The sequence below is a fragment of the Anoplolepis gracilipes genome, unplaced genomic scaffold (genome assembly GCF_047496725.1).
Source record: "Anoplolepis gracilipes unplaced genomic scaffold, ASM4749672v1 Contig18, whole genome shotgun sequence".
NCBI lineage: Eukaryota > Metazoa > Arthropoda > Insecta > Hymenoptera > Formicidae > Anoplolepis > Anoplolepis gracilipes.
Window position 1 is genome coordinate 2,131,463 of NW_027328669.1, and position 72,089 is coordinate 2,203,551.

At 46.2% G+C, this 72,089-nt stretch overlaps 1 protein-coding gene and 3 pseudogenes across 1 annotated transcript; 2 read left to right on the forward strand and 2 right to left on the reverse strand.

Annotated features, from left to right (window-relative positions):
- The first annotated feature begins 18,760 nt into the window (after positions 1–18,760).
- Positions 18,761–19,551, forward strand: LOC140675713 (cytochrome c oxidase subunit 1-like; annotated as a pseudogene).
- A 2,585-nt stretch (positions 19,552–22,136) lies between these two features.
- LOC140675714 (cytochrome c oxidase subunit 3-like) lies at positions 22,137–22,912 on the forward strand (annotated as a pseudogene).
- Positions 22,913–24,181: 1,269 nt separating this feature from the next.
- LOC140675730 (NADH-ubiquinone oxidoreductase chain 5-like) lies at positions 24,182–25,498 on the reverse strand (annotated as a pseudogene).
- A 6,643-nt stretch (positions 25,499–32,141) lies between these two features.
- On the reverse strand, positions 32,142–32,825 carry LOC140675715 (uncharacterized). The gene is made up of 2 exons (XM_072910338.1): positions 32,599–32,825; positions 32,142–32,487 (listed from the first exon to the last, which is right to left on the reverse strand). The coding sequence occupies exons 1-2, from the start codon at positions 32,823–32,825 to the stop codon at positions 32,142–32,144; spliced, it is 573 nt and encodes a 190-aa protein (XP_072766439.1).
- Positions 32,826–72,089: the final 39,264 nt, after the last annotated feature.

Sequence of the window (72,089 nt, forward strand, 5' to 3'; positions counted from 1 at the left end):
ACGCCACATAGTACGCCGGGGGCGAAAGCCCTTAAGCCGAAGCGTGGCTGGGCGGGGGTTGAGGAGTAACGAAAACACTACGCGAGGGCCTTAGCGCGCCCGCCTGAAGAGCGTCCTCCCTTCCGGAGGAGTCCTCTTCAGAAAAGCCGATCGGATAGAGAGGCAACCGATGCTGATCGGGCTCCCCGGGTGCCGATCCTGAAGTGAGGCTTACGCGTCGCAAATCCCAAAAAGACGGGAAGCGAGCGTTCGGGGCGCGGCTTCTTGAGGGGAGGCGGACCTTCGGGTGCCGACGAACCTCCCGGGACGGTCGCGCTTCCGGGCCATTTCTGTGTCGGGGGATCCGCCGGCTCTTCGGGGACTGCGGGTTTGGCCGGCATCGCTTTGGTCGTTGTAGGGTAGATCGCCACCCTACGATGCAGGGTTAGGGTAGGATCTCGACCTGTTGGCTTGACAGCAGGGCGAGGCATCAGGGGGTCGCTCACCCCTGATTCGGGTCTTAGTGGTGAGTGATGGAGGGATTTTCGGCTGGATTCGAGTCCCAAAGTCACCAAACACCGCAACAGGGGTCCTCTTTCCTCTGTATAGGAATCTCGAAAGACGGATCGGTTAACAAGACGCCCGATGTAGGTTGAAGGACCGCAGTCCCGATGCTATACACGGTACGCACAGGGGTCCGCCTTCCCCCTCGTATAAAAACGCGGAGGCGGGGACACGGGTTAAGAAGCCCGATGTGGGTTGAAGGACATTACCGTCCCGATGCTACACACGGCTCGAACAGGGGTGCGCCTACCCCCTGTACAAAACACGGAGGCGCCCGGTGCAGGGTGTCTATCGGCATGCGATGGCACTCTGCCTCTAGATATAAAGTGGTTCTTCACCCTACAATGTGGCTGCGGGCAGAACCTTAGCAGTTGGTTCCACGTGGAAACAATCCTTGAACTAGCGATGCAATACTTCAGGAGCTTCCCCTCGCCACACTACTTAACTGAAGTTCTTCCTGGGAGGGAGGAGAGAAAGGAACATATACTCCCCTCCTCTCCAAATCAAACTTTTACTCTGCGGCAAGAGGGCCACTATCTCCTTCCGTCGTGTCTTCTCTTCCTCCCGATGGGGGGTGGAGGGAGAGAGTCGAGATTTAGAATCTCGACCCTCCTTTCATCTGAGAGGGGTTAAATAGGGTGGGCAAAAAAGAGGGGAAAGTAAGGGGGGAAAGGTCGAGCAGAACCAGTCTGCTCCCTCTTCCCACTTACTGTCATCTTGGCGGCGCTCCCATGAGTGTCGATGGGTGCGCCGTCGCCGGTGGCGACGATGACGGCGGCGGGTGCGGCGGAAGTCGCACCAGCCGGACCGTCACCGGACGCAAGAGGGGCCCGGGTGGTGGGGGAAATTGGGGTCTCCTGCCAGGAGCCCTTCCCCAGGAACCCGTCCCGGTCTACGCTCCCTCTCGGCGCTTTCTTTCTGGGCCATGACCGCCTCGCAAAAGGCGGCCACGGCTCTCCAGTTGTCCTCGCTGCCGAGCATTTTGACGACAACGCTCGGCAGCGCCAAGTCGTCCCCGATAGTCCGGGTTAGGACATCGCACTCGTCCCTCCAGACTGGGCATGCCTGAAGGGTGTGTTACGCGGTGTCCTTCTCGTGGCCGCAATGATGGCAGGCCTCGCTTGCCTCCCGTCCGATGCGGTGCAGGTACTCTCCGAAACACCCATGTCCGGAGAGCACCTGTGTCATCCTAAACGTACTGTTGCCCCACGCCCTGTCCAGCCACTCCTCCAGACAGGGCAGGACGGCCGATATATTCCTCTCCCCGGATGTTGGGGGGCGCTCGTGCAGCGACGCGATTCATCGCTGCTCAAGGAACTTTTTCTCCTGGAGCTTCCAAGTGCCCAGTATCCTGGCCGGGATCTTGGCGACTCCTCCCCTGCGTGCCGCGGATTTCCGGTCATACAGACGTCTGTATGAATCCGCGACCATATGCAGGGAGGAGAGTCCGGCCAGGATGGTGGCCGCCGCGTGCGACACCGTCCTGTAGCCTCGGACAAGACGAATGGCCAACCTGCGCTGGACGCGACGCATCGCGTCCTGTATGCGTCTGGTGGCCATCGCCTCGCCCGCCCACACCAGTGCTGCATACATTAGTATGCTAAAGACGGTGTGCGCGTAGACGCGGCGCACCCGACCGTCTGGCCCACCAAGATTCGGCAGCAAGCGGCTAATTGCTGCCGCCGCCTTCTCCGCTCTTGGGACCAGGCGGTCAAAGTGACCCGCGAAGCTCCATCGGCCGTCGATGTGGAGCCCCAGGTATTTAATCTGGGACCCCACAACCAAACCTAACCTAACCTAACCTTTTTTTTTTTTTTTTTTTGTTACGAGGGGGAAATGCCTTTACGCATCCCCGGTTTGGTATTGGTTGGCCAGGGTATGTGGGACTCGCCGGCGCTATAGAGGAAGCACCGGAATATCCACTAAAACCCCCCCGGGTATCCTTCCCAGACGGTTTATGCAGAAAGGAGGGCCTCGCCATCGGCACTATTTCTCCTCCTGCCCGTCTCGTATACACACGCTTGGACCTGGGTCCAACGAGCACTCGCAGGAGCGTCCCTTCCCTATTACGACCCCGGGATACCAGCCGGGGTCTTCTCCTTCCCAGATTGCAGTAGATGGAGGTGGAATGTCAGTTTCCTACCCACCTCCGACTCTGCGTCTCTCCCACACCAGAGACGTAATGGGGGGGGATAATCGTGTCCCCCCCTTTATCGTCATCATCGTCCTACTTCCTTGTCCACCCCACTGCCTGCCCCGGCCCCCTGGTCCGACCGCCCACTTACTAGTGGTGGTTGGCTTCTAAGGGTGGGGGTCTGATTTTGGGGGTTCTCGCCCAGATTCCCGGGAGAGGGAGGAGGGGTCTCACCTTCCCTCCCCCGGCGTCTCTCTCGTCCTTCTCTCTCTCTTTCTCGCTCCGCCTCCTCTTTTGTGCTGATGACTACTCCACAGAAGGAGGCCACCGCCTTCCATTTGTCCTCCCCTTCTACCATAGCCTTTACTATGGCTACGAGGGAGAGATCCTCTCCCACGGCCGTGGACAATTCCGCCCGGCTTTCCACCCACGCAGGGCACATCTCCAAAGTGTGCTGCGCCGTCCAGGGGATCGGTCTTGCCCGTAGTCTCCTTCCCAATACGGTCCAGATATTCGCCGAAGCAGCTGTGCCCCGTAAACACCTGGGTCATACGGAAAGTCATTCCCCCCTTCCTTTTTTCCACCCAGGCCTCTAAGTGAGGCCCTATGGCCTCAGGCACCCTACGCCCCGCAGCTCTGCCAGACGGAGAGAGCAGCTGCTGCTTCCACCGTTCCAGCATCTTCCTATGGTGCTGCCGCCTTACCGCAATCCTCGCCCGGGGGACGATGTTCCGCCCCGCCTCCCGGAGCCCTCGCATGCGTCGGTACACATCGGTGTACATTTTCGCGAGGAGCTCCACGGGAGGAATCCCCGCCAAAGCAGTCGCCGCTTCGAACGACACTGTACGGTAGGTACGTACCACCCGTAATGCCATTTTCCTTTGGACCCCGTGCAAAATGCCCAGGGTCCTCCGGTTGCCGCTGATATCCTCGGCCCATACCGGTGCCCCGTACAGCATCATAGCGTGAACCGTCCATCCATACAGCCGCCTGACTCGACCGTCAGGGCCTCCCAGGTTCGGGAGTAGACGGCCCAGCGCGGCAGCTGCTTTCTCCAGGCGGGGAACTAACTGGGCAAAGTGCGCGGCAAAGCGCCACCCACCGTCCAGCAATAACCGCAGATGTTTAAGGGTATTCCCCACCTTCGTCTCCACCCCCTCTACTATGACCCGAAGGCTCGGCGGCACACCTCTAGCACCTGGCCGGAAGATGATTGCCTCCGTCTTCTGGGGCGTCACCCTCAGGCCCAACTCCCTGTTAGCCCGCGTAATACACGCCGTCGCTACCGTGACCAGGGCCGAGGCCTCCCTTCCGTTTTCCCCCTCGGCTAACACGATCGTATCGTCCGCGTAGCAGACGACCGTGCAGCCTGGGGGGATGGCCGTCCTTACCACCTCGTCGAAAGCCAGGTTCCACAGGAGTGGCCCGAGGACCGACCCCTGTGGGACTCCACATCCCACTCGTCTCGTAACCTCTACCGCGTCCCTGTTGGTGTAATGCAAGGAGCGGTCGCTGAGGTACGATTAGATGATCCGGCGGAGATATCCCGGCACGCCGAAGCGGGCCATGGCTCTTTGGATACATCTCCAGGGCAGGGTGTTAAAGGCGTTCGAGATGTCAAGAGACACGCCAATCGCCACACTGCCCTCCCGCACCGCGGCCTCCGCAAAGGCGTGCACCCTCAGTACTGCGTCCACGGTTGATTTTCCACCGCGGAAGCCGTACTGCCGGTCATCCAAGTTCGGCCAGATGCTTTCCAGGTGCTCGACGAGGCGATTGGCGACTATTCTCTCCAGGATTTTGCCAGCCTCGTCGAGCAAACATATGGGCCTGAACGACGAGGGGGTCTCCATATCCTTGCCTTTCTTGTGCAAGAGGACCAAATTGGCCCTCTTCCACCTCTCGAAGACTCCCAATCTGAAACACTTCGTGTATAGGTGTGCAAGATGCCCACCCATCACCTCAAAGGCTCCAGCCCACGCCTTCCTAGGGAGTCCATCGGGTCCGGGAACCTTGGTGCCGCGGAGTCTTCGCCTGCACCTCTCCATTTCTTCCCCTGAAACCGCCAGCTCCTCTGACCATTCGGGTCCTCCCCCCGCAAAGATGGAAGAGAGGGTATCCTCCTCCTCAGACGGGGAAAAGAGCCCTCCGACCACCCGGTCCAGGGCTTCCGGGGAAAGGGTCTCCGTAGCCGGTGGCCCTCTATTGCGAAGCTTCCCGAGCACCATTTGGTATGGCCGTCCCCAAGGGTTCTCTTCCAAGTGCGAGAGGAGCTCGTCCCACGCCCTAGCTTTCGCTTTTTTTATTTCCAGGCGTAGGGCGTCCCTGGCCACTCTGTACGCCTGGTAGAGGCCTCTAACTTCCTCTACCGGCCTATCCTTCTTCTTGGCCCGGGCGTATTTCCTCCTTTGATGGACCGATGACCGCCGCAATTCCGCGATCTCCCCGGTCCACCAGTACGCCGCTCTACGGCCTTGCGGACCAGCCTTTATCCGGGGCATTGATGCGTCACATGCATCAGACATGGCGCCCCGGATCCACTCGACTTCCTGCTCTATGTCCCTATCGGCCTCTCCCGATTCTCCTCTCCCCAGCCACGTGGCCGAAAGAATCGAGGCCATAAAGGCGTCCTCGTTCATTTTCTTTGTGCTCCAGCGCCTAATAGAGGTCGTCTCTCTCAGCCGTCGACGCTGGAGCACCTGCTCGGGTGTGACCACGAGGCCGTAGACTATGTACCTATGATCTGACAAGGTCTCGACCTCCGTGGCCACCCTCCACCTAGCACCTTGTTGAGGGTCGCTGGAGAGGCCCAGGTAAGGTCCACCACCGACTTTCCCCTTTCCCGTACGCAGGTGCTTATCCCTCCCTCGTTCAGCAGCCTTAAATCCAGTGTCGCGGCCCACTCCTCGACCGCGACACTTCGGCGGTCCGTCCTCGGGGAACCCCACGTCATCGATTTTGCGTTAAAGTCCCCCGAGACTACCACCCGCCCCACTCCAATCCCGCTGATGATAGCGGAAAGGGAGTCCAACCTCTCAGCAAATCCTGAGAGGTCCAGACTAAGCGGCAGGTAGACCCCGACGACCAAAACGGGTCCCCACCTGACCGCCACCCACCCTTTGCCCTTGCCCACCAGTTGGCGGGAAGTGAAGCCGGAGCATCCGCCCTCCATGTAATCGCTACGGAACCCAACTCGTCCCCCACCCACGAAGGGTGCTCGGGGATCCGGTACGGCTCCGCAGCAATGCCCAAACCACAACCACGCTCCGCCAGAGTGTGCACAAACAAGTCTTGCGCCTGACGGGCGTGGTTGAGGTTTGCCTGCAGGACCCGAGCCGCCATTTATTTATTATTTAAATTTTGACTCGGGCCTGCCTCCGATCCCTTTAAAGAAGAGGGGCTTTGGGGACCCCTTTCCCATCTTGTACCCTCTCCTTCAGGGGGGTAATCTAAAGTGAGGAGATTTGTATCCTCGTCCTCCCCTGTGTTTCCCTTCTTCACCTCGGTCTCGCCCACCATCCCAGCTGTCGATGTTCCGGCGGGTACTCCTTTCAGAGTATTCTCCCCTTCTATGATGGTGGGGACATCCTCCGTTTCCTCATTTCCCTCCATTTCCTCTCTCCCTTCCTTCAGCTGCTTGTTGGGGGGTGAGGAGCAGGAATTGTTGAGGTCTTTAGTTTTTTTCTCTACTTCCCTCTCTCTCTTTCTCTTCGGTTGCGACCTAGGTGTGACGCGCCGCGGGGTGTGGGAGTTCCCCCATCCACTGCCTTCTTCGCCGCGTCGGGTCCTTTTTCCCCTGTAGAGGATCCTTTTCCCTCTATAGAGGAGGGTTTCCGGCCAGTGCTCTCCTCTACAGGCCTGCGTGTTTCCCCACTAAGGGCCCCGGTAGTTCGCCCAGTCATTCGACCACCCTGCGCAATGGGGCAAAACGCACTCCCCGCCCTATGTTTTGCCGGCTTCCCTTTATCCGCGCATATGGGACATTTGGGCGCCGCCCTACAGTCCGCCGCTCGGTGTCCCTCCTCCCCGCACTGTAAGCAACCGAATTTTTGTTCCACGGTTGCCGTACATTTCGACTTTACGTGTCCCTTACCCAGGCATTTAAAGCACTGGAGGGGCCTCTTCTCCAGCAATTCAATCCTGGCGTGGGCTCACCCAACCCTTATTCTGCCGGCTTTCGCCACCAGATTGGCGGCAGCTGCAGGGCATTTGGCCCACGCCGAGCCCATCCCGTTGGGGGCTCTTCGTATTGTCCCTACTTTGATGTCCCCGTGGGCACATCCACCGACTTCCGCGATTGCGTCCTTTACCTCCATGGCCTGGACTGCATCGTCCAGGTCCCGAAACAGGAGCTCCGCAGTCTTGGTAGGGAGGGATACCCTAACTCCCTCCGCCCCCTCCAACGCCTTCCTAAGTTTGGAGGCAAAAGCCATAGCCTTTTGGCTGGCTCCCTCACCTCCCACTTCATATATAATCACCGGACGCAAGAGGGGCCCGGGTGATGGGGGAGGTTGGGGTCTCCTGCCAGGAGCCCTTCCCCTCGCCCGTCCCGGTCTACGCTCCCTCTCGGCGCTTACTTTCTGGGCCATGACCGCCTCGCAAAAGGCGGCCACGGCTCTCCAGTTGTCCTCGCTGCCGAGCATCTTGACGACGACGCTCGGCAGCGCCAAGTCGTCCCCGATAGTCCGGGTTAGAACGTCGCGCTCGTCCCTCCAGGCTGGGCATGCTTGGAGGGTGTGTTGCGCGGTGTCCTTCTCGTGGCCGCAATGGTGGCAGGCCTCGCTTGCCTCCCGTCCGATGCGGTACAGGTACTCTCCGAAACACCCATGTGCGGAGAGCACCTGTGTCATCCTAAAGGTGCTGTTGCCCCACGCCCTGTCCAGCCATTCCGCCAGACAGGGCAGGACGGCCGACATAGTTTTCTCTCCGGATGTTGGGGGACGCTCGTGCAGCGACGCGATCCATCGCTGCTCGAGGGACTTTTTCTCCTGGAGCTTCCAGGTGCCCAGTATCCTGGCCGGGATCTTGGCTACTCCTCCCCTGCGTGCCGCGGATTTCCGGTCATACAAACGTCTGTATGAATCCGCGACCATATGCAGGGGAGGTAGTCCGGCCAGGGATGGTGGCCGCCGCGTGCGACACCGTCCTATAGCCTCGGACGAGACGAATGGCCAACCTGCGCTGGACGCGACGCATCGTGTCCTGTATGCGTCTGGTGGCCATCGCCTCGCCCGCCCACACCGGTGCTGCATACATTAGTATGCTAAAGACGGTGTGCGCGTAGACGCGGCGCACCCGACCGTCCGGCCCACCAAGATTCGGCAGCAAACGGCTAATCGCTGCCGCCGCCTTCTCCGCTCTTGGGACCAGGCGGTCAAAGTGACCCGCGAAGCTCCATCGGCCGTCGATGTGGAGCCCCAGGTATTTAATCTGGGACCCCACTGGGACAACAGTACCGTCCACATCTAGTCGGGAAGTGGGGGGATGCTCCCCAGCGGCCCGGCGGTTGTAGAAGTAGACCGCCTCGGTCTTGCTGGAAGCCACCCTCAGGCCAGTCCGGCTTATGGCCCTCACGAGGCCTGCCACCCCTTCGTTAGCCCTGTTTAGGGCTTCCCCCCAGTTGTCCCCCTCGGCTACCAGCAGGGTATCGTCGGCATACCCGATGACCCGGCAGTCGAGGGGGAGGGCGGTATGGAGGACCCCGAGGTATTTGAGGTTCCACAGCAGCGGGCCCAACACCGAGCCCTGTGGGACCTCGCAGTACACGCGACGGGTGTGACCCTGGCTTTCTTGGTCCCTGTATTCGAGCCTACGGTGACCGAAGTAGGCTCGAATTCCTTTCACGAGGTAGTCGGGGACGCGGTGGGTGTTAAGCGCGTCCCCGATTGTCTTCCACGGGAGGGTGTTGAAGGCGTTGGACACGTCCAAAGCGACGGCCAACGCCACCCTCCCGCGTTCCACCGCTGACTCCGTGAGGGCCCTGACGCGCAGTACTGCGTCCACCGTGGACCTGCCCTCACGGAAGCCGTATTGTTCCTCGTGAAGGGAAGGGACCTCATCGCGCGCCAGATGCTGGACGAGTCGGCGAACGAGAATCCTCTCGTATATTTTGCCGACCTCGTCCAGCAGGCAAATCGGCCGGTACGATGACGGGTCACCCTCCTTCTTACCGCCCTTGTGGAGAAGAACCAGCTTGGCCCTTCCCCACGTTAAGGGGAATTCCTCCTCCGCGAGGCATCTATTAAAGATGCCTCGCAGCCACCCGGATAGGTTTGGCTCCTCCAGGACGAGCTTTTAAACGCGCTCTGGGATGCCGTCCGGGCCAGGGGCCTTGTTGTTCTTGACCCCCCGGACGGCATCCCTCAACTCCTCCTCGGTGATTTCGAGATCCCTGGACCAGGCCTCGGCAGCGCCGGTGTTTGCGCTGCCCCAATCGAGACCTCGAGGATCGGGTTTGGTCGGGAACAAAGTCCCGACTATTCGGTCCAGGGATCCCGAGGGGAGGGTTTCCGTCACGGGGGGCGCCCAGTGACGTAGTTTATTCGTCACTATTTTTTATGGGCGCCCCCACGGGTCGGCGTCAAGGGACGCGATCAGTTCGTCCCACGATCTCGTCCTGGAGGAGCGAATGGCGACACTCAGCGCCACTCGAGCGGACCGGTAGTCGCTGAGTGCCTCGGCTTTCCAGGCCTCGTCACCACGGCGCTGGGCGCGTTTGAGGAGTCTCCTGGCCGCGACGGAGGAGCGGCGAAGAGACGCGATCTCCTCCGTCCACCAGTACGCAGCCCGGCGCGAATGGGGCCTGCTCTTGGGCATGGAGAAATCGCACGCCTGGGTGATCGAGTCTACCAGGCATCTTCCACCAGGCTCCCCACTCCCTCCTCTGACGGATGGTATTGCCAGAGGATGGCCTGGACGGCCGCCGTCAACCTATCCGGGTCTAATTTTTTCAGGTTCCATCGCGGCGGTGGCGCACCGCCGGTCGGGCTCCCGGGCTGGACGATGGTGCAACCAAACTCTATATATCGGTGGTCCGTTAGAGTCTCTTGGTCGATCACCCCCCATGACCAATTTAGGCGTGCCGCGGAGGGGGTTATCTTAGTGAGATCCACTATGGACGCCCCCCGCAGCAGCCGGTCGCATGTGGGCTCGTTGCCGGTGTTTAGTAGGCATAGCCCGAGAGCCCCCATCCAGTCCAGTAGGACCTCTCCCTTGGGGGTGGTGAGCCGGTCTCCCCAGGCTTGCGCTCTGGCGTTAAAGTCACCGGCCACCACCACCTCCTGGGGGAGTATGCTGCGTATGCAGTGCTCCAACTCCCCCAGATACAGCTCAAATTGGGAAAGGCCCCAACTAGGCGGTGCGTAACACCACCGCGATGGATCCCCATTTCACCGCCACATACCCCCTTCCTGACTTGAGTAAGGAACAGGGGGGGTTGTGGCTGTTCGATCCTCGTATGATTGGGACCGTGCCAGAGCCGTCCACCCTCCAATTAGGATGGTTTGATGGGGGTCGGTACGGCTCCGACACGATCGCCAGTCCTATACCACGCTCGGCGATAGTCTGCAGGAGTAAGTCCTGCGCCCGCCGAGCGTGGTTAATGTTTGCCTGTATGAATTTACAGGCCCTCATTGATGTCGGTAGAGAGGGCCTCCGTCGATTCAGACCCCGCACCACGTGGCCGTGGAAGGGGGGCTCCATCCGCGTTCGATGGCGCATTACCCACGGGCTCAATTTCGCCCGGGGTAAGGGTGTCTCCTTGCACGTTACCACGCTTAGGGTCTAAGCGTGGCTTCCTTTGGGGCTTGGGGGAGTCGGAGCAGAGCTCTTTACCCCCCCGCACCCTCCTTGTTTCTTTCTTTGACCGAGTCCGCGCGCCGCTTGCGACACTCCGATGTGTCCATCGGCGCGGGCGCAGACTCGTCTGAAGCCGTTTGGTTCGCTTGTGAAATTTCTCCCACAACGACCTCCATCAGGGACGGAATTGGGCTCTTGTTTTCGATTCCCCCTTTCTCCCCTCCTACCGACGGGGTGGGTTTTTTGGAGGGAGGAATCGATTTGGTCTTCTTCCTGTTGAGTTTTTTCGGGGGGCGACAATTCATGCCCCCCATCCTGTGCCCCGCGGGTGCCCCGAAGTCAGCACAGAGTGCGCAGTGCACTTTCTGCTCGGAGCAGGAATTGGCCTTGTGGCCCTCCTTGCCGCAGCGGAAACACATGTTGGCACAGGATTGGTCGCTGCCGCACTGTTGCTGCACATGCCCCTCCTCCATGCACTTAAAGCATCGAAGGGGGAGCCGCGGCAACAGCTTGATGGGTAATTTGTACCACGATATCGGTACCTTTCCCATCTGTGTCAATTTGTTGGCCGCGTCTATTGGTCACTGCACCAACACCGTATTGAGGCCGGTGCGGGGGGCCTTCACGAACGCTCCCACTTTGACGTCCGAGAACCCGCACTTACCCTCCCCGGAGATTGCGGCAACAATCTCCGCCCGGGTAATGGAGTCTTCCAGCCCCCAAATGCGGAGGTCGGCCATTTTTTGGGGGCACGTGACTCGCACCCCTTCGTTGTCCCCAGTCACCTCTCTAACACGTTCGGCGAGTTGTCTCGCCTTGCGTGCCTTGTCCTCACCGGAAATCTCAAGGATTAAGGCACCGGTGAGACCTTTCCTTATCTTGAGGCTTCCTTCCTTGATTCCCAGTTGGTCAAGTTTTACCTCCTTTTTGATGGCGGCCATGTTCTCGCCATATTTCCCTTCTGGGCAATTTATCATGACCGCCGAGGAACTTTTCTTTTACCGGGTTTCTCTCCCCCCGTTACCTGCCCCCGCTTCTGCTTACCCTGTTCACTGGGCGGTGACTGGGCCGCAGCAACGGGTACAGTTCTGGAGGAGAGGGGAGTCTGTCCTACTTTCTTCTTTCCCTTACGACCACCACGCTCCACGGAGTTTCCGTGGTCGGAGAGGGGTCATATGTCCCGGGGTCTGTCAACTTCTAGTCGAAGGGCCCCGGACCTAATGGTCCTCCGCCAGAGGGTGGAGCCCCAGAGGGTTCCGCATCCTGGCGAGATTTCTTTCCAGGTATTCTCTCATCGGCAGCGGGTACCGGCAGGGAAGGGGGGGAGAGATTTTGGTGTGAGCACAAACCTGGCTTTCTCCTTTTTTCTTTTCCTTCTTGACCGCTTTTTCCTTTTGGCTGCTTTTAGGAACCATTCCCTGCGTCTTGGGCTGAGTTGGCGAGGGGATCTCAGCCTCGGCCTCCTTCCCCATTGGCGGCTAAGTATGTGCGTTCAGGGGAGCAGATTGGACCGCCTCCCCCTGTCCGTTCGTTGCTTCGAAGAATCGCAGCATCCTCTCCCTCAAGTCAACGCCTATTTGTAGGTGCTGATTGAGGGCTTCGTACAGGATTGCAAAGTCGCCCTGGACTGTAGGGCGAGTTACCGGTGGGAGGGGTCAAGGGGATCCACTCAAGAGAGGCCCCTGTGCCTCCGTTACGCTCGCGGCCTGCGGTTCTACCTTCATGCAGGGGTCACCAGCCAGGCCCGGGGACACGCATGCCGGAGATAGTCCGCCCCTCCTCAAGGCGGTCTTCTTTGGGGAGACATTTTGGGGCGTCCTCAGCCTGAGAGAATGCCACTCCCCGCTGTCGGAATCTGAATCCCTGTCAGATTCAATGCGGTTCCGTCCTCTCAGGTTCCTGCCCCCCTTCTCCTTTTCACTTTTTGTGATGCTTCCCTCTTCGATCAGGCGAGTACTGAGCTGGTTCGTCAGCACTTTTACCTGATCGGCGAGTTCCGCCATCTGCTTTTTGAGCTCGCTCGTCTCCTTTTCTTTCTCGGCTTTGAGGAGCTCCAATTGGTGCCGAAGTTCCTCCGCTTAAGCGTTGCTCGGCGAGGACGATACAGTTCTGTCGTGAAGGACTGCTGTGGCAGCCATGATGGACGCCACAGTCTTCTTCATCTCCCCTTCTAGTGGGCCCTTGATGTTCTTGGAGACCTGCAGACTCTTGAAAATGGTCACGCAGTTTGCTATGGTATCCGACACCACAGCCGGTGTCGGAGAGTGGAGGAACATCTCCCTCGCCACCCTCTGGTTGTCCCGGCATCTCTCCCAGGCCTGTCCATCGGGCATTGAGGCACCCAGGGCCCAATCCGTATCCACTCTCTCTCTGGCCTCTTTCCTCGCTCTGGCCCTTGCCTCCCTTTTCTCCCTTGTCCCTTCACCCGTGATGATGGGCCTTTCTCTGCCTCTCTTGACGGAGCTGACGTCCGACTGCTCGTCCTCCGAGCCAGCATAGTACGACCTAGCGTGCGATGCTGCTTCGTACTCGTCAGGATCACCCGCCACGCTACTGGCGCGTGATCCCGCTGGGAACGCCAAGTCCTCGTCACTAGGAGCAGGAGTTATACCTGTATCGGGTATGTTTCCTCCTTTTCCCGCTCGCTCGGCAGCTGTGGCATATATGCCTCGCGTTGTGAAGGCATTTGCTCGTTTTTTTGGCCATTGGAAATTGGAGGTATTTCCTTTCCAACGCCTCCCTCGCTGCCGTACCATCCTGAATGGCCGTGATGGTAGGTTTGCCACCGGATGTCGATGGCCCTGGGTACGAAGGCATAACCTTCCTCTCTGAGCCCACGGGTATTTCGGGGAATACCCGCCAATAGATAAAAAAATAATTATTAATAAAATAGAATAATTTAAATAATAAAAATTAGTAGCAAACGGATATAATAATCATATAGATAATATAGTTACAAATCTCATTAAAGGAGTCAAATAAAATAATCGATAATTAGATTTATAAACATAAAATAATTCTTTATTTAATAATTTAATAGCATCGCTGAAAGGTTGCAAAATACCAACTAACCCGACCTTATTAGGACCTTTACGTATTTGTACATATCCTAAAAATTTCCGCTCTAATAAAGTTAAAAAAGCAATCCCTAACAATAAAATTAATAATAAAATTAATAAATTTAATAAATTTAAAACTAAATAATAATAAATATTTTTAATTATTACTTATATAAATTATTTTTATATATTTATAAATTCTAAATTTATTACACTATTCTGCCAAAGTAATCTACAATTTTTATAAAATTAATATTATTCTTTAATTTAAAAAAAATTTCAAATAAAAAGTCCTTTCGTACAAATTTATTTACACTTTAATTATAGATAAAATCCGATCTGGCTTACGCCGATCTAAACTCAAATCATGTAAAATTTTAATAGTCGAACAGACTAAATAATTAAATTTTTCCATCTAATTTTTATTTTAATTCAACATCGAGGTCTCAATCATTTTTTATAATATGATCTTAAAAAAAATATTACGCTGTTATCCCTAAGGTAATTAATTTTTCAATAATTTTTTTTAAAACTTATTCATATTTTCATAAATATATGATTATCTATTAAATAAAATTAAAAAAGTTTATAAAATTTTTTAATCCTCCCAACTAAATATAATTTTATACTAAATTTAAAAACTAATGTATTTTAATAAAAATTATATTAAATTCTATAGGGTCTTATCGTCCCATAATATTATTTGAACATTTTTATTCAAAATTTAAATTTTTATTATTTAATTTAAAAAGCTTAAATCTCATCCATTCCTTCATTCCAGCCTCCAATTAAAAGACAAATGATTATGCTACCTTAGCACAGTCAAATTACTGCGGCTATTTAATACACATCATTGAGCAGAACAAATCTTTAATTATTTTCTAAAAACCATGTTTTTATTAAACAGGTGGACTTAATTTTATTTAAATATATTAAATAAATTTATTTTGCCTAATTCTTTAATTAAATATAAATTATTAATTATTATCAAATTTTTAAAAATAAATTTTATAAATAATACTAATTTTATCATTATTAATTTTTAATTTAAATTAATAAAAATATTTTTTTAATTTATTAAATTTATTTTAATTTTAAAATTATAATTAAACTATGCTAAAATAAATAAATTATTAAATTTTTTCAAAAAATTTTAAATTTTAAAACCATTTTTATAAAATTTTTATAAATAATATTAATAAATTTTTAAAATTTTAAAATTAATTTATAGATTATCCCATAAATTTTTAATATAAATCAATATATTTATTGTAAATAAAAATTATTTTAAACTTTAATAAAAATTTACATATTTAAATTTATATCTAAATTAAATTTATATAAAAAAAAATTAAATATCAAAAAAATTGATTAAAATATCTTCTCTAAATAAATATTAAAAATAATTTTTTCATATTAAATTTTATTTATTTATTTAACTCTTTTTCTTTCGAGAAATTTATTTATCAATAATTTTTTTTAATAAACCCTGATACAAAAGGTACATTCAACTAAAATTACTTTAAAAAATTTTTTTATTTTCATTTACATTACATTATCATTAAAATTAAAATAATTATTTTAAAATTTTTTACTAAAACTTTTTTTTTTTTAATATAATTTTATTTAATAATTTATAATATTTTTTCTTATATTTATTTATTATTAATAATTAATTTATTAATTATAATAAAATTTTAATAATTTTTAATTAATCTTTTCAATGTAAATGAAAAATTTTTATTTAAACTAAAATTTTTTTTTATTCTAAATACATTTTCCAATATATTTACTTTGTTACGACTTTTTCCATAAATTTTTATTAATGAAAATGACGGGCAATTTGTACATATTTTAATTAAAATTCAATTTAAATATTTTTTTAACTTTACAATTAAATTCAATATTTATAAAACTTTAAAAATTTATTTCAATTAATTAAATTAAATGTAACTTATTTAAATCTTAACTATTCTACATTTTGATTTGAATTATAATTATAATTAATTTTTAAATTATTAATCTTTTAATATAATTTTTCAACAACAATATATAAAAATTAAATTAAGTAATTCTATTCGTGGATTATCAAATTAATCAACAAGTTCCTCTAAATCATAAAATACCGCCAAATTTTTTATTTTTAATGATTAACATTTAATATTTAATTATATTTTATTTTCATTTAAATAATAGGGTATCTAATCCTAATTTATTATATAAATTTTTTTAATTTTATTATTAATTTAAATAAAATTATTTAATTTTTAATATCTATTCATATTTCACCATAAAAAAATAAATTAGTTAAATATATTTATTTATTTATATATTTTATATTTATATATAATTATTTAAATTTATTTTTATTTAAAGTATAAACCGCAATTGCTGGCACTTTATTTATTAATAATAAATTATAATTTTCTATTATAAATTTTTATTTAATTAATTATTATAAATACTAATTTATATATTATTAAATTATTTAAATTTTATATAATTTTTTAAAATTTTATTTATACTTTAAATTATAAAATAAATTTAAAAAAAAAATTAATTTTTAATTATATTTATTAATTATTAAAAACAAATTATAAAATTAATTTAAATTTAAATTTAATATGAATATAAAATTTAATTTATAATATACATAAAAAAAAAAATTAAATAATATTCCCTCCTTTTTTATATTATTATCATTATTATTAATTATTAATAATTATTTAAATATATTAAAATATTTTATTAATAAATAATTTTTTTTTTCTATATTTTAGGTTTTTAATATTTTAAATTAAAATAATGATTAATAAGTTTTAATTAATTAATATTAAATAATTAATGTTAATTAAATATTTTAAATATATATAATTAATTATATATTTATAAAAATAATTAAAATATTTTATTAACATTAAATAATAATTATTAAATAATATTAATGTATATATAAATAAAAACTTAAATTTTTAATTTTTTTTACTTTCTATAAAATACTCTCCTTAAATTTATATAAATAAGATTTTTAATTATTATTAATTATTTTATTTATAGATAAGTTTTTAATTTTAATTTTAATAATATATTTTTTTTTTATAAATACATATAATTAAAATAGTCAATTATTAAATTTAAATAAAATTACTCTCTCCCTCTGAATTTTATTTTAACTAATTATTCTTTTTTAATTCTATAATACCTAATTATTTTAAAAAAATCAATTTTTATAATAATTTTATTTATAATATTTTATTATTTAATTTATTAATTAATCTTTATAACTACTTTAATTTTAATAAATTTTTTTATTATTTTCACTAATACAAATTTAATTTAAATTATTTATTTAAATTTACTTATAACCTTTTTTTAAATTAAATTTACTTATCATATTTAATTTTAACTAATGATTAATAGTCAATTTTCAAAAATATTATACTAATTTATATTTATTTAATTAAAGTAAGAAAGCTAATTCTCTAAGCTTTTAGGTTCATACCCTAAATATAGAAATTTTATCTTTCTCTTATTTAATTAATTATTTTTGCTATTTAAATTTTATTAATAACTAAAAATTTATTTAATAATATGCCTGATAAAAGGATTATTTTGATAGAATAAATCATACATAATTTATATATGTTTTCATTTAAATTAATTTTTTTATATTTAATAGATTTAAACTATCTCAAAAAATTTCAAAAATTTTTATGCTTCATAATACATTAAAATATAATATTAATATTCAATATTTATTCAAAGTTTAATACAACTAAAAAATTAATTTTATTTATATGCATCATAATTTATTCATAAAATTTTTTTTATTGTCTTATTTAATTTATTTTTCTTTTATTTCTTTATTTTTATACGATTTATTAATAATTTGATTTATTATGGAAATTAATAATTTTTTATTCATTTGTTTTTTATCAATTAAATTAAAAAATAAAAAAATTATTTTTTTATATTATCTCATTCAAGCTTTAGCTTCCTTAATAATAATGTTAACTTTAATTATTAATAATTTTATATATATACAAATAAATTTTATTATAATCAATTTTTTTATCTCTATTATAATTAAATTAGGGATCCCCCCATTTCATTCATGAATCCCTTCTGTTGCTATTTTTTTAGATTGATATTCATTATTTATTTTTTTAACAATTCAAAAAATTATTCCTTTATACATAATTTCACTTATTAACCCTCCAATTTTTTTACTATATTTTATAATTTTAACATCTGCATTTATCTCCGCCTTTAAAATAATTAATTCAATAAATTTTAAAATTTTATTAAGATTTTCTTCAATTAACCAAATGTTTTTTTCAATTAACCGGATGAATATTAATTTTAATTTATTTTAAAACCCTAATCTGATTTTCATATTTAATATTCTATACACTTATCCCATTAATTATTATTATAATTTTTATATATTTTAAAATTTCATTTAGATTTTCTTTAAGTAATAACTTTCCTTCAATTAATTTTAATTTAATTTGTTTGTTATTAATTTTTAATTTAGCCAGAATTCCCCCACTAACGTTTTTTATTTTTAAATGAACTATAGTCTATATTTTTTTATTAAATTCAAATTTTTACTTTATTTTTATTTTAATGATTTTAAATTCTTTCATTTTAATTTATGTTTATATTAATTTAATAAATCTAATAATATATTTTTATTCAATTAAAATTAAGCTTTTTAATAAACCAATATACATATATAAATTTTCTTACTCATATAGATTATTTATTTTTTTCATGATTTTAAGCTTAATCTTTTCATTAATTATAATTTCAATTTAGTTGTATACAATTTTTTAAAATTAGATATATAATTTTCACCCCACTTAATCAATAAATTTTAAATATTAAGATTTTAAGTTAAATTTATAAACTTTAAACCTTCAAAGTTTACACAATAAAATTTTTAAAAATTTTTAAATTTTAAAAATTCTAATATTTTAATTTTTTATTAAAAATTTCTTTAAATTTGCAATTTAATATTCTTATTAGTTAAACTATAAAATATATAAAAAATTTTTATTTTTATAACACATTTAATGTAATATCAGAAAATTAAAATTTTCTTAAATAAATTTACAATTTATTACTTAAATCAGACATGATATCTATTATTATCTCACTTAAACTTAGTAAATAATTTTATTATCAATAAAAATATACTATGAATAAGTGACTTTATTCAACTAATCACAAAGATATTGGCATTCTATATTTTTTATTTGCAATTTGGGCTGGGATAATCGGATCTTCTATAAGAATAATTATTCGTTTAAAATTAGGATCATCTAATGCACTAATTAATAATGATCAAATTTATAATTCAATAGTTACTAGACACGCATTTATTATAATTTTCTTTATAGTTATGCCATTTATAATTGGGGGATTTGGAAATTTTCTTGTCCCTCTAATACTTGGTTCACCTGATATAGCCTACCCTCGAATAAATAATATAAGTTTTTGACTTCTACCCCCCTCACTCTCTCTACTTTTATTAAGTAATTTTATTAATGATGGAACTGGGACTGGATGAACAATTTATCCCCCTTTAGCCTCTAATACATTTCACAATGGTCCTTCAGTAGATTTAACAATTTTTTCTCTTCATATTGCCGGAATATCTTCTATTCTAGGGGCTATTAATTTTATTTCTACAATCTTAAATATACATCATAAAAATCTCGCAATTGATAAAATACCCCTTCTAGTTTGATCAATTCTCATTACAGCAATTCTCTTACTTTTATCCCTCCCAATTTTAGCCGGAGCAATCACAATACTTTTAACAGACCGAAATTTAAATACTTCATTTTTTGATCCGTCAGGAGGGGGTGATCCTATTCTTTATCAACATTTATTTTGATTCTTTGGTCACCCCGAAGTTTATATTCTTATTCTCCCAGGATTTGGGCTAATTTCCCATATTATCATAAATGAGAGAGGAAAAAAAGAAACCTTTGGTGCCTTAGGAATAATCTATGCTCTTATAGCAATTGGATTTTTAGGCTTTATTGTTTGGGCTCATCATATATTTACTATTGGGCTAGATGTTGATACCCGAGCCTATTTCACTTCAGCAACAATAATTATTGCAATTCCAACAGGAATTAAAATCTTCAGTTGAATTACAACACTTCATGGTACAAAAATTAATTATAATTCCTCTCTTTGATGGGCTATAGGATTTATTTTTTTATTCACAATGGGGGGATTAACTGGAATTATACTATCCAATTCCTCAATTGATATTATTCTTCATGATACATATTATGTTGTTGCCTACTTTCATTATGTTCTTTCTATAGGAGCTGTATTTGCCATTATTGCAAGATTTATTCATTGATTCCCTCTTATTACAGGATATTCTTTAAATAATTACTTTTTAAATATTCAATTTATCTCAATATTTGTTGGTGTAAATTTAACATTCTTCCCACAACATTTTTTAGGGCTGAGAGGCATACCTCGACGATACTCAAATTATCCAGACACCTACCTCTCATGAAATATTATTTCTTCAATTGGTTCATTAATTTCTATCATCAGATTAATTTTTTTAATATATTTAATTTGAGAATCCCTATCATCTAAACGTCTTGTCTTAAATATATTCTATCTTAATCCTTCATTAGAATGACTAAGAAAATTACCACCTGTTAATCACAGATATAATGAAATTCCTTCAATTTAATTAAAAATTATCAACTTTAAAAAATTTTAATATGGCAGATTAGTGCAATAGATTTAAACTCTATATATAAAGATAAATTCTTTTATTAAAAATAAATACTTGAATAATTTCCCTTCAAAATTCTAATTCACCTACATATGATATAATAATTTTTTTTCATGATTTTACTATAATAATTTTAATTTTCATTACTTTATTAATTCTTTTTATTATAATTTCAATAATTAATAATAAATTTACTGACCGATTTATACTTCAAGGCCACACTATTGAATTAATTTGAACTATTTTTCCAATATTTATTTTAATTTTTATTGCCATCCCATCAATTAAAATTTTATATTTAACTGATGAGATATTTAATAATAAAATTACCCTGAAATCTATGGGACATCAATGATATTGAAGGTATGAACTTTCAGATTTTTTAAATATTGAATTTGATTCATTTATAATTCCTACTAATGAATTAAACCCCAATGAATTTCGTCTATTAGACGTAAATAATCGTTGTATTCTTCCATATAATTATCCCATTCGTGTTTTAACTACATCTATAGATGTAATTCACGCTTGAACAGTCCCATCTTTAGGAATTAAAATAGATTCTACACCCGGACGACTAAATCAATCAATGTTAATTATAAACCGACCAGGTCTTTTTTTTGGCCAATGTTCTGAAATTTGTGGTATAAATCATAGATTTATACTCATTGTTATTGAATCAACAAACTTTCCTAACTTCAAAGACTGACTTCTTACTTTTTAACTAATTTTTTTTATTTTAATTGAATAATTAATAAATATAAAATATAATTTTTACATTCATTAAATGACTGAAAGTAAGTTTTGACTTTTTAAGTCAAATTATAATAGATCTAACACCCTATTTTTAATGTAAAGAATTAGTTTAATATTAAAAAACATTAAATTGTCAATTTAAAAATATTTTCACCCCCACAAAAATATTCTTTTATACCACACATAATACCGATAATATGAGCAATAATGTTAATTTTATCTATATTTTCACTTTTTATGATTTTAAGCATTATTTATTTTTATCCTATCAACTTAAAAATTAATTATTATAATAATATAATTTTAACAAATCCTAAAAAATGAATTTGAAAATGATAATAAATTTATTTTCTATTTTTGACCCCTCAACTAGAATTAATTTTTCTCTAAATTGATTAAGAACTTTAATTATTTTTCTTATTTTTTCATATCAATATTGACTTATCCCCTCTCGTTTACATATATTTTTTAATTTTTTATTAAATTTTCTAATAAAAGAATTTAAAATTTTAATTAATTATTCCTATTCTAATTTAATTATTTTTATTAGTTTATTTTTATTTATTATTGTAAATAATTTCATAGGCTTATTCCCCTATATCTTTACATCTTCTAGTCACTTAAGTTTTTGTCTTTCTTTATCTTTATCCCTGTGAATTTCTATAATGTTATTTAGAATTTTAAATTACACTAATGATTTCTTTTCTCATCTTACCCCTCAAGGAACTCCCTTCATTCTAATACCATTTATAGTCATTATTGAATCAATCAGTCTGATTATCCGGCCTCTCACGTTGGCAATTCGTCTGACAGCAAATATAATTGCAGGACATTTACTTTTATCATTATTAGGATCTTTCTGGGCAAATTATTAATAATTTCTTAATTTTTTTAATTATAATCTCCTCTCAACTTTTATTATTTATTCTTGAATTATCTGTATCAATTATTCAGGCCTATGTGTTTTCCATTCTTTCTACATTATATAGAAGAGAAATTTAATTAATTTTTACTATTTCAAATAAATAAATAATAAATAATTATAATCAAATTTTATAGTATTATCATTATGACAAAATTACATCAAAATCATTCATTTCATTTAGTATCAATTAGACCTTGGCCTATTATTATTTCTTTCAGATTATTTAATAACTTAATTTCAATAATTATATGATTTCATAAATTAAATTATCTAATTATAATTTCTATTCCTTGCACATTATTATGCATATATCAATGATGACGAGATGTAACACGAGAATCAACATTTCAAGGATCTCATACAATTAATGTATATATTGGCCTTCGCTTAGGGATAATTTTATTTATTATTTCAGAAATTTTCTTTTTTATTTCCTTTTTCTGAGCTTATTTTCATTCTGCTTTAGCCCCTTCCATAGAAATTGGTCAATTATGACCCCCTTAGGCATTAAACCATTCAATCCATTTGATATCCCTCTAATAAATACTATTATTCTTTTATCCTCTGGGATAACAGTAACTTGAACGCATCATTCTATCTTAAATAAAAACTTTAATGAAAGATATCAAAGTCTCTTATTAACAATTATACTTGGGATTTATTTTACCTCCCTTCAAATAATTGAATATTTCGAGTCACCTTTTTCAATTGCTGACTCTATTTATGGGTCAACCTTTTTTCTAGCTACAGGCTTTCACGGAATTCATGTAATTATTGGGACGCTATTTCTTTCAATTTGTTTGCTTCGCATAAATTTTCTTCATTTCAGAAAATCTCACCATTTTGGTTTTGAGGCAGCAGCCTGATACTGACATTTTGTAGATGTTGTTTGATTATTTTTATATATTTCTATTTATTGATGAAGATACTAAAATATTACTTAATTTAAATTAATTTATTATTTTATAAATTTATATAGTATATTCATATTACATTTAATTTCCAATTAAAAAAATTAATAAAATTTTAATATAAATAATTTTAACTTTTATTTATATAATTACATTTTTTATTATTCTATCAACTCTAATTTTATTAATTAATTTACTTATCTCATCTAAATCATTAGCAAATCGAGAAAAAATCTCACCATTTGAATGTGGATTTGATCCTCTATCTAATTCTCGTCTCCCATTTAGAATTCAATTTTTTTTAATTAGTTTAATCTTTTTAATTTTTGACATTGAAATTACTCTCTTAATCCCATTAATTTACATATATTTTATAAATAAAATTATTATTTTTTCCTCATTATTGTTCATTTTCATTCTAATTTCTGGCCTAATCATTGAATATTTAGAAAAATCAATTGACTGAAAAACTAATTAAAATTTATAATTTTTTTACATTTATAAATTTATTTTTTATTCTTGATAAATTTTATTCAGGATTTTAGTTAAACATAAATAACATTTAAATTGCAATTAAAAATTAAATATCTTAATATTTAAATCTTAATTTTCTTTTAAAGTAAATATTTACATTTAATTTCGACCTAAAAATTTGATTAATTTCAATTAATCTAAAAGAACCACATCGAATAAAATTTATTTTTTGAAATAATAATATTTTTGAGCTTCTAACTCAACATTCAATGAAAGGTTTCATTTTATTTCATAAATTTAATAAATATCTAATTAAAAATTATTAACTAAAACCAAAAAAGAGGTAAATTATTGTTAATAATTATATTGAATCTATAAAAAAATTCTAGTTAATTTTTCTTTTTTATTCATTTATATAGTTTAATTAATAAAAACCTTATATTTTCATTATAAAAATAATAAATTTTTCTTTATTTATAAATAAATTATTTAAAAATAAAATCTTATTATCTTAATATCTTCAATATTATGCTTTACGAAATTTAAGCTATATTTAAGCTATATTTAAATATAAATTACTTTAAAAATTAATTAACTAATAAAAAAAATAATTAATAAAATTAATACTGAAATAAAAATAAATATATAAATTTTAAATAATTTTATCTTAATTACTAATCTATTTATTATCCTATAAATAATTTTCTTTCCCATAAATTCAATCCATATCTTATCTATCCTATAGGTATTTAATCTACAAATTATAATAGGACTATAAATTCATATATATATATAATTTATAAATCATATAGATCTAAAAAAATAACTAAATATTAATATATTAATTAAATTTTTTATAGACATAATCAACCTTAATAATACTCCCACAAATAATAATAACATTGTAGTTATTTTTACATTTACATTCATATATAAAAAGTAATTATCAAAAAAAAATATTCACATTAATATAGATCCTCTAATTAACCTTAAGATTAATAAAACAAACATCGATAAATTCATTAATTTATCTTCTTTATAATAATAAAATCTTGAATTTTTAAATGAGCCAAAATAAATATAATAAATCAATCGTAAAGAATATGACACAGTAAGAGAAATTGATAAAGTAATTATTATTAATAAAAAAATATTAATATTATTTAAATAGATAATTTCTATAATTAAATCTTTAGAATAAAATCCGGCTAAAAAAGGAATTCCTATTAATGCTAATCTAGAAATATAAAATCTTATTATAGTAAATGGAATAAACTCATTTAAATTACCACATAATCGAATATCCTGATTATTATTCATTAAATGAATTATAACTCCTGCACACATAAATAATAATGACTTAAAAATTGCATGAGTCAATAGATGAAAAAAGGCTAAAAAATTAAATCTTAAACTTAAAATTATTATCATTAACCCTAATTGACTTAAAGTAGATAAAGCAATAATTTTTTTTAAATCATTTTCAAAATTTGCCATCAACCCAGCTATAAATATAGTAAAAATTGAAATATATAATAAAATTTTCTCAATGCCCCTATTCATTAAATATTTATTAAAACGAATTATTAGATAAACCCCTGCAGTAACCAAAGTTGATGAATGAACCAAGGCTGATACTGGGGTCGGGGCGGCCATAGCTATTGGTAATGAAACAGAAAAAGGAATCTGAGCACTTTTTGTAGCTGCTGCTAAAACAATTATTCTTAAAATTAACTTATAATTTTCCATAAAACTTAAATTCCAACTTCAAAATGTAAATATTAATCCAATTCTTATTAATAACCCAATATCTCCCACTCAATTGCATAAGACTGTCACTATCCCAGAATTATATGATAAATAATTCTGATAATAAATCACTAAACAATAAGAAGTTAATTCTAACCCATCTCACCCAAATAAAATTCTAATTAAATTAGGGCTAATAATCATTAAAATTATTGATAAAACAAATATAATTACTAACTTAATAAACCGATCAATAAATATGTCATCGCCTATATAAATTATTCTATGTAATATAATTATTGAAGAAATTAATATAACTACCCCAATGAACAATGAGACTCAATCAAATAAAATATAAAATTCTACATTAATTGAATTAAAATTAAAAAATAATCATTCCATTATATATCTTAAATTTATTAAATTTAAATATAATCTTATAAAAAAAAATAACATAAAAATAATTATTATAAAAAATGAATAAATTTATAATAATCTAAGATAAATTTTTTTTATATCACTAATTTCACAAATTAATATTTTATTTTAAACTACTTAAATAATGACATTATAATAAAATAAATAAATAATAAACATTACTTATTTATTAATAATTAATATTATCTATATTGACTAATATAACAAAACTAAATTCTATTTAAAAAAATTAATGTATTAAACTTAAATTTAAAATTATTAAAATTAAAGGAATTAAATGAATCAAAATAATCATATAATCTTTTATATAAATAAATTGTTGAAAATTTTTCTTCAAAATAATTAAATCCATGCTGAATATATGAATATAAATATAATGAATAAGCACTCCTAAAAAAACAAATCATTATTATATAAATAATAACAGATATCTCTCATCTAATTAAAACTCTAATTATAAAAATCTCTCTAAAAAAATTTAAAGAAAAAGGAAAAGAAAAGTTAGCAGCACATAATAAAAATCATCAAATTCTTAAAGACGGAAAAATATTTAATATTCCTTTATTAAAAAAAATCAACCGACTCCCTGATCGCTCATAATATAAATTCACTATAAAAAATAAACCTGATGAACATAGGCCATGAGAAATTATTAAAATATAAGCACTAATAAATCCTAATTTTATTATTGTTAATATTGAACATATTATTACATTTATATGTACAACAGAAGAATAAGCCACCAAACTTTTTATATCAATTTCAACTAAACATAAAATACCAATAAACAACCTTCCTACAATCCCAACTCTAAAAATTACATACCTATACTTATTCCTTTGAAAAATAAATATTATAATAAAACGTAATAAACCATACCCCCCTAATTTCAATAAAACAGCAGCTAAAATTATTGACCCATAAACAGGCGCTTCAACATGGGCCTTAGGCAACCAAACATGAAAAATAAAAATTGGTAGCTTAATAAAAAATGCTATAAAATAAACTAAATAATCTCAAAATCCTATATTAATTATTATATTTTTTATCAATAAATTAAAATCAAATGTTATATTATGCTTATAAATTTCAAATAAATAAATTAATAAAGGCAAAGAAATAAATATTGTATATATTAATAAATAATAAGATGCAGAGGTTCGTTCAAAATTTAACCCTCAATAAATAATGACAATAAACATAGGAATTAATCTTAACTCACAAACATTAAATAAAATAATATTAAATTTATAGAAGAAAAATAAATAATTAAAATTAATAATATAATTTCAAATATTAACAATTTTTTCTCATAATTTATTTTAATTAGCCTACCACTCCTCTCCTCCAACTGAATAACTATTTTTATTAAAGCTAAAATTCAAAATCTTAAAGCTAATAAAAAAAATGAATAAAAATCAAACCCTATAAATATTCTCACCCTAATTCAAATATCATCTTTAAATATAAATTTAAATAAAAATAAAAATCTAAAAATAAAACATGAATTATAAAAAAATATAATTTTTTTATTTTTTATTAATAAAATTATAAATATAAAAAAAAATAAAAATTTTATCATATTAATTCAAAAAAAATAAATAATAGAATAATTTAATTATACCATAGTGGTCCGGCCGCGTACACGGTCGTGCGGGCCGTGCCGTTTGACCAGACCGGGGCGACATCCCTTTTAGCCCTAAACTCGCCCGGACCAGACACCTCTTTGGCATCCCCCGGGTGACACCCCTGGCTCACACTCTTGCCTCCGGTGTCCACCCTCGAAGGGTAGCCATTCGCGTGCGTCTTTCGGTTATTATAGTGGCCAAGACAAATCACCACTAGGCGGACTCCTGTATTGGCGGTCCGGCCGCGCTTCATGGGTCCCCACCTTGACGAGAAGCTTCCGCAGGGCCCTGGTTTCGCAGAACCCCTCCTGGGTTCCACTACTAACAGGTTCCCGCTTCCAGTTCCCGATCCAGCAGAGCCCTTCCCCTTGGACGAGTTCCCAGGGAAGGAGTCGAGACACGTACTAGCCCCAACGGCACTTGGCTCGGAGGGGTCTTCGGTGCAACGACGCCCCAATCAACGCGAACCGGTTTCCCCCGGTCAGGCACCAGCCATTTCACAGGATGTTATCGCATTGTCGATCAACATCCTGCCCCGAACGTCTCCGTGTTTTGTACAGGGGCTAAGCGCACCCCAGCTCGAACCGTGTGTAGCATCGGGACGGTAGTGTCCTTCAACCCACATCGGGCTTCCTGACCCGTGTCCCCGCCTCCGCGTTTTTATACGAGGGGGAAGGCGGACCCCTGTGCGTACCGTGTATAGCATCGGGACCATGGTCCTTCAACCTACATCGGGCGTCCTGTCACCGTCAGGGGAGAGCGAACCCTGTTCCTTGTACTATTGTTTCCACGTAGAAACAACTGCCAAGGTTCTACCCGGAACCTCATCGTAGGGTTGTATTAACTTAATCCTATATGCAAGGTGTTATCCATACTGATAAACACCCTGCCCCGGTCGCCTCCGTGTTTTGTACAGGGGGTAGGCGCACCCCTGTTCGAACCGTGTGTAGCATCGGGACGGTAATGTCCTTCAACCCACATCGGGCTTCCTAACCCGTGTCCCCGCCTCCGCGTTTTTATATGAGGGGGAAGGCGGACCCCTGTGCGTACCGTGTATAGCATCGGGACTGCGGTCCTTCAACCTACATCGGGCGTCCTGTCAACCGATCCGTCTTTCGAGTTTCCTATACAGAGGAAAGAGGACCCCTGTTGCGGTGTTTGGTGACTTTGGGACTCGGATCCAGCCGAAAATCCCTCCATCACCCACCACCAAGACCCGAATCAGAGATGAGCGACCCCCTGACACCTCGCCCTGCTGTCAAGCCAACAGGTCGAGGTCCTACCCGAACCCTGCATCGTAGGGTGGCGACTACCCTACAACGACCAAAGCGATGCCGGCCAAACCCGCCGTCCCCGAAGAGCCGGAGGATCCCCCGACACCGAGATGGCCCGGAAGCGCGACCGTCCCAGGAGGCTCGTCGGCACCCGTAGATCCGCCTCCCTCCAAGAAGCCGCGCCCCGACCGCTCGCTTCCCGTCTTGTTGGGATTTGCGACGCGTAAGCCTCACTTCAGGATCGGCACCCGGGGAGCCCGATCGGCTCTTCTGAAAAGGACTCCTCCGGAAGGGAGGACACTCTTCAGGCGGGCACGCTAAGGCCCTCGCGTAGTGTCTTTGTTACTCCTCAACCCCCGCCCAGCCACGCTCCGGCTTAAGGGCTTTCGCCCCCGGCGTACTATGTGGCGTTCACCATCATTTCCGCCGCGACCGTCGCGTCTGTAGCAGGAACCGATTCGTACGCGTCCGACACCCAGGTATGCATGCCGGTGCTATGCATCCTGCCCGAGCCCGGGTCCAAGAGGAAATCCGGCTAAAGATGCGCTTTTAGCTATCTCTCCACTCCGGTTTCCCGGGCTTCAGGATAGAGCCTCCCCACCATGTCAAGGTGGCGCATCATCGGGAAGGAGTAGGGAGGTAACCTAACCTAACCTAACCTAACCTAACCTAACCTTTTTTTTTTTTTTTGTTACGAGGGGGAAATGCCTTTACGCATCCTCGGCCTGGTATTGGTTGGCCGGGGTATGTGGGACTCGCCGGCACTATAGAGGAAACACCGGAATACCCACTAAAACCCCCCCTGGGTATCCTTCCCAGACGGTTTATGCAGAAAGGAGGGCCTCGCCATCGGCACTTTCCCTCCTCCTGCCCGTCTCGTACACACACACGCTTGGACCTGGGTCCAACGAGCACTCGCAGGAGCGTCCCTTCCCTATTACGACCCCGGGATACCAACCGGGGTCTTCTCCTTCCCAGATTGCAGTAGACGGAGGTGGAATGTCCGTTTCCTACCCCACTTCCGGCTCTGCGTCTCTCCCACACCAGAGACGTAATGGGGGGGATAATCGTGTCCCCCCTTTATCGTCATTTTCGTCCTACTTCCTTGTCCACCCCACTGCCTGCTCCGGCCCCCTGGTCCGACCGCCCACTTACTAGTGGGGGTCAGCTTCCAAAAGTGGGGGTCTGCTGTTGGGGGTTCTCGCCCGAATTCCCGGGAGAGGGAGGAGGGGTCTTATCTTCCCTCCCCCGGCGTCTCTCTCGTCCTTCTCTCTCTCTTTCTCGCTCCGCCTCTTTCTTTGTGCTGAAGACTACTCCACAGAAAGAGGCCACCGCCCTCCATTTATCCTCCCCTTCTACCATAGCCTTCACTATGGCTACGAGGGAGAGATCCTCTCCCACGGCCGTGGACAATTCCGCCCGGCTTTCCACCCACGCAGGACACACCTCCAGGGTGTGCTGCGCTGAGTCCAGGGGGTCGGTGCAGTGGTGGCACTTGCCCGTAGTCTCCTACCCAATACGGTCCAGATATTCGCCGAAGCAGCCGTGCCCCGTGAACACCTGAGTCATACGGAAGGTCATTCCCCCCTTCCTTTTTTTCACTCAGGCCTCTAAGTGAGGCCTTATGGCCTCAGTCACCCTACGCCCCGCAGCTCTGCCAGACGGAGAGAGCAACTGCTGCTTTCCACGTTCCAGCATCTTTCTATGGTGCTGCCGCCTCTCCGCAATCTTCGCCCGGGGGACGATGTTCCGCCCCGCCTCCCGGAGCCCTCGCATGCGTCGGTACACATCGGTGTACATCTTCGCGAGAAGCTCCACGGGAGGAATCCCCGCCAAAGCAGTCGCCGCTTCGAATGACACTGTACGGTAAACACGTACCACCCGTAATGCCATTTTCCTTTGGACCCCGTGCAAAATGCCCAGGGTCCTCCGGTTGCCGCTGATATCCTCGGCCCATACGGGTGTCCCGTACAGCATCATAGCGTGAACCGTCCATCCATACAGCCGCCTGACTCGACCGTCAGGGCCTCCCAGGTTCGGGAATAGACGGCCCAGCGCGACAGCTGCTTTCTCCAGGCGGGGAACTAACTGGGCAAAGTGCGCGGCGAAGCGCCACCCACCGTCCAGCAGTAACCCCAGATATTTAAGGGTATTTCCCACTTTCGTCTCCACCCCCTCCACCATAACCCGAAGGCTCGGCGGCACACTTCTAGCACCTGGCCGGAAAATGATTGCCTCCGTCTTCTGGGGCGCCACCCTCAGGCCCAACTCTTTGATAGCCCGCGTAATACACGCCGTCGCTACCGTGGCCAGGGCCGAGGCCTCCCTTCTGTTTTCCCCCTCGGCTAACACGATCGTATCGTCCGCGTAGCAGACGACCGTGCAGCCGGGGGGGATGGCCGTCCTTACCACCCCGTCGAAGGCCAGGTTCCACAGGAGTGGCCCGAGGACCGACCCCTGTGGGACTCCACATCCCACTCGTCTCGTAACCTCTACCGTGTCCCTGTTGGTGTAATGTAGGGAGCGGTCGCTGAGGTACGATTGGATGATCCGGCGGAGGTATCCCGGCACGCCGAAGCGGGCCATGGCTCTTTGGATACATCTCCAGGGCAGGGTATTAAAGGCGTTCGAGATGTCAAGAGACACGCCGATCGCCACCCTGCCCTCCCGCACCGCGGCTTCCGCAAAAGCGCGCACCCTCAGTACTGCGTCCACGGTTAATCTTCCACCGCGGAAGCCGTACTGCCGGTCATCCAAGTTCGGCCCGATGCTTTCCAGGTGCTCGACAAGGCGATTGGCGACTATCTTCTCCAGGATTTTGCCTCGTCGAGCAAACATATGGGCCTGAATGACGAGAGGGTCTCCATATCCTTGCCTTCCTTTTGCAAGAGGACCAAATTGGCCCTCTTCCACCTCTCGGGGAAGACTCCCAGTCTGAGGCACTTCGTGTGTAGGTGTGCAAGATGCCCACCCATCACCTCAAAGGCTCCAGCCCACGCCTTCCTAGGGAGTCCATCGGGTCCGGGGGCCTTGATGCCGCAGAGTCTCCGCCTGCACCTCTCCATTTCTTCTCCCGAGAACGCCAGCTCCTCTGACCATTCGGGTCCTCCTTTCGCAAAGATGGGGGAGGGGGTATCCTCCTCCTCAGACTGTGGAAAGAGCCCTCCGACCACCCGGTCCAGGGCTTCCGGGGAAAGGGTCTCCGTAGCCGGTGGCCCTCTATTGCAAAGCTTCCTGAGCACCATTTGGTATGGCCGTCCCCAAGGGTTCTCTTCCAAGTGCGAGAGGAGCTCGTCCCACGCCCTAGCTTTCGCTTTTTTTATTTCCAGGCGTAGGGCGTCCCTGGCCACTTTGTACGCCTGGTAAAGGCCTCTAACTTCCTCTACCGGCCTATCCTTCTTCTTGGCCCGGGCGTATTTCCTTCTTCGATGGACCGATGACCGCCGCAATTTCGCGATCTCCCCGGTCCACCAGTACGCCGCTCTACGGCCTTGCGGACCAGCCTTGATCCGGGGCATTGACGCGTCACATGCATCAGACATGGCGCCCCGGATCCACTCGACTTCCTGCTCTATGTCCCTGTTGGCCTCTCCCGGTTCTCCTCTCCCCAACCACGTGGTCGAGAGGATCGAGGCCATAAAGGCGTCCTCGTTCATTTTCTTTGTGCTCCAGCGCCTAGGAGAGGTCGTCTCTCTCAGCCGTCGACTGGAGCACCTGCTCGGGTGTGACCATGAGGCCGTAGACTATGTACCTATGATCAGACAAAGTCTCGATCTCCGTGGCCACCCTCCACCCTAGCACCCTGTTGAGGGTCGCTAGGGAGGCCCAGGTAAGGTCCACCACCGACTCGCCCCTTTCCCGTATGCAGGTGCTTATTCCTCCCTCGTTCAGCAGCCTTAAATCCAGTGTCGCGGCCCACTCCTCGACCGCGACACCTCGGCGGTCCGTCCTCGGGGAACCCCACGTCATCGATTTTGCGTTAAAGTCCCCCGAGACCACCACCCGCCCCACTCCCATCCCGCTGATGATAGCGGTAAGGGAGTCCAACCTCTCAGCAAATCCTGAGAGGTCCAGACTAGGCGGCAGGTAGACCCCGACGACCAAAACGGGTCCCCATCTGACCGCCACTTACCCTTTGCCCTTGGCCACCAGTTTGGCAGGAAGTGAGGCCGGAGCATCCGCCCTCCATGTAATCGCTACGGAGCCCAACTCGTCCCCCACCCACGAAGGGTGCTCGGGGATCCGGTACGGCTCCGCAGCAATGCCCAAACCACAACCACGCTCCGCCAGAGTGTGCACAAACAAGTTTTGCGCCTGACGGGCGTGGTTGAGATTTGCTTGCAAGACCCGAGCCGCCATTTATTTATTATTTAAATTATGACTCGGGCCTGCCTCCGATCCCTTTAATGAAGAGGGGCTTTCGGGACCCCTTTCCCATCCTGTACCTTCTCCTTCAGGGGGGTAGTCTAGGGGGAGGAGATTTGTATCCTCGTCCTCCCCTTTGTTTCCCATCTTTGCCTCGGTCTCGCCCACCATCCCAGACCGCCCACCACCCGCTGACCGGCGGGTACTCCTTCCAGGGTATTCTCCCTTTCTATGGTGGTGGGGACATCCTCCGTTTTCTCATTCCCCTCCATTTTCTCCCCCCCCTCTTTCAGCTGCTTGTTGGGGGGTGAGGAGCAGGAATTGTTGAGGTCTTTGGCTTTTTTCTCCAATTCTCCCTCTCTCTTCCTCTTCGGTTGCGACCTAGGGGTCGACGCGCCGCGGGGTGTGGGAGTTCCCGCATTCACTGTCCTCTTCGCCGCGTCGTGTCCTTTTTCCCTTATAGAGGATCTTTTCCCCTTTATAAAGGTTTCCGGCCAGTGCTTTCCTCTACGGGCCTGCGTGTTTCCCCCCTAAGGGCCCCGGTAGTTCGCCCAGTTATGCGACCACCCTGCGCAATGGGGCAGGCCGCACTCCCCGCCCTATGTCTTGCCGGCTTCCATCTATCCGCGCATATGGGACATCTAGGCGCCGCCCTGCAGTCCGCCGCTCGGTGTTCCTCCTCCCCGCATTGGAAGCAACCGAATCTTCGTTCCACGGTTGCCGTGCATTTCGACTGTACGTGTCCCCTACCCAGGCATTTAAAGCATTGGAGGGGCCTCTCTTCCAGCAATTCAACCCTGGCGTGGGCCCACCCAACCCTTATTCTGCCGGCTTTCGCCACCAGATTGGCGGCAGCTGCAGGGCATTTGGCCCACGCCGAGCCCATCCCGTTGGGGGCTCTTCTTATCGCCCCCACTTTGATGTCCCCGTGGGCACATCCACCGACTTCCGCGATTGCGTCCCTTACCTCCGAGGCCTGGACTGCATCGTCCAGGTCCCGAAACAGGAGCTCCGCGGTCTTGATAGGGAGGGATACCCTAACTCCCTCCGCCCCCTCCAACGCCTTTCTAAGTTTGGAGGCAAAAGCCATAGCCTTTTGGCTGGCTCCCTCACCTCCCACTTCATATATAATCGCCCCTGTAAGGGCCCTCCTGTTCCTGAGCTCCGTGATGTTGAGCTCAGTCAGGTCGATCTGACCCCTCGCACGGCGGACCATTTCGCTGTACTGTCCCTCCGGGCACGTAAAAACAACCGCCGCAGTGCGGGGGACCCTTATCGGCCTGGGGGCACCAGCTCTCTTCTTACCCCCATCAGGGGGTCCAGGTGGTGGTGGTCTCTTCTTCTCCCCCTTCTCCTTTCCCTTTACCTTGGCTGTCGGGGGTGCCGGGGATGCGGTCTCCTTCCCGCTCCTCAGCTTCCTTTTCTTTTCCAGTGCCGCCGCATATGTGAGTCGCTCCTTGTCGGCTGCCCGCGACGGTTTTGGGACGGGTCCTCCTCCGCCTTTAATTATGGCGGCTTTAGTTCCCGCTCCTCTTTCTTTTTGCCCTCTGAAAGGGCCCTGATTTTCTCCCATAAAGGTCGATCCCGAGGCGAGGTTTTCGGCGTACCTAACCTCTACCATCAGGTCTCCCTCCTTGAGATACTTCCGCCCTTTGATAACTTTAAGGGCCTCGGACACGACCTCCTCCACATTCCAGCCCATCTCGGGGTTGGCCCTGATTCTAATCTCTTCCTCCTCCATGAGCGAGAAGGAGATTGGCGGTTCTTTACCTTGGGGTTGCGGTACCTCCAATTTCCTTGCCGCCCCCTTTTTTCTGTTCTTTCTTTTATTTTTTTTTTTTTCCCTTCCCTTTTGTCAGGTCCCACCACCGAAAGAAAAACCGCGATCGTAGGAATAAAAAACGAAGCGATAAATATGTGGCAGACCCGATGGAACTCTTCAAGTAAGGGTCGTACCACGTTCGCCTTCTTTAGGGACGTGCGAGATAGGCTAGCTGCGCGTTCGTTAGATATAAATCATTGGAGCACACAGGTCCTCACTGGACACGGGGATTTCAGAGAAAGACTCGCGTCGTTAGGTCTCGTGGAAAGTGACGTGTGCATTTGCGGAGGTGGAATCGATTCAGTCCAGCACTTCTTGCTGGAATGTCCCCTCTTTGACGCACAGAGAGAGATACTGCGAAGCGTCGTACCGGAAGGTGAATGGCAATGGCCGGATGTGGCACGCTTCTTCGTGTCAAACCCAGAGGCCCTTTCCGTATTCACCGATTTTTGCCGAGAATCCCTCTGGCTGAAGGGAAACGTAGATCGTATATTAGGTAGGCGCGTTGTTCAACCGAAGAGGTCGGAGCCTTCGGGTATGGGGGTGTGACCCCGTAATCTTCTCGGGACAACCACGCTCTCGAGCAGCGTTCGCGTCGCGTTAGATAAAATTAGGTAGGACTCCACTGACCCTGAAACGCCCACCTATCCCACCATTCCCTTCGCCCGACAGGGTCAGAAGCGTTCATCCAGGTCGGGATGCAAATGGACAGGCCTTCCCGTGGTCCCCGTGGGCACGACGGATAAGATAGTGGGGTGAAGGAGTCGGATAGTGGCGAATGCCAGCCGGCGGAGTTTATGTCACCCTAAGGAAGGAAGGATGGACTTATTTGTCGTGGCCAAACTGTCCATCCTGCTCACACGAACCAGCAGGCGCTACTGGATTTTTCCATCGCCCGTCTCGGGGCGGTTCCGATAGACAGTGGATGTAAAAATGTGGCGTATGCCTGAAAGGGCGAGGTAGCACGGGCCTTTCCCACTCGTGGGAACGGCTCACACATTAACTGTCAGGTCCCACCTTTCCTTTTATATTTGGGAACTTCCCTCCTTTGTATGATCCCGCGGGGGATGTGTTTGTCCCCATGGATTTAGGAACCACCGAATCGGTTTCTGGGGCCCCTTTCCCCAGGAGCGGTTCGGTCTCCATCTCTTCGCTGGAGCCTTCTTCCGCGTAATTAATTACTCCCGTACCCTTTCTGCTCCTCGTACGAGGGGCAGGGGTAGGGGTACTTGGAGCCACCTCCAGGGGAGGTTCTTTCTTCCTGATAGGCGTTCCTTCTTCCACTCTTTTCCTTAGGAGTGCATTCTCCTCTTTAAGCGCGGTCTCTCTCCGCGTCAACTCCTCCATCTGGCGCTGAAGGGAACCGCTCGCTCCCTTCAGTTCTTCGACGTCCCTTCTCAGTTTGGTATTTTCCTCAATGAGGGCCCCAAACTGAGCCTTAGTCTTCTCCAATTGCCTCCTTACTTCATCGGAGGACATGCTTCCCCTACTGGCTAGGGTAACCGCCCCCGCAGAGGTCACCAGCACAGCTTCCTTAAGAAGCCAGACGAGGTCTCCTTTGAAATTCTTGGAGACCTTCGCCACCTTCTCCACCGCCTGTGTTGCGGTGAGAATCTCTGCGCAGACATCAGCTGCCGGAGAATTTTTCAATTCCTCCTCAATTTCCTTTTGCGATTTTAGCTTTTTCCAGGCTTTATTCCTTTCCCCTGGTAGAGCAGACCTGTCATAGACCCATTGGAACAGAGCCAGTTCTTCCTGAACCTGTTTGATCCGGTCCATAGTCTTTTTCACCTCATATTCGCCCGTGGTTATCGGACGACCATGTTTCCTCTTTTCAAAGAGGAAGGACCCGGTATCGCTCTGTGAGTTCGTCGAGCCGGCCGATTCCGAACCGTCAACGTCGGAATTATCCTCCACCTCGATAACCTCACCGGTCCTTTCTTTCTTGCTCTCGCTTCTCTCCTTTTTAAGCGGTCTCGCCCTCATCTTTCTCAAGACCGGGTCTAGAGTCGCTTTTTCCAGGTCGGTCAGTAACCTAGTTTCCCTGACCACAGGACACTAGCGGTCGCCCCGACCGAGGCTCTCCTTCCTTTTCTTCCCGCGAGACTCGCAGTGTTTCTCTTTACGCCCGTCTCCATATTTGTTTTTGATAATGACTTCATTTCTTCGTTAATTCCCGCTCCCCGCTGCGGCTCCGTCACCCAGGGTGTACCCTCACCTGCCGCAGAGTGTCCCGAAACATGACCGGCAACACTCCACGACAGGGCCCCAAGTTCCCCCGGGGGGGTGACATACAACACGGGCCGGGGGACATACATCCCCGGCACTGGTCCCCGGCCTCTTACTCACCCATGGAGGTTTTGACGCCTCCATGGGCTTTCGGGAGTTCCCGGCCTCCGACCTCCAGGATACCGCAGCGGGTGGTGCCACCCGGGGGGCCCCATGGACGGTTAATGTGTGAGCCGTTCCCACGAGTGGGAAAGGCCCGTGCTACCTCGCCCTTTCAGGCATACGCCACATTTTTACATCCACTGTCTATCGGAACCGCCCCGAGACGGGCGATGGAAAAATCCAGTAGCGCCTGCTGGTTCGTGTGTGCAGGATGGAAAGTTTGGCCACGACGAATAAGCCCATCCTTCCTTCCTTAGGGTGACATAAACTCCGCCGGCTGGCATTCGCCACTATCCGACTCCTTCACCCCGCTATCTTATCCGTCGTGCCCACGGGGACCACGGGGAGGCCTGTCCATTTGCATCCCGACCTGGATGAACGCTTCTGACCCTGTCGGGCGGAGGGAATGGTGGGATAGGTGGGCGTAATAGGGTAAATGGAGTCCTACCTAGTTTTTTTCCTAACGCGACGCGAACGCTGCTCGAGAGCGTGGTTGTCCCGAGAAGATTACGGGGTCACACCCCCATATCCGAAGGCTCCGACCTCTTCGGTTGAACAACGCGCCTACCTAATATTTCATCTACGTTTCGTATCCCTTCAACCAGAGGGATTCTCGGCAAAAATTGGTGAATACGGACAGGGCCTCTGGGTTTGACACGATGAAGCGTGCCACATCCGGCCACTGCCATTCACCTTCCGGTACGACGCTTCGCAGTATCTCTCTCTGCGCGTCAAAGAGGGGACATTCCAGCAAGAAGTGCTGAACTGAGTCAACTCCACCTCCGCAAATGCACACTATACTTTCCACGAGACCTAGCGACGCGAGTCTTTCTCTAAAATCCCCGTGTCCGGTGAGGACCTGTGTGCTCCAATGATTTATCTCTAACGAACGCGCGGCTAGTCTATCTCGCACGTTCCTAAAAAAGGCGAACGTGGTACGACCCTTACTTGAAGAGTTCCATCGGGTCTGCCACATATTTATCGCCTCATTTTTAATTTCTACAATCGCGGTTTTTCTTTCGGTTCCGGCGGGGATCTCAATATTACCGATCCTGGCGTCTTTTCCCGACCTAACGTTATATCGCGCGGCACCTTCGCGAAGAACTATATCTACAGGAGTCGCTCCTCCGACGACGCAAAGCGACTCCCACGAGGCCGTGCGGTATGCGCCAGTCATTGAAATTAGGACTCGACGCTGCAAGGCTCTCAGAATTCTAATGTCTCTCTCCGTACACAGGTCGGCCCACCCCGCAGCGGCATAAGCCACTGTCGGTGCGAACACGCCCCGGTAGATTGTGGAGAGTGTCCTAAAACGCAGGCCCCACTGGGCTCTCGCTACTCTACCTAACTTCTCGAACAGCGGCCCGACTTTGCTGTTTAAATATTCGCAGTGCGATCTGACCTTTAAATTTCTATCTAAGTAGACGCCAAGATACCTAACCGTTCGCTTAAATCCTATTTTCGTTTGACCGATTTTAATGATTGGCGGTCTATTCTCGAAGTCGACGGTTTTCTTATTTGTTTTTCGCTTCCTATCCGGTTGTGCTCCTCCCCGTTTACCTATCGGGTTTCTCGCGATCGCGTCGGATTTCAGAATGATGGCTTCAGTTTTACGCTCGGAAATCTGAAGTTTCGCGGACCTACACCATTCTGTTATTATGTTAACTACACGTTGGCCTTCTGTTTCTAGTTCTCTTCGCGAGTTTCCGTTTATGACGACCACGAGGTCGTCCGCGTACGCGGCGAATCTATCTGGAATCGCGTCTTCCAGTAATCTCAATAGGCCATCAAACATGAGGTTCCAGCAGGCCGGGCCCAGAACGGAACCCTGAGGGCACCCCCTCTCGGCCCGCTTGGACACCTCCGCGGAGCTAAGAGAAATTTTTACACTTCGATCGCTGAAGTAACTCCGGAGTACTTCGAAAATATTACGCGGACAATCTCGTTTCTTAAGGCTATCTAGCACAAGGGGCCACCAGACATTGTCAAAAGCCCCGGAAATGTCGAAGAGAAGCGCAACGGCGTACCTCCTTTCGGAGGCAGAGACCATCCGTCGCAACTCCACGACAGCTTCCTCCGTCGACCTTCCGGGCATGAAGCCGAATTGTCGATCGGAGACCTTCCCCGGTGCCAGTAACGTGTCTAGCAGACGAGCTTTTATAAGCTTCTCGAAAAGTTTTCCTACTACGGAGAGGAGACAAATGGGTCTGTAGGATTTCGGGTCTCTCTCGTCCTTGTCTTCGCCTTTCAGGAGGATTCGGAGTGAACCCTCCTTCCAGACAGAAGGAAAGACGCCCCACTGGAGACACCCGTTAAAAAGCTTAACTAACTGACCGGGGATTATTTTACAGGCCGCCTTGAATACGGCGACCTCGACTAGATCTAAACCCGGAGCTTTATTATTTTTAAAAGTCTTTACCGCGCGAGCCATTTCCGCCTCCGTGAAGAAAGAGGCGTCGGCTGTATCGGGAGCGACCCTGCATGCGTTTCTAATTTCACGCTGTTTGAGCGTGTCTTCTATCTCCCGGTCATCTGGGATGTGCACATCCAGGAGGTAATTAGCGGTCTCCCCTAGTGACTTTGTGGAATATTCGCCACGCCGGAGTGTGCTTAGCACCCTCTCAACCTGGAGTTTGCTCGCCTGTTGCTTGTAAACGAAGCCCCAGGGCTCCCGGTTGCCGTGCGATGTGACGAACTTCCGCCAGCTAGCGAGTTTCGCCCGCTTCACCCCCCTGCAGTACTGCCTTCGTGAAGAACGATACTCCAGCAGCACCCGGAGGTAAGTAGGGTCCTCTCGCCCTCCCTGAAGGGCACGACGCAACCTATATACCTGTTTCTTAATTATAGTTAATTTTTTAGTCCACCACGGGTTGGACTTCCTAAATTTGCGCTTCCTAGGCATTGACGCGACACAGGTCTCCGTGAGCACCACTGTGAGCGTTTCTGCCATTTTCTCTACGTCTATTGTGGAGCACAGATCGATAGCCTCCAGTTGCGATCTTGAAAGATCTGTCAGGGTGACAGAGAACCGTTCCCAGTCGGCCCGACTTGTGTCGAACCTCGTGTTCCCAGCGCCCTGATCGGCACCTGACTCTTTCGGCAATCTCAATCTTATGTCCACGGCCCTGTGGTCACTGGTGGTCCAGTCACACCTTACCTTCCAATCACAGATGAACTTGTTCATGGAGGGCGACGTCAGGATTACGTCGATGAATGACGAACCCCTTGTCGTCCAAAAGGTGGGCGGCTGTCCAGCATCGTTGACCACTGACAAGCCAAATGCCCTGATGAGGTCCTCGAATCTGGCACCTCTATCGTCTGTCTCTTGGGGACCCCAGAGTGACGATCGAGCATTGGCGTCTACACCTATAATAAGTCTCTCCCCCCTCAGTGAACGAAGCACCGTTTCGAGGTGGGCCCCATGGACGGTTGGGACTGGGTCGCCGCTCCCCGGCCCAGTCTTACCCGTCATGGCGACCAGCTTGCACGCGCCCTTGACGGAAGTTACCTCCCGCCAAAGGGCCCCGACGATGCACCGCTTCGGAAGGGAAACGGTCGCGATGCACCATCGGGCTCCATCCCGCCGTCGAACCCTGCCTCGGAATACGTCCGAGCGGCTCCGACGGCCGGGCCGACCCGGCGCCGTTGGGCTATGCCCGTGCGGCCCGCGCCGGCCTTCCTCCGCCTCCCCGACCCCGTCCTCGGAAAACGTTCGAGCGGCTCGGAAGAGGCCCGGCCCGATGGGTCCAGGAGTTCCGGAGATCCATCGGCCCGTCCGCTCTCCTCGCGGCGCGCACTCAGGGGTAGAACCCACTGAGCCGCCTGCACGCGAGATGGAGCCCCACGATTGTGGGACGCCAGCCCATACCAGCACCCACATCCCCCCGAGGGACGCCGCACGGCGGGAACACCCGCACGCGTGGAAACCCTCATGTGCCAGGAGCACCCAGCGGTGTGTCACGGGCGGGGAGCAGTCCTCCCCCAACGGTGCCGTACCACCGGGCGATTGCACTCAGGGCCGCCTACCCCTACCAGCGATTAGGTCCGCGCTTTAGACCACCCCCAAGGGAGTGGGCGCAGTCCCTAAGGGAGTCGCTGGGCTTTCCTTGTACCCTTACTAAGGGTACGGTGCGCTTTTAGTTCCCCTTTCACCCCGGAGGTTCACCCAATTTGGCCGGAGCCGTGTGGGTGTTTCATGGGGTTTCAGGGTTAAGCCTCCTTACCACGACAAGGTGGCGCACGACGAGGAGGAACCTTTTTTTTTTTTTTTTTTTACGTGAGGAAAATGCATTACGCATCCCCCCGGAATGTGGGTGTCTGGGGAGTATGTGGGACTCTCCCTATTTAAGGGCATACCCACTAAAAACCTCACGAGTGGCATCTTCGGCGATTGTAGAGGAGACTCCTGGAACTAGCGATGCAATACTTCAAAAGCCTCCCCTCGCCGCACTCCTTAGTTGGAGTTCTTCCTGGGAGGGAGGGGAGAAAAGAATATATTTTATACTCTCCTCCTCTCCAAATCAAACTTTTACTCTGCGACGGAAGGGCCACTATCTCCTCCCGTCGTGTCTTCTCTTCCCCCCAATGGGGGGAGGAAAAGAGTCGAGATTTAGAATCTCGACCCTCCTCTCATCTGGGAGGGTTAAGCAGGGAGGGCAAAAAAGAGGGGGAAGTAAGGGGGAAGGACGAGCAGAACCAGTCTGCTCCCTCCCCCCCACTTACTGTCATCTCGGCGGCGCTCCCATACGTGTCGATGGGTGCGCTGTCGCCGGTGGCGACGGTGACGGCGGCGGGTGCGGCGGAAGTCGCCCAGGTGGTGGGGGAGGTTGGGGTCTCCTGCCAGGAGCCCTTCCCCTCGCCCGTCCCGGCCTACGCTCCCTCTCGGCGCTTTCCTTCTGAGCCATGACCGCCTCGCAAAAGGCGGCCACGGCTCTCCAGTTGTCTTCGCTGCCGAGCATCTTGACAACGACGCTCGGCAGCGCCAAGTCGTCCCCGATAGTCCGGGTTAGGACGTCGCGCTCGTCCCTCCAAGCTGGGCATGCTTGGAGGGTGTGTTGCGCGGTGTCCTTCTCGTGACCGCAATGGTGGCAGGCCTCGCTTGCCTCCCGTCCGATGCGGTGCAGGTACTCTCCAAAACACCCATGTCCGGAGAGCACCTGCATTCTGAAAATGTACTGAAAATGTACTGTTGCCCCACGCCCTGTCCAGCCACTCCGCCAGACAGGGCAGGACGGCCGATATAGTCCTCTCCCCGGATGTTGGGGGGCGCTCGTGCAGCGACGCGATCCATCGCTGCTCGAGGGACTTTTTCTCCTGGAGCTTCCAGGTGCCCAGTATCCTGGCCGGGATCTTGGCTATTCCTCTTCTGCGTGCCGCGGATTTCCGGTCATACAAACGTCTGTATGAATCCACGAACATATGGAGGGGGGGTAGTCCGGCCAGGATGGTGGCCGCCGCGTGCGACACCGTCCTGTAGCCTCGGACAAGACGAATGGCCAATCTACGCTGGACGCGACGCATCGCGTCCTGTATGCGTCTGGTGGCTATCGCCTCGCCCGCCCACACCGGTGCTGCATACATTAGTATGCTAAGGACGGTGTGCGCGTAGACGCGGCGCACCCGACCGTCCGGCCCACCGAGATTGGGCAGCAAGCGGCTAATCGCTGCCGCCGCCTTCTCCGCCCTCGGGACCAGGCGGTCAAAGTGACACGCGAAGCTCCATCGGCCGTCAATGTGGAGCTCCAGGTATTTAATCTGGGACCCCACTGGGACAACAGTACCGTCCACATCTAGTCAGGAGGTGGGGGGATGCTCCCCAGCGGCCCGGCGGTTGTAGAAGTAGACCGCCTCGGTCTTGCTGGAAGCCACCCTCAGGCCAGTCCGGCTTATGGCCCTCACGAGGCCTGCCACCCCTTCGTTAGCCCTGTTTAGGGCTTCCCCCCAATTGTCCCCCTCAGCTACCAGCAGGGTATCGTCGGCATACCCGATGACCCGGCAGTCGAGGGGGAGGGCGGTATGGAGGACCACGTCGTACCCGAGGTTCCACAACAGCGGGCCCAACACCGAGCCCTGTGGAACCCCGCAGTACACGCGACGGGTGTGACCCCGGCCCTCTTGGTCCCTGTATTCGAGCCTACGGTGACCGAAGTAGGCTCGAATACCCCTCACGAGGTATTCGAGGACGCGGTGGGTGTTAATCGCGTCCCCGATTGCCTTCTACGGGAGGGTGTTAAAGGCGTTGGACACGTCCAAAGCGACGGCCAACGCCACCCTCCCGCGTTCCACAGCTGACTCCGTGAGGGCCCTGACGCGCAGTACGGCGTCCACCGTGGACCTGCCCTCACGAAAGCCGTATTGTTCCTCGTAAAGGGAAGGGACCTCATCGCGCGCCAGATGCTGGACGAGTCGGCAAACGAGAATCCTCTCGTATATTTTGCCGACCTCGTCCAGCAGGCAAATTGGCCGGTACGATGACGGGTCACCCTCCTTCTTACCGCTCTTGTGGAGAAGAACCAACTTGGCCCTTCCCCACGTTGGGGAAAATTCCTCCTCCGCGAGGCATCTATTGAAGATGCCTCGCAGCCACCCGGATAGGTTTGGCTCCTCCAGGACGAACTTCCAGACGCGCCCTGGGATGCCGTCCGTGCCAGAAGCCTTGTTGTTCTTGACCCCCCCCCCGGACGGCATCCCTCAACTCCTCCTCGGTGATTTCGAGATCCCTGGACCAGGCCTCGGCAGCGCCGGTGTTCGCGCTGCCCCAATCGAGACCTCGAGGATCGGGTTTGGTCGGGAACAGAGTCCCGACTATTCGGTCCAGGGATCCCGAGGGGAGAGTTTCCGTCACGGGGGGCGCCCAGTGACGTAGTTTATTCGTCACTATCTTGTATGGGCGCCTCCACGGGTCGGCGACAAGGGACGCGATCAGTTCGTCCCACGATCTCGTCCTGGAGGAGCGAATGGCGACACTCAGCGCCACTCGAGCGGACCGGTAGTCGCTGAGTGCCTCGGCTTTCCAGGCCTCGTCGCCACGGCGCTGGGCGCGTTTGAGGAGTCCCCTGGCCGCGACGGAGGAGCGGCGAAGAGACGCGATCTCCTCCGTCCACCAGTACGCAGCCCGGCGCGAGTGGGGCCTGCTCTTGGGCATGGAGAAGTCGCACGCCTGGGTGATCGAGTCTACCAGGTGCGCGACATTTTCCACCAGGCTCCCCACTCCCTCCTCTGGCGGATGGTGTTGCCAGAGGATGGCCTGGACGGCCGCCGTCAACCTATCCGGGTCTAATTTTTTCAGGTTTCATCGCGGCGGTTGCGCACCGCCGGTCGGGCTCCTGGGCTGGAAGGTGGTGCAACCGAACTCTATATATCGGTGGTCCGATAAAGTCTCTTGGTCGACCACTCCCCATGACCAATTTAGGCGTGCCGCGGAGGGGGTTATCATAGTGAGATCCACTATGGACGCCCCCCGCAGCAGCCGGTCGCACGTAGGCTCGTTGCCGGTGTTTAGTAGGCATAGCCCGAGAGCCTCCATCCAGTCCAGTAGGACCTCTCCTTTGGGGGTGGTGAGCCGGTCTCCCCAGGCTTGCGCTCTGGCGTTAAAGTCACCGGCCACCACCACCTCTTGGGGGAGTATGCTGCGTATGCAGTGCTCCAACTCCCCCAGATACAGCTCAAATTGGGAGAGGCCCCAACTAGGCGGTGCGTAACACGCCACCACCGCGATGGAACCCCATTTCACTGCCACATACTCCCTTCCTGACTTGAGTAAGGAGCAGGGGGGGTTGTGGTTGTCCGTGCCGCGTACCACCGCTACCGTGCCAGAGCCGTCCACCCTCCAGTTAGGGTGTTTTAACGGGGGACAGTACGGCTCCGACACGATCGCCAGTCCTATACCACGCTCGGCGATAGTCTGCAGGAGTAAATCCTGCGCCCGCCGAGCGTGGTTGATGTTTGCTTGCATGAATCTACAGGCCCTCATTGCTGTCGGTAGGATGGGCCTCCGTTGTTTCAGACCCCGCACCACGTGGCCGTGGAAGGGGGGCTCCGTCCGCGTTCGATGATGCATTATGCACGGGCTCAATTGCGCCCGGGGTAAGGGTGTCTTCTTTCTCGTTGCCTCGCTTAGTTTTACCTAAGCGTGGCTTCCTTTGGGGGTTGGGGAGGTCGGAGCAAAGCTCTTTGCCCCCCGCACCCTCCTCGTTTTCTTCCCTGACCGAGTCCGCGCGCCGCTTGCGACACTCCGATGTGTCCATCGGCGCGGGCGCAGACTCGTCTGGGGCCGTTTGGTTCGCTTGTGGGATTTCTCCCACAACGACTTCCATCAGGGACGGAATTGGGTTTTTATTGTCGATTCCCCCCTTCTCCCCTCCTACCGACGGGGTGGGTTTTTTGGAGGGAGGAATCGATTTGGCCTTCTTTCTATTGGGTTTTTTCGGGGGGTGGCAGTTCATGCCCCCCATCCTGTGCCCCGCGGGTGCCCCAAGTTCGGCACAAAGTGCGCAGTGTACTCTTTGCTCCGAGCAGGAGTTGGCCCTGTGGCCCTCTTTGCCGCAGCGGAAGCACAGGTTGGCACAAGATCGGTCGCTGCCACATTGCTGCTGCACATGCCCCTCCTCCATGCACTTAAAGCATCGGAGGGGGAGCCGCGGCAACAGCTCGATGGGTAATTTATACCACGATATCGGTATCTTTCCCATCTGTGTCAATTTGTTGGCCGCGTCTATTGGACACTGCACCAACATCGTATTGAGGCCGGTGCGGGGGGCCTTCACGAACGCTCCCACTTTGACGTCCGAGAACCCGCACTTACTCTCCCCGGAGATTGCGGCAACAATCTCCGCCCGGGTAATGGAGTCTTCCAGCCCCCGAATGCGGAGGTCGGCCATTTTTTGGGGGCACGTGACTCGCACCCCTTCGTTGTCCCCAGTCACTTCTCTTACGCGTTCGGCGAGTTGCCCCGCCTTGCGTGCTTTGTCCTCGCCGGAGATCTCCAGGATTAAGGCTCCGGTGAGACCTTTCCTTATCTTGAGGCTTCCTTCCTTGATTCCCAGTTCGTCAAGTTTTACCTCCTTTCTGATGGCGGCCATGTTCTTGCCATATTTCCCTTCTGGGCAAGTTATCATGACCGCCGAGGTTTTGGGAACTTTCTTCTTACCGGGTTTCTCTCCCCCCGCTACCTGCCCCCGCTTTCGCTTATCCTATTCGCTGGGCGGTGACCGGGCCGCAAGCAACGGGTACAGCTTTGGAGGGGAGGCGAGTCTGTCCTACCTTTTTCTTTCCCTTACGTCCGACCACCACGCTCCACGGAGTTTCAGTGGTCGGAGAGAAGCCATATGTCCCGGGGTCTGTCGACTTCTTGTCGAAGGGCCCCGGGCCTAATGGTCCTCCGTCAGAGGGTGGAGCCCCAGATGGTTCCGCATCCTGGCGAGATTTATTTCCAGGTATTTTCTCATTGGCTGCGGGTACCGGCAGGGAAGAGGGGGGAGAGATTTTGGTGTTACGAACCTGGCTTCCTCCCTTCTTCTTTCCCTTCTTGGCCGTTTTACTTTTTTGGCTGCTTTTGGCTGGAGCGGTTTTCCGCGTCTTGGGTTGAGTTGGCGAGGGGATCTCAGCCTCGGCCTCCTTCCCCATTGGCGGCTGGGTATGTGCGTTTAGGGGGGCAGATTGGACCGCCTTCCCTTGCCCGTTCGTTGCTTCGAAGAATCGCAACATCCTTTCCCTCAAATCAACACCGATTTGTAGGTGTTGATTGAGGGCTTCGTACAGGATTGCGAACTCATCCTGTACTGGAGAGCGAGTGATTGGAGGAAGGGGTCGGGGGGATCCACTCAAAAGGGGTCCCTGTGCCTCCGTTACGCTCGCGGCCTGCGGTTCTACCTCCATGCAGGGGTCCCCAATTAGGTTTGGGGACACGCATGCTGGAGATAGTCTGCCCTTCCTCGGGGCGGTCTGCTTTGAGGAGACTTTTTGGGGTGTCCTCAGCCTAACAGACTGCCACTCTTCGCTGTCGGAATCTGACTCTAGGTCAGATTCTATGCGATTCCGTCCTCTAAGGTTCCTACCCCTTTTCTCCTTTTCACTTTTTGTGATGCTTCCCTTTTTGATCAGGCGAGTACTGAGCTGGTTCGTCAGCACTCTTACCTCGGAGAGTTCCGCCATCTGCTTTTTGAGCTCGCTCGTCTCCTTTTCTTTCTCGGTTTTGAGGAGCTCCAATTGGTGCCAAAGTTCCTCCGCTTCAGCGTTGCTCGGCGAGGACGATACAGTCCTGTCGTGCAGGACTGCTGTGGCAGCCATGATGGACGCCACAGCCTTCTTCATTTCCCCTTCCAGTGGGCCCTTGATGTTCTTGGAGACCTGCAGACTCTTGAAAATGGTCACGCAGTTTGCTATGGTATCCGACACCACAGCCGGTGTCGGAGAGTGGCGGAATCTCCCTCGCCATCCTCTGGTTGTCCCGGCATCTCTCCCAGGCCTGTCCATCGGGCGTTGAGGCACTTAGGGCCCACTCCGTGTCCCCTCTCTCTCTGGCCTCTTCCCTCGCTCTGGCCCTTGCCTCTCTTTTCTCCCTCGTCTTTTCACCCGTGGTGATGAGCCTTCCTCTGCCTCTTTTAACGGAGCTAACGTTCGACTGTACGTCCTCCGAGCCGGCATAGTACGAACCAGCGTGTGATCCTGCTTCGTACTCGTCAGGATCACCCGCCGCGCTACTGGCGCGTGATCCCGCTGGGAACGCCAAGTCCTCGTCACTAGGAGCAGGAGTTATACCTGTATCGGTATGTTTCCTCCTTTTCCCGCTCGCTCGGCAGCTATGGCATACATGCCTTGCGCTTTGAGGGCACTTGCTTTTTGGCCATTGGAAATTGGAGGTATCTCCTTTCCAACGCCTCCCTCGCTGCCTTACCATCCTGGATAGCCGTGATGGTAGGTTTGTTGCCGGATGTCGATGGCCCTGGGTACGAAGGCATATCCTTCCCCTCAGAGCCCTCGGGTTTTTTGGGGACCTTAAAGGTCTCCTTAATCGCTCCATCCGCAGACAATTCTGCGGTGGGTTCCGCCTTGGTCTTCTTATTTATTTTTTGGAAATTTATTGTTCTGAATAATCCCGCTCCCCGCTGCGGCTCCGTCACTCAGGGTGTACTCTCACCTGCCGCAGAGTGTCCCGAAACATGACCGGCAACACTCCACGACAGGGCCTCAAGTTCCCCCGGAGGAGTGACATACGACACGGGCTGGGAGATATACATCCCCGGCACTGGTCCCCGACCCCTTACTCACCCATGGAGGTTTTGACGCCTCCACGGGCTTTCGGGGGTTCCCGGCCTCCGACCTCCGGGATACCGCAGCGGGTGGTGCCACCCGGGGGGCCCCATGGACGGTTGGGACTGGGTCGCCGCTCCCCGGCCCAGTCTTACCCGCCATGGCGACCAGCTTGCACGCGCCCTTGACGGAAGTTACCTCCCGTCATAGGGCCCCGACGGTGCACCGCTTCGGAAGGGAAACGGTCGCGATGCACCGTCGGGCTCCGTCCCGCCGTCGAACCCTGCCTCGGAATACGTCCGAGCGGCTCCGACGGCCGGGCCGACCCGGCGCCGTTGGGCTATGCCCGTGCGGCCCGCGCCGGCCCTTCTCCGCCTCCCCGACCCCGTCCTCGGAAAACGTCCGAGCGGCTCGGAAGAGGCCCGGCCCGATGGGTCCGAGAGTTCCGTAGATCCATTGGCTCGTCCGCTCCCCTCGCGGCGCGCACTCAGGGGTAGAACCCACTGAGCCGCCTGCACGCGAGATGGAGCCCCACGATTGTGGGACGCCAGCCCATGCCAGCACCCACATCCCCCCGAGGGACGCCGCACGGCGGGAACACCCACACGCGCGGAAACCCTTATGTGCCAGGAGCACCCAGCGGTGTGTCACGGGCGAGGAGCAGTCCTCCCCCAACGGTGCCGTACCACCGGGCGATTGCACTTAGGGCCGCCTACCCCTACCAGCGATTGGGTTCGCGCTTTAGACCACCCCCAAGGGGGTGGGCGCAGTCCTTAAGGGAATCGCTGGGCTCCCCTTGTACCCTTACTAAGGGTACGGTGCGCTCTTAGTTCCCCTTCCATCCCGGAAGTTAACCCAACTTGGCCGGAGCCGTGTGGGTGTTCCATGGGGTTTCAGGGTTAAGCCTTCTCACCACGACAAGGTGGCGCACGACGAGGAGGAACTTAACCTAACCTTTTTTTTTTTTTTTTTTTCGTCTGAAAATGCGTTACGCATCCCCCGAGGGGCGGGAACTCCCCGGGGATATGTGGGACTCCCCCTATTTAACGGGGTATACCCGCTAAAACCAGACGGTGGTCCTCTCGGCGGTTGGCGGGTGGGCTCTGGTGTCGCGTTAGCATTCAACCAGGACCCACCCCCGCCTTTCTCCCCCAGATGGTCGGAAGAGATTCCTGCTTTTTAATGCGTCACTGAGAGAAACTTCAGTGACGCATTAACGGCGGCGTTGCGGGACCACCACGCAACCCCGCCGCCTTCCCTGGGGCCAAGGTGCAATGGAAAGTGGGTGTTCCCGCACCCACTTCCCCTTGACCCCTGGGAGAGGTGAGAATATGACTCTAACCGCCCCTGCTAATGGCCTGATTGAAAGCCGTTTTGGGGCGAGGAGGGTAAAAGACCCCCCGAGTTCACTGCCCCGTGGGGGAGAGGGGAAAAGACTATGTCTTACCCCTTCCTACTCCCCCACTTGACCGTCATCCCCCTTTATTGGGGGATGACAGAGGGAGAGGTGTGTTCCACCTCCCCCTATTCTCCGCTCGAGGGGGGACGGAACATAGTTCTCCCCACCCAGAGTATGACCGTCGTCGACCCCCAGGTCCCCACATAAGGGGCACCTGGGGGCCGATCTGCATCCCACCATGGAGTGGTGTTACAGGTGTACCACACCGGTTAACAGGTGTAACACCTGTTACCACGGTCCACTCCAGAGCGGCAGGAGGTGCTCAGATGCTCCACTGTGAGGCACCTGAAACATCTCAGAGGGCTGTCTTGTAGATCTTTTTTGATCTTATCGCCACCCCCTCTCCTCTCCTTCCCATCTTTTCCGCCCTCAGTGTTACTGGGTCGGACCTCTCCGTTACCCTTCCCCGACTTCCTTTTTTTCTTTACCTCTCTCCACTCCTGCTCCTGTCCCTTTTTCTCCTTTGTCTCCCTTTTCTCTCCCACCTTGGGAACCCTATTGGGATCTTTCTCTCCAGTGTAACTCGGCTTCTCATGGAGAGCCACTTCCTCTCTAATAAGGATGCGAATTGCATCCTGGTCGGGAAAGGGTGTGGGCGGGGGTGCAACTGTTTGCACCGGGGGGAGGAACCTAACCTAACCTAACCTCGCGAATCGCTTTCACAGCATCATTTACATTAATAATATTGTTACGTTGCAAAACGTTACAAAATTGTTTAAACTTTTCATTCACGAGATGTGTATTTTGACACAACCATGAATGCATATGATCGATATAATTTTCAAAATTGAATAAATGTAATAATGTTTAAGGTTGCATATACAAAGACTTATTAGATAATGTTAATTTAACAATCCTCGATCCGTTTAATTTAATCATTTGGATAGATAGATCGCAGATCTATAATGGCTGACTTTCAGTCAATTGTACATATCGTTCAATGTCTGTACGTTTCTGCATCAATAAGTGCCAGAGTACGATAGGCAATACTACTCGATTGCCTCGGTTATCACCAAGTATCAATTCCACATAAGACATAGCTCCAACGCTTATTCCAATCTCCAAATATTTGTAAGATGTCGGGGTTAAGGTATAACCAAGTATGCAAACCGCACGATGAGATGAAACGCTATATAAAATATTAAAATATATATTAAAAAATAATATTTAGAAAATAAATAAAACTTACATTTTTTTATTAAATTTCACCGTTCTCAATCGGAATGTAAAAATTCATCTTGTTGGTTTCTTTTGTGGAGCACATTTTTTAGCACAACCTTATGTACGGACAACTGATGCGATACTAAACTATTCAAAGTACTGCGAGCAATTTGTAATATCGCAAACCGTAATGAGGAGGGGAGTATTTCTGGCGTAATTTTGCAAGCGTCAATGTAAGGCTGCTAAAAATTATTAAAAATCGTGTCCCCACGTGCTTTCTCGAGTGCCGTAAGTGGTTGCCGTACGATGAAATCGATACAAATATTCGGTTACAAATCTATACGACAAAGCGTGAGATAAAATTTTTGCTAAATGAAAACATATACGCCGACAGTACGGTTGTTTGCGCTGAAGAATAACGTTTCGCACAGTGGGTGGGCATTATCATGTATATTTGACTATAAATATAAATAATAAATATGTTACGTTCTGTCGGCTCCACGTTTCCCCCCCCCCTCCACGAAATAAACAATAATCGTCCGATCGGTCACAAAAAACGGGTCGCGCAATAGAAGAGAACCATTACCATCAAATAATGTTTAGACCCATTAAAAACGATATCTAAACAAATACCGGAAGAGATCAATAACGAAATCCTCTAAACAACGAAACAGACAAACACAGCTGCATAATCTTAAGAAAGAAACAAATAATGCCGCTACGCACTGTCGGCTTCACGTTTTTCCTCCCGAAAATGAAGCAATAATCGCCCGACTAATCATAAAAAGGATCGCGCGACGAAAAATATTTTAAAACATTATTTAAAAACGATGTCAAAAGAAAGGACCGAAAAGGACCGATAGTGAGATCCTCTAAATGAATAAATCGACAAATACAGCTGCATAATCTTAAGAAAGAAACAAATAACGCCGCCACGCACTGTCGGCTCCACGTCTTTAGCTCATATAAAGATGAAGCAATAACTGCCCAACCAGTCATAAGAAGGCCGAGGAACGAAAAAATGTTTTAAATATTGAAATCGATGTTCAAAGAAATGACCGAAAAGGATCGATAGCGAGATCCCCTAAATAAATAAATGGATAAAAACAGCTGCATAATCCCAGGAGATAACCAAATGAAGAATCTCCAAATTTCCTAAGAGGCCGTACAGAGTTCACCAATCAGCAACAATAAAAAATAAGGAGGAGAAGGATCTCACCGAACGACAACTTTTTACACGTCAAGATCTCAAATAAATTCTCAAACAAATTCTCAATAAACCTATTATAAACTTATTACAGGCATACTATATTAATATACGCATAATCAACATATCATATACACGGTAACACAATAGTTCCGGATCTTATAGCTAATTCATACATCTTCCATACACATTATTTAAATTACACACTCGATCTCTCACAATATAAACTAATCACACATTTATGCGTTTATACACACTTACACACTCCTCATCCATTCATTGTAAATATATCACGGCGTATTACATGTACATTTATACCATTATTACTTATATATATATATATATATATATATATATAAACTTTTACTACTAGTTATAATGATATACATACATATAGTTATATAATAGCGAGTTTAATGTCTGTAAACTAATTTAGACCTTGTAATCCACAAATAACATTATGCGACATTATAAATAATTGTTAACTAATAAGTTAATTAGCGAAATGCTCTCATATCTCTACAATTATTTAAGTTCAACGCTATAATACAATGTGGCGATAAGTTATCGTAACGCTAGTAATAATTGCGATATATCTAGAAATTAACGATATAAATATTATATTATAACGCTAGTCCCGAAGCTTCTAGAACAGTCAGGAACTGTCGGATCACGTGAAAATTTCGGACAAACACCGTGACCTCTTACTATTGCCCGGCGCGTGATACCCGTGACAAACACGCGTGACCAGGATCGGACCATGTTGCGCGCGCTACACTTCAGGAGGGTGGGAGCTCTTAGCGACCACGGGTATATAAACGGGAGCACCGTGCGCTCAGCATTCAGTTTTCGCTCAGACAGTTCAGACAGTTCAGTTTTCGCTCAGACAGTTCAGACAATTCAGTTTTTCGCTCAGACAGTTCAGACAATTGAGTTTTCGCCCAGACAGTTCAGACAATTCAGTTTTCGCAGTGTAGTCAGTATTCTTTCAGATCATTCAGTTTTCGCTCATTCAGATATTCAAATCAGTTTTCGCCCATTCAGTTCATTCAGATCAGTCAGATCGACAGTTCTTACAGTTCGGTTCTTGAGACATTCAGTATTCAGTATTAATTAAATTCACTGTACGTATAGACAGTTATTCATACGATTTAATAATCGATTATCTTTATAACATTCGATCATACGTACGTTCTTACAAATTTTCACACAGTGTAATTAATATTATATCTTTGAATCAGCGTTTTTAGTTTATTACTCGGTATTATTCACACAAAATCATTAATTCAGAGAGATTTCGAGACTAGCATATCGCGAATATTATTAAATAGTTTCCAGTTCTTGCATTTACCGTCGTATAAATTTATTTTTGATTAATTGTTTTCACTGTCACTATTATATTTCCTTTCTCTTTTTCGATTTTCACGGTACTCACAATACATATCGAATTCTATCTATCACTTTCAAAAACATTTTATTTTAATTTTCATTCGCAGTAAATTTATCTCTATCAACAATATAAGCGTTATATCTTTTCTTCTCCAGACAATCAGATTATTATTAATGTCGCCTGTCTAATATCGTTTAAGCGTCCGAAATCTGTCCGCGCGTGAAATTATAGTCAAAGAAAAGTTCTATTAATGTTATAATCCTAATAATATTGTAGATCCACATTCTCGTATACACCCGCGTGGCAGTATGTTCCCCAGTAGTTCCTGTAACATATAATAATTTAGTGAAGTGAGTACGTTGTCGTTATTATTAAGATATTCGTGTAATCATTAACCATATTGTATACGTGTAATTTACTCGAAATATACATACCTGTGTCAGTTCGCGGCCCCTGTCCATTCCGGGCGTCGGTCATCTTCTCGGTGACATTCTTTCTCGCCGTTAACCTCTCACGTCTACACACCTGTAAATATCGAGACAAGCTTTCTATTATAATTTTAATACTGAAAGTATCGGGCAAATTAGTGCTATTTATCTGACGAGGTCATCCTTCCTTCACGCCTACATCGGGCTCTCTCTTTCATCTTGCGGCGACGCGCGCCTCTTTCAGGACGTTCCGGTTATCCTGCATCGGTGCGCAGCTCCTCCAGGGCGTTCTTGTATTCCTTATAGCTTCTTCTTTTAATTTTTTTTTCTCTCTCTCTCTTTTCTTTTTCCTTATCCGTTCACCTGTGGCAAGGTCCGCGACTTCCGCCTTGACATACCCGGAGCCTCAGATATCTGTAACATATAATTGAAGAGATTAATATTTTATTCGGACGTCTTCATAGGGAGTGTCATTAGACAGAGAGCGATAACCATCCTTACCTAAACCGTAAAGCGCCTCCTTCAGGGCGATCTACATCCTTCCTACGTAGCGCGCCTCTTTCAGAGCGACTCTACGTTCCTTCTAGCAGCGCGCCTCGTTCAGGGCTGGACTACCTCTACCTACGTCGCGCGCTTCTCTCAGGGCGTCTCTCACAATTCCTCCGATTGCTCTTCTTGGTCTGAAATATAAAATAAATATTAAATTAAAGTAAATTCATTAAGGCTCACCCTGTCCCAACAACCCGTCAGATAAAGTCAAGTTAACTCGTTTAGCAATTTACATTAGCGCGTGTACGAGCCCCTTATCCACCTATCATAACCGACCCCTTTGGTTTTTGTGTACATATGTTTTTTTTTTCTTTTCCCTTTTTCATCACTCGTTTTACTATCCCTAACCCCTGTCTATATTCCCCCGTGTATTCAACCATGGCTTTGATTATAATTTCGCTTATCTCCTTAGCTGCGTCATGGTTCGGTCACGTCGATCAGGGGGCGCTCATCAACTGAAGCACCTCATCCGGTCGCTATACCAAGACGGCTCTTATTTAAGTGATCGCTGAGGGCTCCCACTTTCTGAATTGTAGCGCGCGCAACGTGGTCCGATCCTGGCCACGCTTGTTTGTCACGGGTATCACGCGCCGGGCAATAGTAAGCGGTCACGGTGTTTGTCCGAAATTTTCACGTAATTCGGCGGTTCCTGAATGTTCTAGAAGCTTCGGGACTAGCGTTATAATATAATATTTATATCGTTAATTTCTAAATATATTGCAATTATTACTAGCGTTACGATAACTTATCTGATTAATTACTTATCGCCGCATTGTATTATAGCGTTGAACTTAAATAATTGTAGAGATGTGACAGCATTTCGCTAATTAACTTATTAATTAACAATTATTTATAATGTCGCATAATGTTATTTGTGGATTACAAGGTCTAAATTAGTTTACAGACATTAAACTCGCTATTATATAACTATGTGTACGTATATCATTATAACTAGTAGTAAAAGTTTATATATTATATATAAGTAATAATGGTATAAATGTACATGTAATATGCCGTGATTTATTTACAATGAATGGATGAAAAGTGTGTAAATATGTATAAACGCATAAATGTGTGATAAGTTTATATTGTGAGAGATCGAGTGTGTAATTTAAATAATGTGTATGAAATATGTATGAATTAGCTATAAGATCCGGAATTATTGTGTTACCGTGTATATGATATGTTGATTATGCGTATATTAATATATGTGTATGCCTGTAATAAGTTTATAATAGGTCTATTGAGAATGCGTTGTTTGTGCGTACTATTGCGTCACCGTGTATATAAATTATTTATAGGATATGTATATTTGTGTGTTACTGGGTGGATAACATAACTATAATAGTCAGATACTGATTAAATATTGTGTATATAATAAGTTTATAACGCGCGTATTTTTGTATCACCGGGTATATTAGGTGACTATTGTTATATAATTTTATGGTGTGTTTCTTATGGAGCGTGTATCTATGTAATTATTTCTAGGTGTTCATTATGCGTTTATACTTGATTTATGTAATGTATGATGTGTGTGTTATTGTACCACCGTGTATATAGGTATGATCATTTTGTTAATTATGCATATGGATATTGTAATTATTATTCATATCCAATAAAATGAAAACGGGGTTTTAAGAATATTATCGTGTTCAAGTTATTTCGGACACCTTATATAAGTAAGAGTTAATTAATTAATTGTATATATTTGTGTGTGACTGTCTAACTTTTGTTATCTTCCAGAGCTTTATTCGTTTTAAATTTTTTATGGGATATTTATATTGTTTTCGCTATAATATATATATATATATATATATATATATATGTATCATGAGTGGTCCATTTTTTTTAATATTGGTTTTAATTGATCACTTAAATGTTGTCTGAGCCTCGAGGAGTTCTTGTCAGGTCATTATAATTTGTCTTTAAAATATCTGTGGATTATGATTTCTGCAGCGAGTCGCATATATATATATAAATATGTATATGTGTATGCACCGAGTTATCTTCATGGTTGATATATGAATAAATTATAAATGATAGCTGACCGAATTTTTATTTGCTAATGTAATTTAACGAAATGAATGGGTTGGTTGTTAAACACTATTTTATACTAATGTTTCGATAATGTCAATGTTAGTTTATATACCAGGTGTCAATTTATTGAGGTGAACATGTCGGGAGTTGTATTTCCGCTTATTCGCAGTTGTGATCTCTTTCTTTGCGTGATTTTAGCTTGTGATATAGATTTTCTTTATATTTTTGTTATACCGGGTGGTGGTTAATTCTCGATGCGTGTCTATGGTGATGTGTAAGTGTATGTTTGTGTTTAGTAAGAGTGATGACGGCGAGGTGGAGTGAACATTGACTTATATTATCGCTATTACTTAATTTATGCTATTCTATGGACGCGTACTTAATATTATGTTTCCTTTTTATTTTTGAGGTACTGCAACTAGAGTGACAAAACTAAATGGGTAATTATAATGAAATTTAGATGTTCGACCGACTATTTTATTTCTACCAGGCCATCTTTATCTATGAGCCCATCAGGAGAAGCACCCAAGCATGGATTTTTAACATTAATGAATAATCCGCAAGTTTTAATCTTCTTTTTCTTATTTTTTGTCCAATTTTTTTTGCAATTTTTTTCCTCTCGCAACTATATTTCATAGCCGCGGTATCGATAGAGGGAGGGAACAAAATGTTCTTTACAATTGCAGCGCAAAATGTCACATGCAAATCGCATCTGGCATAAAATGCAACCAGCTCACGAATAAATCGCCTCTGGGATTATTTTTTAACCAGTACGCACATGCAAACCGCATCTGGCATAAAATGCAACCAGCTCACGAATAAATCGCCTCTGGGATCATTTTCTAACCAGTGCGCACATGCAAACTGCATCTGGCATAAAATGCAACCAGCTCACGAATAAATCGCCTCTGGGATAATTTTTTAACCAGTGTGCCTTGCAAACCACATTTAGTACGAAATATTACAACCAGCTCACGAATAAATCGCCTCTGGGATAATTTTTTAACCAGTGCGTTTTGCAAACCGCATCTGGCATAAAATATTGCAACCAGATTACAACTAAATTGCCTCTGGGATTATTTTTTAACTAATGCGCACATGCAAACCATATTTTAATAATAGACTTTATATACTACTTATATGTTTTATTTAGGAATTGTTTTAAAGATATAATTTGGAAAAAAATGTAAAACAATTTTCATAATACTAATGTTTTAATGGACTTTATGGAAGTCAAATTATGAAATATTATCGTTTTCAAATGATACAAGTCATCACTCAAAAAGTGTGATTAATGACGTTAAAAATCCGTCTTGTGTTAATAGAAATATTTGGATTTTTAGATCAATGGACAATTTCAAGAACATTATAACATTATTTTATTATTTTGATAATTTAATTATTAGAGAATAAAGTATGTGCTTTATAAAAGTGAAAGTGTCAAATGGGACATTGTAACTTTCTCTATATATATTATATTATTTAAATAATATTATATATTATTATATTTTACATATATATATATATATATATTATACAGGGTGTCCCATAATTCGCGAACCACCCGTTACGTGCAGGTAGAGTAGATTAAACTAAGTAAAAAAATTATCTACCATTTTGCAATTTTCGCAATAGTTAATGAGATATTAATTAGAAGAGATCAGTCAATCGGCAAGAACGCGCGGTACGAAGAAGCCTCTCACTGTTACTTGATACTAGGCGCGCCGATATGTGTGTGTGACTATGTGTGTGACTCTTCATGTTGTCAATGCAGAGCATTCCTCCCACCACTTCGTCGGCGCGCCTAGTATCAAGTAACAATGGGAGGCTCCTTTGTGCCGCGCGCTCCTGCCGAGCGCCGATTGGCTGATTTCTTATAATTAATATCTCATTAACTATTGCGAAAATTGCAAAATGGTAGATAATTTTTTTACTCAGTTTAACCTACTCTACCTGCACGTAACAGGTGGTTCGCGAATTATGGGACACCCTGTATATGTATATATTATTTATATATAACTTATGAATCAAAATTCATATTTGATAAAAAATATAAATTTATTGGAAAATAAGATCACTCTTTGAGTAATGAAATCTTTCATTCGAAAACGATATGCCATAACATATTTGGATAACAATATAATATAATAAATAACATATGATATAACAACATTAAAACATTTCCTTTTATATAAATGAAAATATTAACCTTTTCATCCTTCCTTGAAGAAAACTCTACGTTGACAGAGAGACAAATATTTCCAATCGTGCTGTTGACCCATAAATAACTAACACTACACAAATAACTTCACTACACTAAACAATATTAGAGCGTGCATCAGTAATGCCAAATTAGATGCATGGCTCACTTTCCGTATGACGTACACACAAGCGCGAGTCGTGTATATGTGGCACCGCGCACGTGCCAAGCTCACATGTAAACGGCTCGTGCTTGTGTGTCATACGGGTCCGGTTCGGTATCACCGGCGTGCATGTATATTACTCTACGCATGAAACAGACAAGGATAGTACTATTGTCCTTCCTTGTCACAGAAAAAGATTAGAGCTCTGACTATCGCGACACCAATCAATCTGCTGGTGCACTAATCTACTGCTCTTTTTTATCCATTTATCCTCGATTTTCATATGATAATATACACGAAAGTGTTTTAAAACGAAATTATTTTTACTAGATCTCAAAATCATTTCTAAAAGTTTACATATATTCTTTCATGCATTTCCAAGCGGGAATCTATCTTATTTTGTACGCGCAAATTGCAAAACTTTTATATTAAACAAATATATGTATGACTTGACGCTAGCAGTTGATAATTTAAAACTGTAATTTTTTTTCTTGTTTTTAACTGAAAATTGAACATAACCTGGTTCGTTATTATATGTACTTTAATCATGGAGAAGCATTTTTCATTCTGTGCCGCCAATTTAATAATTTCTTTTAAAAACTAAACAATCGTTTTGATCGGTAAGGTAGTACGGTACGGTATCCCCTTAAATTGGATATTGCTTGCTTATAGAAATATTAACAAAATAATACTGACTCTTATCAGTAAAGAAATCATAAAATTGCAATCATCAGATTACTATATATTGATTTTCTAAATAAAAGTTGAAATTTTCTTCATTAAAATATAGGAATCGTTGAAATTTAATAAATAGATCATGCGATTGTAATAAAAATATTTGGAAATCAATTATATTATTATAACAAAATTAAATCATACTAACGATCGCTTTATCAATTACAAATCTTACAATTTCATAATTATTAATAAAAAAATAAATAATAAGGAAAAAAGGAAATACTATTTAGTAAAGCATATTTCAAAAGATATATGCATACTAGCTTTCAGATATATATATATATATATATATATATATATATATATATATATATATATGCAAATCCATATAAGTTAATATATTTTCTAAGTTAATCTTATATATTAACATGTAAATCTACATCGTGTAACGTCTCGTAAAAAAAATTTCAAATTAAATTTTTCAAAAAATAAACATACCGCTAGAATTATTATAAAACATGCTATGAGATATACGTATATCTCTCAAATTCAGCTTAATAAAATATTTAATCGAGCAAAATATTATATAGTTATTAAATTGGATATTGCTTGCTTACATAGAAGTATTAACAAAATAATACTGACCCTTATCAATAAAAAAAAATTTATAAAATTGCAATCATTGTACTACTATATATTGATTTTCTAAATAGAAGTAAAAATTTTCTCTATTAAAATATATAAAAATATATATATATATATTACTATAATAAGAATCGTTGAAATTCAATAAATAAATTACGCGATCGTAAGAGAAATACTTGCAAATTAATTATGTTAGTATATCAAAATTAAAACATACTAACAATCACTTTATCAATTATAAATCTTACATTTTCATAATTATTATAAAAAATAAATGATAAGAAAAAAGAAATACTATTTAGTAAAGCATATTTCAAAAGATATATGCATACTAGCTTTCAGATATATATATATATATATATATATATATATATATGCAAATCCATATAAGTTAATATATTTTCTAAGTTAATTTTATATATCAACATGTAAATCTACATGGAAGACTTTCTCTTAGTGTAATTGTTGAAAAAGTAATAATCTAAAAACATACAGATCTCCCCCGATATTTGCGATGGAGCGACTCAGATGTGAGGAGGGATGTGCGACGTCATGTTGCAAACCTCCCCCGCTGAGGTCGCTAAGGATTAGTGCCTGCTGCCTCCGCACCGTAGGGAGGGTCTTCCTCCCCCCAATGGTTGCGGAGGTAAACATGGCCGAGTCCGACCGGAGAACTCGGGGTCAGAGGTCGACCACCCGACCATCCTGCCACTGTTCACACCGGGAGAGGTTCCCGGCTAAAACGAGCAAAAAGCAAAGACGGGGTCGGATGACTCACGTCCGCGGGGGCGGCGAAGGGTCCTTAAGGTCCCTTTTCCCCTCCCCCCAGTAGGGTCAGGTGGAAGGAGGTAGTGGCCCTCCCATTATAACAGCAAGATGACCATTATGGAAGGTAGAGAATTGCCTTCCTATCCTTCCCGAGAAGATTTCCTTATTTGGGAGAGGGCGCGCGAGGCTCCTGAAGTAATGCAAGTGCACGTTCCGGGAGTCCCCCACTAAGCGCCAGGGATAGGCCACTCAAGGAGGTTTTAGTGGGTATTCCCTTCCGTATAATAGCGGAAGGGCGAGTTCCATATACCCCGGCCCACCGTCATCGTACCGGGGATGCGTAAAAGCATTTCTTCCTTGTAAAAAAAAGGAGGAGGCCCAGATATGACATCTTTTTTTTGCGACAGGGAGGAAAATGCATTTACGCATACCTTGCCGTCCTTCCGGCGGGGGTGTATCGGATTCGCCGCCGAACAGGAAAACTGCCTCGGACGGAATACCGACTAAGAACCCTCCTGTGCAGGACCACCATTTTGTCTTGTAGCCAGAGTCACGGGCTCTGCTTTCCGCATGACTACTGTGGCCCCGGCAGACTGCGCCATTTGGCGCTCCCTTCCTGGATCTTCCCACCGCTTTCCAGACCCATCCCTTCCCTATCCCTATTCCCCGTACCCAAACCCCAGTCCCAATCCCAATCCACCCACCAATCTTCCCACCCGCTCCAGCCCCGTCCCAACCTCTCAACCATTCCCTTTCTCCAAAGGAGAGGCTCACTTCCTTTTCTCATCCCAAACCCCATTCCAATCTCAGCCCACCCATCCCACCCACGCCATTCCCGGCCCATCTTCCCCACCTTAATCCCCCCTGTGGGAGTGGCACAGCAATGTGTCACCCCCACCCGTCCGTTACTGCTTGTATCATTTCCTGCGGGACCATCTTTCAAACTGTCGCCAGGACCCCATCTGGCCCAGGGAGCTGAGTTCTTAATGTCTCTCCTCGTTAGGATTGCTCGCGTTTTGCAGGTCTTAATCTTCTACTCTTCATTCCACTCCCAAGTATTGTCCCAACGTTCGGATGGATTGGATGCCTCATCCCACGGGAATAGACAGTTCAACAGGAGGTTTAAGTTTCCTTCCTCTATGGTCTCTGTAAGGCCAAAAGAGGCCCTGCGCAATCTGTTAAGGACCACCTTGCAAAGAAGCCCCAGGGATCCTGCTCGATGGTCCGCAGAAGTTTCTGCCATGCCGCAGACTTGGCTTTTTTTATCTCAAATCTACAGGCGTTCCTGGCTAACTTGTAGTTCCTAGCACAAGATTCCCTCTCGTCCGTGTTTTGCCTCCATTTATTTTTGAATTTTATTTTGAACCACAACCTTTTGGCTCTGCAACATTTTTGTCTCGGGTGAGTTATCGTAGAATTCCACCAATATGCAGACTTTTTAGGGTTGCCATTCTTAATCCTTGGCGCGGCTGAATCACAAGCGTCCCTCATTGTCTTCCGCAGCCATCCCTCTCTACCTTTAGCGTTGATGGTATCGCCTTCCAATTGAGAGCCATCACAGCAACTCCATTCCAGGGAGACGATGAATTTGTCAATATCCATCCTGCGCCAGTTCCATCTCGGGAACGCGTTCTTATGCGTTTTTGCTGTCTTACGGGGTGATATTAATCTCAAACAAGATGTAACAGCGATCAGATAGGGTCTCCGTTTCCTGTAGCACCTTCCAATCTCTGATATATGATGCTGGTCATACCAGCAAGGCTGTATGATGCCCAAGTGAAGTCCACCACAGATGACCCTTGGGGTCTCACACATGTTGGTGTGGAGCCTACATTTATCAATTGGAGGTCGCACTCCGCGGCCCACGCTTTGACGAGATGTCCTCTACTATTGGAGGTGGTAGATCCCTATAAGATAAACGCCGTGTTAAAGTCTCCGCATACCAGAACCTTAGTCCCCAAACGCGTGATCACTTTTCACAACTCATCCAGGAACCCTGAGAGGACCACGCTAGTAGTATTGGACGAGATGTAACATGAGACTATGTGAAAGTCCTCACATTTGGCCACAACAAAATCCTTACATTTCTTCACCAACATACAGGGTGTTGATGTGAGCTCCGGTTTCCAGTGGATGGCCGCAAGGCCGTTCTCGCTGGCTAACCAAAACTGAGAGTCCGGGACGTGTCTGAGTTCCGACACAGCACACACACCGATCTTCGCCTCTAGCATGTGCTGAGCCATGAGGTCATCATGGGCACGCCAACTGTGGTTAAGGTTGCATTGCAGTAACCGTACCATCATTGGTCTCCATTTCCTCAGTCCTTCACTCTATGAGATGGTTCACTCAATTTGGAAGCTGATTATGCCTTAACTAGCTCCTTGGTCGCCTTGCAGATGTTAGATTCTAGACGATGTCCAGGCTTTCTACCGGATTTAAAACAGACCACACACCTGGGGATCCGCTGGCAGACTTTCGCCGGGTGATTAACTTCCCCGCAGCGGAAGCAAGATCTACTACGGTTTATCTCGGCCTTGCATACTTCCTTAATATGTCCGAATTTCCAGCCTTTATAGCATTAGACTGGTCTCGCTTTCAAGATTTCAGCGCTTACTATGGTCCAGCCTAGTCGGATCTTTCCTACCTTTGAGATCTTTAATGCCGCGGTAAGTGGGTATTTGACCCAGATGGTGTTGAGGCCATTGGTCAGTCTCCTAATTGGCCGATTCGTGACATCGTCCACAGCACACGATCCTGCCTCTGCAATAGCGTGTATCATTTCCTCTGAGTTCACCGAAACATCAAACCCGGAGATTTTTAGCTCTCCATTAATTGTTGCTCTCGCTATCTTGGCAATGCCTAGTAGGACTTCCTTCAGCTGGGCGACCAAGGAGTCCGCTTTTCGGGCTTCACCCGTCCCTGGGATTTCAATAATGATCTTATCATTTGCCGCATTGCGAATCTTTGATGACTGGATTCCCAGCTTGTCCAAGGAGATTCTCTCGCGTGCGATGCGTAAAGCTTCTGCGTACGAGAAGTCCTCCGTGCACCCCTTAATGGACACTGCTGCGGTTTTGGGTAGTCTTCTCCTTTTAGTGGCCCTTTCCTTTTTGGCCGCACTGAGACCCTTGGCGGGATTCCTATTGGTCTCCGCGAGTGTCTGGCGAGACTTGGAGACGGGTCGACTTCTTGCCGGAGCTTGTTCCTGCTTTTTCCTTTTCTTCCTGAATCTCTCGACCTCTACCCAATCCGCATCGCTGCTAGCAGCAACCTCTTTGGGCTTGATAGACTGTCGGGATGAGATAACCTCTTTGAGTTAGCAGTCTGTCGTGGTGGGGCAACCTGAACGTTATCTACCACCTTGATCCCCTTATTTTTACCTTTTGCAGGTCTCGGGGGAGAGTTCCTGGGGGACTGCAAATTCGACGGCAGACTCAGCGGTGATAGCTTCTCTGACCTCCTTCTTTATACTCACAAGATTAGCAATCTGCTTACTCAGCTCAGCCTCACGAGCCTTGTCGCTGAGGACAGAGGTACTAAGCTGTGTATGGGGTGGCTTGGCCACGCCACCAAGGGTGGGCCAGCTGGCATCTCCATTTTTTGGATCTAACTTCTTAGATTCCGCATAGACGGACCGCGGTGTGGGAGTATAATCCTCCTCTACCTTGCCAATTTTTTGGTGATATTTCCGTTTTTTTGAATCCTCTTTTATTTTATCGAGAAGTCCATCCCTTTCGGTTTCTAATTCAAGCCTATCCTTCCTCTCCTTCTTAAGCTCTCTAAGGAGGCGTTGCTCTTCTCTGGTGGCCGTCGCAAGTTTTGCTTTCAACTTTTGGTTCTTCTTCCTAAGGAGTTCCCCATCTCCTTGAGCCTCCACTTTGCCCGTTAGAGTTTTGACCACCTCGATAAGTCCGTAGACTCTGGACTTTATAATTCCGCTGAACCTGCCCTGTAGCTTGCCTGAGTTCTTTCGGACTTCGTTTATTTCGTCCAGCCATTCAATGGCCAGATCGCACAGGACAGGTGCCGTCATCTCCATGATATCCATGGATCCAAACTTATCTGGGATCCTTTCTAATGGCCTCGATGGGAGCCAGCCTTTTTAATGCTCCTATTCTTCCTGGAGAGCGCTTTCCTCCTGACTACTGATTTCTCAGTAGGCTCAGTTCCTTCGCCAGAACATGTCGCCTTCTCAGTGAGGGTTTTGTTATCGGACTCGTATTCCGTCGTGGGGATCGTAGACTCCTGGCTACTATAAACACCAGATGAGGTGACGTCTGTGAGGTCCACACAAACCGGTGGACCGGTGTTTCTAGTCCTCTTTTATTCGACTTTCGTTTACATCGGAAAGTCCTTCCTCTTTCTCGAGGCCGTCGATTTGACGGACGTCATTGAGGATGACCTGGATATTGGGGTCAAGACCACTCTGGAGTTCAGCACCAAACCTATTGACGGTTTGCTTTCCGTGGTATCCATCGAATTGTTAGCGGTAGCCAATTCCGCCGAAATGCCCGCTAGCAACACTCCGGTTAGCTCATTGTTCCATGACGACGCAGCACCAACTGGGACAATATTGGCATTTGCGCCGGCCCTGGAGAGTCCGAAAGCCTCCTGGACGGTAAGCTTCTCACTCTTTTCTTCTTGCATGTTCATAGTTTTGTAAATGGTGGCATAACAAAGCCATGACCCGGTTTTTTAGCGAGCTTGACTCGGACGCTGGAGTGTTTTCCCACTTCTACGGGGCAACCACCGGCTTTGAATCGGAGTCTTCCTTCTCCTAGGTGTGCTCTTGGCAACCCCAGCCAATTCATGGGTCCTAGGACCCGATGATCAGCCCGGGGTTAAGTCCTCCCACCACGACAAAGTGGCACATCCTCGGCGGAGCAGATATGACATCTGGGATCCAACCCGGACTGGCACGTCCTCCACTTGGACCTGGGTGTCCGGGGGCATTAGCCCGATCGAGGACCATCGTAGAAGCTCATGGCCTCGGTCTTATGGGCAGCCACCCGGAGACCCAGGTTCTTCACGGCCCGCACCACACGGCCCACTGCCGCTATGGCCAGCTCCGCCGTGTCCTCCCACTCCTCTCCCTCGGCTAGCACTATGGTGTCGCCTGCGTAGCATACAACAGTGCAGCCGGGGGGAAGGGAGGTCTTTAGGACGCTGTTGTATGCAAGGTCCCACAACAAGGGTTCAAGAACCGACTCCTGTGGAATTCCGCGCTCTACTTGTCGTGTTACCTCAACGGCGTCCCTGTTGGTATATGACAGGGAACGGCCGCTGAGGTAGCTCCGGATGATCGCCTAGAAATACCCCGGGACGCGGAAGCGAACCAGCGATTCCCGGATGTACCTCTAGGGCAGGAGGGTGTTGAATGCGTTAGAAATGTCTAACAACACTCCAATCACCATCCTGCCCTCCTTCCCTGCGGACTCCGCGAAGGCCCGAACGCGTAAGATCGCGTCTACGGTTGATCGGCCTCCGCGGAATCCGTACTGGCGATCATCCAGATCTGGCCCATGTCTTCCCATATGCCGAACGAAACGGTTAACTATAATTCTCTCGAGAATTTTACCCGCCTCGTCCAAAAAGCATATCGGCCGGAACGACGAGGGCGTAACAGCGTCCTTGCCCTCCTTATGGAAGAGGATCACATTGGCCCTTTTCCATTGTGGGGGGAACTCGCCTGTGCGCAATGCGGCATTGCACACACGCGCCAGTATTGGCGCTATTTCTTCATAGGCCAGGGCCTAGACCTTGCGGGGATGTCGTCCGGTCCCGGGGCCTTATTACCCCGGAATCTTTTCCGGCACTCCCCTAGCTCCTCGCTCGTCACCTCAAGCTGCGGACTTTATTCCAGAGCTATGGTTCCCCCCTCTGTTGTCGGGAGAGGAAATACGTTGCCGACACGTGTCCCGGGGTCATCCGGGAATAATGTGCTGACGGCTCGTTCCAAAATATCCGGAGCTAAGGTGGCTGTCGCGGACGGGATCCGATAGCGCACAATGCTAATTGGCCAATGAACAATTGAACCTTCTGATTGACTAACCGTGTTGGTTACCCTAGGCATTGGTCAATATGTGTGGTTGTGTGCTATCGGGATGTGTGCTAACGGGACCCTCCCGCTGTCGCTGGGGGCTGTCGTGTCGAAACTTTTTCAACTATTTGATACAGGCGTCTTCAAATATCTTCATCCAAAAGAGCGAGGAGCTCTTCCCAGGCCCTGGCCTTGGACCTCCTGATGGCAGCCCGCATGAGGTCCCGCTTATCGCGGTAGACGTTATATCTGTGTCACAACCTCTCTCGGCCTGTTTCTCCTCTTGGCCCGAGAGTACTCCTGCTTGTTGCGGACCGAGGAGTGATGCAATCGCTCAATCTCCTCGGTCCACCAATAGGCGGGCTTTTTGGTCTCAGGGCCGGTCCTGACCCGGGGCATCGACACGTTGCACGCGTCAGTCATGATGCCCCGGAGTCGTTCCATCTCCAACTGGAGGTCTGACCCCTCGGCCGGTCTCTCGAGCTAAGTAGCCGAGAGAAATATGGCCATCAGGAGGTCCTCGTCCACAAGATTGTGGACGGACCACAGCGGAGAGAGTATCCATGCCGCCTGGCGGTGGCGAGTGAACACCTGTGGAGGGACTACCCCCGAGCGGAACTCTACGTGTCTGTCATCGGACAACGATTCCCGCTCGAGGATGACCCTCTATTTGCTTGCATTTCGCAGGGCGGAGGGAATGGCCTACGTTAGGTTGTGACCAAACCGTTTAAATTTATTGGTCCCCTATAGGGCCTATTAAGACGCTCTACCCGAGCACACCCCGAAGACCTACACTACACCTCTCTCATCTGAATTGCAGGCCACGGTCGTCATCCACTTTAACCGCCAAGTGGAAAGGTAAGTATTTTCCGGGTCAATACTCGACCCGAGCTTCTTCGAATGAACTGATTCTGACTGGATTTTTCCGAAATATCCAGGTTTTCTGCAGCTCCACAGCTTCACGATCCTCCAGCTTCAGCCTTCGCGTCTACGGCACCGCTATTCGATCCACGGTCCGCTCAATGTCGGATCAAGAAAGGCAATTGACGAAGTAAGTATTCAACAAGGTAAGTATTGAATTGAATTTAAATATTTTACTTCTTCTTCTTTTCCTTTCTTTATCGTGCAACAATTCTACAAAAAGTCTTTCCGTGTTACGCGTATTTCAATTTACAAAATTAACCGCTTTGTACGGAGACAGGATCGGGTTACAATTTACGAACCGACCAGCTTCTATTAAGAACGACTGATTCTAACGACCGACTGACCTCGAGGCCAGTCCGCTCTCGCCTTTTATAGGAGTGATTTCCCCTTTTTCGACTTCCGCGTGCGCGCCATCTAATGTTTTTGCGTAGGTCGACTTTAGCCAGGTCGAGTTTGACCAATTTAAGTCTGCTCAGGTTGATCAAAGTAGCGCTGGTCCTCGCTTGTCCAAACGTCCAACGATCGCATGCCGACTCCAGGCACCTTGTGCCAGAAAACAGCACCGCTCGCGCACAATACCCCGACGTCCACCCGGATCATTCGCACCATCAGCGCGATGCCAAACGTTGTTCTGCTGCCACTGCTTTATCCAATCGCAGCCGTACCGCATATTCTATGTTAACCCGATCAAACTTACAAATCCCATTGCTTGGTTTATCGTCTCGTTAACACATGGATATATGTACCATCCTCATTTAATTTAATATTAAGAATAAACACAAAAAAAAGAACCGGTACTGATAACTAAAATAACCCTTTTGATAATGTTTTAACGCACCTACAATTTACTTAATTAATAAACTCAAAATAGTGTCTTGTCAAAATCAGATATAAATGTATGAGTAACCAAACGCAACTTATTTTAGTAACGCAAAACAGAATTCAGCATAAGGCCATGTCCAGAGTACAAAAGAAAATAACTTTAACATATATGCGTCTTAGTTTCTAAACGCATCGCAGATAACAAAACTTGATACCAGATCGGGTCGAAATCCAACAGCAGCACAACAATAGTAAACAAAAACTAAAAATCGAACTCGGTCTTTCACACTTACAATTTTAGTTAAATAGTTAAGTCGGCTTAATGCCCTGTTATAACCACGTATAACAACGTTAATCATCAAACGCAAATTGTCTTTATTAAAAAAATAAAAAACAAAGTTTGGCATAGGGCCATGTCAAAAAAGAACAAAATATAGATATCATCGATGCCTTCATAAACCAGAAAATAAAATTTATTTGAACAAAATCAAATCGCACGTCGCCAACCAGCACTCGCCTCTCACTCCGTGGTTCGCGCGCCCACTACTCCACTCGTTGCAATACCAACTTGCGGTCGTCGGTCCAGGTCGACGTTCCCCGCTAGCTCTCGGTCAGGGTCGGCCAGGTCCACTATAAATTCTCCGCCCCGCGGAAAAAGGTGCTCACGCCACCGGTATTTAGCAACCGGAGGTCGTTGCTAAATACCGGTTTGCTGCCGCCCACTCTTCTACCAAACGCCCGCAGAGATTTGTGCTGGCGGACCCCCATGCTGAAGACCATGCGTTGAAGTTCCCAGCGTGAGGGTCGGCCAGGAGCGGCTGTACCGGACCAACCAGTCCGTTAATGTGTCCAGCCGCTCCCTGAATTCCCCCAGAGGGAGAGGCAAGTACACCCCCATCCCCTCCCTTGACCGCCACCTTGTCGTGGTGGGAGGGCTCACCCGAAGACATTTTGGGTGCCCAGAGCGGTCAGTACGAAGTCCTCGGACTTTGTACAATTGCTCCCCAAGTTCTGGGAAGTGCTCCCCAGTCTCGGGGGGGCTCCTCCTGGGGTGGAAGAGTTCTTTGCATCCTGGGGGGACGGGGCCCACTTCCCCGAGGGGCAACCCTCTTCGGAGGGGACCCGTATGTGGTAAGGGACGGCAACCCGAAATTTAAACGCCCGGTGGCACGGCACCGTTAGGGAAAGACATTGCACGGGGCTGCTGCTCCAGTCTTTCCCGCCGAGCATGGGGTTCAGTCCTTTTCAGAGCTCCCTTTTCGGGGCCACGGGGGGGATGTGGGTGCCGTTCCTCTTTGTGCCTGGGGCCGGGACGGCAGCGCGGGATCTTCTGCGTCGTTCGCGGTCTGGCATGGGGGAAGACAGCGTCCCACAGTAGGGTGAGAGACCCTTTGTTTCTGTGCAAACGGCGGAAGGACGTGGCCCTCTCTGTACGCGCACAGAGGCGGGGTGACTGTTGCCGGGCCACTCGAACGTATTCTGAGCTCAGGCCGGTAACAGTGCCTCAGGGTGCTAGTGGAGAGCCTTGGCTCTCTCGTCTCAGCGTCCCTGAGGAGGGCCGCCTCCCGGGCCACTCGAACGTATTCTGAGCTCGGGCCGGGGAGCGGCGGGTGGGCCGTGTGCGCGCCGAGGGCTTACTCCGGAGGTGCAGCATCGGCCTGCCGCCGGGGCCGCTCGGACATATTCCGAGGCAGGGCCCGGCGGCGCGATGGGTGCCACCGGCGGTGCATCGCGACCGTTCCCCTTTCCGAAGCGGTGCACCGCCGGTGCCCTCCTCGAGGATTGTCGAGGAGAGGGTGTTAACACGGTATGCTGGTCGCCACGGCGGGTAAGGCGGGGTAGGGGAGCAGCTGCTCCGTCCCAACCGTCCGTGGGGCCCTCCGGGTGGCGCCGCCCCTTGCAGTGTCCGTGAGGTCAGACACAGAACCCCTGAAAGCCCATGAGGACGTCAAAACCCCATGGGTCAGTAAGGGGCTGAGATCCAGTGCCGGTGCTGTCTTTGGCCGCCGGCCCGTGGTGTATCTCGACCCCCCGGGGAAACTTGGGGCCCCTCGTCGGGAGCGTTACGAGTCATGTTTCGGGGCGCTTTCGACGGCGGTGAAGATATACCCTGGTCGAGGGAGCTGCAAGGGGAAAGTGGGATTATTTTCAAATGGACCCATCAATAAATAATATTATAAATAAAAAAAATAATAACAACGAGGAGGGAAAAAACGCTGGGGAAAGAATCTGGTCGCGGTCCACCTGTCCGTTGCGTTCGGGCGATATATCCGAAGATTCCTCTTCGGTTAGGATGACGCTTAGGCCAACGCGTCCACGTCAGGTTCCCTACAGGAGCAGTGCGAGGTTAGCCTCTGCAACAAACAGAGAACACGTGGTTAGGATGGAGAAGTTGTGCATCACTAGGATTGAAGATGTTAACTTCCAACTCCCCCTCACCCGTCGGAAGGAAACCAAAGGGACGATGGAGAACCCACTTCCAAGCACGAGTGGGATGAGGCATGACCCCCCTCCATCCCCGTTGATGAGTGCGAAGGACAACGAGGTCAGGCCAGCTGCGGAAGATTTTTCTGCACGTGTGCTGGGATACAACCATTCCTGGCTCAAGAAGGAGAGGACTTCCGCTCATGATGAGAATATGGAGGCAGACTCCATAGATGGCGAGGAGATCCGCGATAAGATCGCAGAGGAGAATGACAATATTTCTGTCACCAGTTCGATGGCAGAAAATATAGTCAAGGAGCAAAAGGAGAAACGGGGCAAAGGCCATCAACCGGTTATCGGCAAACATGTCGGAAGGCGCCAAAAAAAGAAGGAAGCTCAAAGACGCAGAAAAGAAGAGAAGAGAGATAGAAGGACGGCAGAGTCGCTGCTTCCGGATCCTTCTAAATCAGCGAGGTGGAAACGTCTCCTCAACGATGAAAAGGAGATGGAAGAGTTGCTCTTGCTGGAATCCACCGAGGTAATTGCGGCGCAACTTATGGAGCATTCCACCATCCTATATAAGGTGGCGGACTGCTCCAACGGAATGAAAGGGTCTCTGGTCAGGAAGGTCAAAGACACTGTAGTCCTGCTGAGAGCAGCTACAACAGTTATGGCCAGACAAATCAGGGAGGGAGAGAACCCTGAGCTTAAAGAATTCCGTAAGGAACTGACAAAGCTCCGGGAGGAAAATGCGGAGTTGAAAAGGGAGGTGCGAACTAGAAAGCTCCTCTTCTTCCCCTTGTATTTTTACCCGCCCCATACTCTTCCTCATCTAGGGACATTACCCAAGAACACAAGAAGGAAGAGGCTGGTGGTGAGGTCGGATGAGGAGGATTATCG

What these genes read in the sequence shown, in the direction of transcription:
- LOC140675715 (XM_072910338.1), bottom strand. Translation starts at nt 32,825, where the DNA reads ATGGCGGCTCGGGTCTTGCAAGCAAATCTCAACCACGCCCGTCAGGCG. An exon ending in CTGGTGGCCAAGGGCAAAGG is followed by an intron (nt 32,488 to 32,598) that starts GTAAGTGGCGGT and finishes CGCTATCATCAG; the next exon opens with CGGGATGGGAGTGGGGCGGG.